This window comes from Solanum dulcamara, chromosome 2 (genome assembly GCF_947179165.1).
Source record: "Solanum dulcamara chromosome 2, daSolDulc1.2, whole genome shotgun sequence".
In the NCBI taxonomy this organism is placed as follows: Eukaryota; Viridiplantae; Streptophyta; class Magnoliopsida; order Solanales; family Solanaceae; genus Solanum; species Solanum dulcamara.
The window spans coordinates 45,048,453-45,120,541 of record NC_077238.1 but is presented as its reverse complement, the minus strand read 5'-3'; the positions used below and the strand labels follow the sequence as shown (position 1 = coordinate 45,120,541).

General features: G+C 35.9%; 1 pseudogene; it reads left to right on the top strand.

The window, feature by feature from the left end:
• The first annotated feature begins 32,158 nt into the window (after positions 1-32,158).
• LOC129871494 (transmembrane 9 superfamily member 7-like) lies at positions 32,159-65,608 on the top strand (annotated as a pseudogene).
• The last annotated feature ends 6,481 nt before the right edge of the window (positions 65,609-72,089 follow it).

Here is a 72,089-nt window from a genome sequence, read left to right as displayed (position 1 = left end):
CAAAGAAATTTAACTTCAACTTCCATCATTAAATACCTTCATTCTCACCATAAAATCCATAACAACAACAATCAAAATAGTAAATAAAATCATTTCACCATTTGCACATAAAACATCCATCTATGGCTTGAACAACTTCCCAACAACAACATACATAATTTCATACATCCAATTCACATTTATATACTCACAACACATCCAAACTCACCCTAAAACCTATATAAAATGATCAACTCTTACCTTAATAACTTAGATCCTTAACTTGTTGAGATTGATAAATTTAATTAATGAATATTTTTGCTGCCCTCAAGGACCAATTCACGTTACCATAGACTCTTCAAATGGTTGAACTACCTTAGAAAAATTATCTTTGGATCACAACTAAAAACTTCAAGTTCATCCATCCATGGCCGAACTCCCTTTCTCTCTTTATGATTAGTTTTTGAAGGAGAGCTCCCCTCTCTCTCTTTACCTCTATGCTATGTTGAAGAAGAATGGATGAATGACTAACTAATTAGTCATCAACTAAGCTCTTATACCTGCAGCTTTTGGAGTTACACGTGCCCCACTCATAGCATGGGCCACTAAGATTTGGCCATGCTATAGTGGGGTCCACTTGGCCCACTCATGCTTTAATTAATATTAGTTTAATCACTATTCCCACTTAATAATCTAACCATGATTAATTAATCCCTAATTCTCACTAATATTTTATATCAATTAAAATTTGTAAGCAATTCATATACTTAATTAAAATCAGGGATTAAAAGTCTCTATCTCATATATCAAAATGATCTTGTCCTTAAACTTATCTCGATTAGCGTAAAATATTCTAACCTTCAAAAATATGCGGTATATAAAAATGATACTGTCCAAAGCTTATAGTTTCCAATATTCTATTCACCCATGATCCACCAAGATTTATTGTGATTTGAGGGAAGTTTATTGGTGTAATGGAATGAAAAAGGATATTCCGGAAGCTTATAAGCTGAATGCAACTTATATGTAAAAAACATATTGGGATACCGAACTTATTTTTTAATTTATAAATTATTTTAGATAAGCTAAGTCCAATATACACTTAGTGCCTATATGACTTAAGTTATTTTAAGCAGCTTATAAACTGAAAACAACTTATAAGCTAAAAAGAATTAAGTTGCTTATAAGTTACTTATAAACAAATCCAAACGGGCCATCTGTTTTCCAAATAATTCGACAACTTCTAGATGAACCTTATTTCTAACACTAGTATTAGTCCTTTTGGGGGATTAAACAGTTTTATAAGTAAATTGAAAAACTTTGGAAAACACATGAACAATATTAATCTACCAAAAGCAAAGGGGTACATGAAATTGTAAAGGTACAAACCTATGGATTTTTTGCAACCTTAAGTCAAAAGATGTCTTCAATGGTCTTGATTTCATGAGACCTGAGAGAAATTTTAGTGTCTAAGTAAAACCACTCCAAATATTTAAGTGAAAAAAATCCCTACACTCGAATACTTACAACTGAATGTCCTTCGATGTGCCTTGGTTTGACTTTCTAGATGGGAAGATATGCAGAACTTCTTCATGAAAGATTTGTAGTCATTGAAGAGAATTTTTGGACTCCTCTAACTGAAGCTCGACCTGCTGAGTGTTCTTTTTATTTGTGTCAGTTTAGACGTGGGGATAGGGGAGTGGGAGAGAAGATGGCTAACACACTGTTTGGATGGTGGTTTTCCATGGTTTCATAATATACGGTACTATATGGTATGGTATGGTATTGAACTGTACAGTACAGTACTATGTTTGAATAGACTGTATGGTTTGCTATTGTTTAATGATAATTTTGTTGTTTGGTTTGACAGTATGATAATGTATCATCACTGATAATTTACAAAAACTCCCTTAGTTATTATAAATATTACATTTATTATTTTTTAGCTCTAATTCTGTAACGACCTGAATTAGGGCCAAGCCACAACACGACAATCGGGATTATGAAGGATCCTAATAAAGACATCTTAGAATACATTATATACATAAGGTAAAGAAACATGATAAATCAATCTAAAGTAAAATCCTAAATGGTATGGTCTAAGGGATAAAAATTCTCAATAAAAGGTCCAATCGGACTACATCACATAGCGTCTAAACATGCCTCTAGTCTAGTCTTTGATAGGTCTTAGGACAAGCTCCTAGCTCACCCAAATCAGTACAATAAAGTAAATGAAATAATGTGAAAAGGAATTCATGTCCTCGATGATATGAGGACTCACCAACTTCTTAGAGAAGACTACACACTCTAGCCACAAATCGGATGGTCGACGTCCTCCCATACATTATGAGATAATGTAGACAAAATATGCGTTAGAACATAAAATGTACTAAGTATGTGAGATATGCATGAACAAGTAATAGGACATGATCAATATGACATAGGATGCATGAAAAATATAATGAACATGAGCAAAGCTTAAAAGCATTTAAAAACATATGAAAACTCATGGTCAATGCATATCATAAAACTTCATTATAAAACTCTTAGAATAACCTTCAACTTTATGTAGGATAAGACCTTTAACTGATATTTTAAGACCATGTGATCTATAAAATCAAATCCGATATAACCCTCATCGAGAATGGGAGGCTACCTTGCCAGGGTATACTTCGTCATGTTACTCAATCCAACTCAATTGTATTATATGTGGATCCACTAGCTAGGCCATGAAGGCAATCCTATGCGGGCAATGTAGTTTGAGACTTTAGGTTGCTACTAGAATTCGCCTGGGTAACTAAATGCATTACGGACTGAACCCCACCTAGAAGTTCTCTCGGTGCTAATTCAATATCCCAATGGAACTCATTAAAACATGATCATAAAATAATAGGGAAAGACAGTAACTACCTATCAATCCATCTTTATAAAACATATTAGGAGTAGCTCATTAACTTTAATGATTCATAAGAATCCATAACTGCGGTGAGAAATTGCCCTTATCACCATCTTTAAACATGATTTGTGAGAATTGTATTTATTACACCATAATAACTTTCTTTGATCTGCAAGTTAGCATTGAAACTAGGCCATGAAACTATGATAAACCAACAGAAGTCTAGAATTAAATGTTCCATCTCGAATGTTAGAGAACATGAATGTCTTATAACTAGAACAAACTTATGATCTATTATTTATAAGAAACCACCCACAATGCACATAATGAAACAAAGCTTGCAAGATTAAGTCTATTTTTGAATGTTTACGCATGGTTTCATAAAAGAGAATGAAAATAAAAAAAAACAAGAAAAATGAGAGAAAGCAGGAAGGGGATTGGAAAAGTTTTATTCAAGAAGTGAATGCTTGAAAGTTGTTCAAACCTGAGGGGAGTAACCTCAAAACCCACAACACAAGCAGTGCCTTTCTCAAGATCCTCATAACACATAACTTTGAAATTCAAATGGTTATTTAAAAAATAACTCTTGTATTTCCTCTACAAAACCATCTTCTACAATCAACAAACAAACAGTGACAACATTAAAAGATAACAAAAAAGGAGTAAGATTCACACCCTCTCAAATGTTCCTTTAAATCCAACTTGAAATCCATGTTCATAAGATTTTTCTCTGATTCAATCCACTTTTTCTCTAGGAACAACCATAGAAAGATTGACCAAAATCTTATACAATAATTCAAATGTATAAGAGAAGTGGCCACATACGGTATTTAAAATGTAGGCAATAAAAGGGGAACAATAAGCAAGCTTCAAAGCTTATAACTATTGCAAGCTCTTTCTACAGACAAATATTGTATTTAGGTATCTAAGAGTCTGCCACACACTCCCTCAACTACAATATTAATGAAAAAATCAATGAAGAATGAAATGAGAAAGTAAATATGGTATATGCAAAGAATTTGAGGATAGGAGCACACATTAGTAGAAATGAGTAACGCAACAGTTGAAATGAAACAAAGAGTCTCGACTAATTTTCCACCCTTACATGTTAACTCGGTAATAGAATACACTTATGTATTATATTTTACATTCCAGCTACACCACAATGTCCTTTAGTATTAACAAACTGGATAGCTAAATAAAACTCACAGTATAAATAGAATTCTCAATCCCAAGTTCTCTGCACTTTAGGAAACTCTTGGAGGCTTACAATAGGCCAAGAAGTAATAATTGTATGGCAGTTGTGTCTTCGTTGAAGAAAACTTGTTTACTTTAACATGAAGAGAATCTTCCTGAGAATAGGTAGGTTTATTCATAAAAAACACCTTTAAATATAAATTAGTATAATTATAGTCAGCAGGTACAAAATTCCACTATGTCCAGTATAATTATTTGACAAAACGTGAAGTCCTCATAAAATTAAATATGTTTCAACTACATATGTTTAGTTGAAACCTAAAGTAGTGACTCTGAGCACACCCATTATTGAAGTTCTCTACATTGTCGCAACCTCTATATATACTGAAACTAGGATGCTTATCAAGTGTATTTCCAAGTTTACTAAAGCTATTTCCTACTGAACAATGCCTAAAAAAGGCAACTAAATAATCATGATATGAATAATCCATAATTTCATTGACATGTGAGGAAATGTCAACACATAGTCCCTCTATTCTAATTTATGTGACACACTTTCCTATTTTTGTCAGTTTTAAAAAAAATGAGGCATTTTTAACTTTGAGATAATTAAATTTAGCTTCCAACTTTGCTTTTAATGAGAAGCTTTTAAAACCGCATAAATGTTATGCCATACATCGGACTATAAGTTTCAAAAGTGTTTATTTATTTCTTGATCTTTGTGCTAGTTTAAACTCTATCACGTAAACTGGAAGGAAAGGAGAAAGTGATAATGCTTCAGAAGAGAAAAAAGGAAACAACAAAAAAAGAATGATTTTCTCTATTACATCTCCCAAATCAAAGTTATTTAGCATATTATATAATTACCTTCTTTTCATAATCACAAACGGCTATGGATCCAGTTATATAGAGTACCAGTGTATTCATTGCTAATTATTTAGCAACATATACCAATTCATGATACGTATGCATGTATATACATAGACGGTTTATCTCAAAATAAGGACCGTGGGTGCATTGTGCAACCGTGATAGATAGCTTTTGACATACTATGTTCATAATAATGATCATAAGTCATTTATGAAGTGCATGGAAACTAGCTAGCAATGCTTCATACAAACAATATGACTATCAACTTTATCTTAATTAACCTTTGTCATCAAGAATAGTTAGATTTATCTATGCAAACACTAAGGTTTAGAATTCTAAGAGTAGAAAAAAAACTAAAAAAAACTCAGTGTAGTCCCAAAAGAGGAATGGCCTTTACCTCTACCTTAAGGAGGTAGAGAGGTTGTTTTCACGAGACCCTCGGCTCGAGTAACAAGAGGAGAAATAGGAGAATTTTTACAGTTTGAAAATCAGCAGGGGTAATGCCAGAAAGATAGAAAGCATGGAATTGAAAGTGACATGGAAATAGTAGTATGATCAACAGAAGCAGCTACAGTGACCACAAATATCTACTCATCATCGTCAATCCATTTTCTCTAAAAAAATTCCACATTATTTCTAGCAAAGTGTTGAGTAATAGTCTGGTATATTTTAATTAGTTAGTTAGGAGTGGAATTTACATATGAACGAGGAAAATTGGGATCTTCAAAAAGTCTACTCATATGATTTAATGCAGAATTTCCATATTAAAGGGATCTCTACAATGCGTGCATAGAATGATGATTTTCTCGATACCATATTAAGGAAAACCGCATCCTCCTATTTATTAATATTCACTTTCTACCACACCTAATATTATTTACACCTTTAATCTAAGATATTTAGAAAGGCCTAGTGAGATCAATAGTCAAGAGATCATAATTCGGCCTCATATACAGAGACAACCTTAACAAATTACTTTAGGTGTTATCTAAAACTGCTACCTTAAATTCTTTTGGGAAATAAAGACTTCAATTTTTTCGTGTTTGATACTTTGATTAGTCAAAAATTTTAAAAAATATATACTTTTAGGAAAATAAGTTTATTAAAAAAGAAAAAATAATTTCCAATTAAAGTAGAAAAATAAGTTATATAAATGACATTTCACATTAACTGTGCCCTCCCGCCCTCCAATACACCTCATTTACAACTTGTTTGGATGGTGGTTTTCTATGGTTGATATGGTATGGTTAGTAAGAGAACCACATTTATTTTTATTATTTCTTTAATTATATAGTATGGTATGGTTTGATTTCATGGTTTTACAACCATGAATACCCTCACTTTTTGAAACCACCAATTTGTGGTATCCTATTGTTTACTTATTTTTTTTCCAATTATACCCTTACTTAAATTTACTAGTTTTTTATGTATGCAAACCTTTCATGAGTAGAAGTATTACAAAATATGTCTTCGCCAAATTCTGTAAAAGTCTCATAAGATAAAATATATTTTTTGATAGGATGAAACTCTACTATGTTCTTATTCTTTTATGATAAATCAGATTACAACAACAACTACCAATTTTTAACTAGTCTAAAAAGAGAAAAATATCATTGCATGATAATTCAAATAATTTGTTTTCCCTATTCGAATTTTTGAAACATGAGAAATTGAATTTGTAAGACCCTGGAAGTCGAAAAGTTAGAACGAAGGGGAAATCTCAAGAAAAGGAATTTTTTTTAGGTCTACGACCCACTCTATGATTCGTGGAGGTTCCTACAACTCATAGAAATGAGTCGTAGAGGCAGTCTTCAGACTTGGTTTGGACAAGTCTCTGAAAGAGTTCCTATGAATTAACAGGACGAGTCGTAGTCCTGTTTACAAATCATAAGGATGACCCATTTCAAAACATCAGAGACTTACAAACTTGCAGGTTTTTAGTCCTGCAAGACAAGTCTAGATGATGACTCATATTCACAATGAAGAGTCATAATGATAACTCGTAGGTGAACTTTAGAAGCTCCCTAAAATTTTAGAAATTGGGACCTACAGGACGTATCGCATCTATGACCCATAGACATAATTACGAGTCATAATAACGACTCGTATAGAAAGTTCATAGACCATATTTCAAGTCTTTTGAGAGACCTGCACTACGACTCAAGGAGAGTCATAGGTACAAAATCTCAGTTTTAATAAGGGGTATTAGTGTCATTTCCCAAGTTCAGTTCAATGAACCTAGACACAATTATGGATAAGTTCAAGCCTATATTTACCCAATCCTTTGAAATTCCATCACTCTAAAATCATTCTTCTAAAATCTCCCAAGGCAAGAACTAAACTCTCTCAAGGATTCTTCTCCAAGTTTCAAGCTAGGGTTTCAGATTTCACTAGAGTTTCTTCTTTAATTATAAGTGAATTCAATCAATGTATGTGGGGATTAATCCATGGGTTCCTTTCACCCATGGAGTCCCAAAGTTTCTCTAAGTTTTTCTAAATTTTCAATGGTTTATGAACCCTAGTTTTGAACAATTGCATTGGGTTGTTTTAATTTCATTTTATATGATTATCAATGATTATTCTAATCATGTTTTGTATATGAGTTGCATTGTTTTAAGTTGAATTATGAATACCCATTCATAGAGATATTTCATGTATGATTATGAAGTTCAGAGATGATTTTCATGAATTGATTATGAGTTCAGTGATGCTTAAAAGGAAGTTTTATGATTTAAAGTTGAGATTTATTATTTAAAGATGAAAGTTAAGATGATTATCAATTATGATTGAAGAAAGTTATTATGGTGAAATAAGTACAATTCTCACACTATCATGTTTAAAGATGGTGATAAGGATAATTTCTCACCAAAGTTATGGATTCCTATGAACCACTAATGAGCTACTCTTAATATGTTTTGTAAAGATTGATTTATAGGTAGTTACTATCTTTCCCTGTTATGTTATGATCATGTTTTAATGAGTTTTGTTGGGATATTGACTAAGCATCGAGATGACTTCTAGGTGGGGTTCGATTTGGTAATGCAGCTAGTTACCCAAGAGAGTCCTAGTAGCAACCTATAGTCCCAAACTATATTGCCTGCGTAGGATTGCCTTCATGACCTAGATAGTGAATCCACATATGGCACAGTTGAGTTGAGTTAAGTCGCGTACCATGACAGAATATACCCTGGCAAGGTAGCCTCTCTCTTATCAATGAGGGTTACATAGGATTCCATGTTATACCTCATATGGTCTTAAGATGTCGATTAAAGGTCTTATCCCATGGAAAGTTGAAAGTTAAGCTATAAGTTTTATGATAAAGTTTTATGATATGCATTGAGCATGAGTTTTTATTTGCTTTTAAATGCTTTTAAGCTTTGCTCATGTTCATTATATTGGTCATGCATCCTATGTCATATTCATCATGTCCTATTACTTGTTTATGCATATCTCACATACTTAGTACCTTCTATGTACTAACATATATATATTTTACCTATATTATCTCAAAATATAGGGGCAGACGTTGACCATCCGATTCATGGTTAGAGTGCTTAGTATTCTCTAAGAAATTGGTGAGTCCTCATATAATTGAGGACATGAATTCCTTTTTACATTGTTTCATTGACTTTCTTCTATTGATTTGAGTGAGCTAGGAGCTTGTCCTAAGCCCCCATAAAAGACTAGACTAGAGGAATGTTTAGACGCTATGTGATGTAGTCCGGTTTAACCCTTTATTGAGTATGTCTATCCCTTATACCCATCCCCCTTGAGCTTTTACTTCCGCTTGATTTATCATGTTTATTTACCTTATATATACAACATATGCTAAGATGCTTAGTTGGGATCCCTCATAATCCCGATCGCCGTATCACAGCTTGACCCTAGTTCGAGTCATGACAAACTCGATATTAGAGTACAAGGTTTAGAAGAGTCCTAGGTAGTCTAACGTACTGTGTCAAGTACAATATTATTCATCGGTGTGAAGTGCACCTCATCCATGAATAGGAGGCTATAAAATGTCTTAGGAAAATATCATTTCTTTCATGATCTATGTCGTGCGGTAGAGTGGTTAAGTCTTTCCCTCTAACGCTTGTTCTTTGCAATTTTCAACAAATGCCTCCACGAAGATACCCCTCTAGAAGAAATGTAGTTGAAGAGGAGCAAAAGCCTCCAAATGATCTCTTGCATGACCAAGTCCCCAATGCCAAGTTCTGAGCAGTCTTTCAAGTACTTTCTCAAGCCGTTATGGCTCAAGCCAATCGTGAGGTGGTTGCTTCTGTGAACCTAAATGTGGGTACGGTGGCGGAAAGAGTATGTGATTTCATGAGGATAAATCCTTTGGAGTTTTTGGGGTTCTAACATAGAAGAGGATCCACAAGAGTTCGTTGATAGCCTTTACAAGATTATGGATATTGTAAGGGTTAGCCCGGTTGAGAGGAAGGAGTTGGAAACTTATCAATTGAAGGGTGTTGCCCAAATTTGGTTTGATCAATGGAAAAGCAAGAGGCCTAGAGAGGTGGATCTTGTGACATGGGATGAGTTTAAATAACTGTTTCTTGATCGCTTCTTCCCATTAGAGTTGAAGGTGGCCAAAGTAAAAGAGGTTATCAACCTTAAGCAAGGTGGTATAAGTGTGAGGGATTATACCGTCAAGTTCACCCAATTATCAAAATATGCTCCATTTATGGTTGTTGACTTAAGAGCTCGTATGAGCAAGTTTGTGTCGGGTGTATCAAATATGGTCTCAAAGGAGTGTAAGATGGCTATATTCATTCAGGATATGGATGTATCTAGGCTTATGACCTATACGGAGCAAATGAAGAGCGAAAATCTAAAGGAGAAAACTAGGGAGTCCTAGAGGCCAAGGACCGATGGTGGTTATTTCTCTCATAGTAAGTCCAGAGGTGGTGGACATCCTCATTTTCGCCAAAGGTACTCCAGCCATTGATCTGTAAATATTACTACTCCAATGTTTGACAAAGATAGGGTGCCCAACCCTAAGCCTCAAGAAGGTGCTCCTATTGGTCAAGTGACCCCTACATGCAAGAAGTGTGGAAATAACTACAAGGGTGAGTGTTTAGTGGGATTTAACGTATGCTATCAATGTGGTAAGAATTGGGTCATCATGCTAAAGAGTGCAAGTTTAAGGATAATCGTCCCAAAGTCCAAGTTGCTCAAGGAGCTCAAGTGCAACTAAAAGGTGGTCTACACAATAATTAATTTTGTCCTCTTCATGATAGAAAAGATATGGAGGAGACTCCCGATGTTGTTGTCGGTATGTTACAAATGTTTCACTATGATGTTTATGCCTTACTTGATCTGGGTGTAAATTTTTATTTTGTTACTCTTTATGTGGCCAAGAGATTTGATGTTTGCTCTAAAATATTTTTAGAGCCTTTTTTCGTATATAATCTCATTGGTGAGTCAGTTATGGCTAAACGAGTCTATAGAAGTTGTCTGGTTTTGATTTTCCATAAAATTACTCTATGTAATCTAGTTGAGCTTTAGTTGACCGATTTTGATGCAATCCTTGGTTTGAATTGGCTATATGCATGTTATGCTTCTATTGATTGTATAACTCGAGTGGTTAGTTTCCAATTTCCTAATGAGCCGATCCTAGAATGGAAGGGTAATAATTCCGTGTTCAAAGGTCAATTTATTTTGTGCCTTAAAGATTGAAAAATGATTTCCAAGGGTTGCATCTATCATCTTGTCAGGGTTAGGGATGAAAATTTCGAAGCCTCTACTCTAGAGTTAGTCCCCATTGTGAATGAATTTTTGGATGTGTTTTCCGATGATCTACCCGGTATTCCTCTCAAAAGAGAAGTTGATTTTGGCATAGACCCTCTTCTCGATACTCAACCCATTTCTATTACTACATATCGAATGGCTCCGGCAGAATTAAAGGAGTTAAAGGATCAATTGAAAGACTTGTTAGATAAATGTTTTATTAGACCAAGTATATCCTATGGGGTGCTCCTGTGTTGTTTGTTAGAAAGAAGGACGGTTCGTTACGTATGTGTATTGACTACTGATAATTGAATAATGTAACCATCAAGAATAAATACCCAATTCCAAGGATAGATTATTTGTTTGACCAATTGCAAGAAGCAAGTTACTTCTCTAAGATTGATCTCCGTTCTTGTTATCACAAAATTGAGGGTGAGCAAATGTGATGTTCCAAAGACGGCATTTCAAATAAGGTATGGCCATTATGATTTCTTAGTTATGTTGTTTGGTTTGACCAATTCCCCTGCGACATTCATTGACTTGATGAATAGTGTGTTCAAACAATATTTGGACATACTTTGTAATTGTGTTTATCGATGACATATTGGTTTAGTCTAGGAATGAGGAGGAGCATGCTAATCACTTGAGGATTTTGTTGCAAACTATAAGTGAAAACAAATTATTTGCTAAGTTCAATAAATGTGAGTTTTGACTAAGGGAGGTGGCTTTTCTTGGTCACATTGTGTCTAGTGAAAGGATCATGGTTGATCCTAAGAAAATTGAGGCGGTTAAGAATTGACCTAGACCATTTACCCCTTCGGATATTAGAAGTTTCTTAGGCCTAGAAGGATATTGTAGGAGATTTGTAGAAGCTTTCTCATCGATTTCATCTCCTTTGACTAAGTTTACCCAAAACAAGGTGAAGTTTCAATGGTCGAAAGCTTGTGAGAAGAGTTTGCAAGAGTTGAAAGATCATCTTACTACCGCTCCTATTTTGATGTTACAGGAAGGGTCCGATGATTTTTTTGTATATTATGATACTTCAAGAGTTGGTCTTGGTTGTGTTTTGATGCAACATGGTAAGGTGATAGCCTACGCTTCTATGCAACTTAAGGTGCATGAAAGAAATTATTCGACTCACGAGTTAGAGCTAGCGTCGGTTGTGTTTGCTTTGAAAATTTAGAGACACTATCTTTATGGTGTCCATGTAGATGTGTTCACTACCATAAGAGTTTACAATATCTATTTAAGCAAAAAGATTTGAACCTTCGGGAAAAGAAATGACTTAAATTGTTGAAAAACTATGATATGAGTGTATTGTACCATCTAAGAAAAGCTAATGTGGTTGCCGATGCACTAAGTAGATTGTATAATAGTAATGTTGCACATGTTGAAGAAGGTAAGAAAGAATTGATTAAGGATGTTCATATATTGGCACGTCTAGGTGTGCGGTTGGTTGGCTCCGATGATAGAGGTGTTCTTATTTATAATGGTTCGGAATCATCTCTTGTGGCGGATGTTAAGCCCAAACAAAACCATGATTTGTTGTTAGTTGAGTTGAAGAAAATGGTTGCCAAAAATTCCATTGAGGTTTTTTCCTAAGGGGGAGATGGAGTAGTCTATTATCAAGGTCGGTTGTGTGTGTTTAATGTTGATGGTTTAAGAGAGATAATATTGAATGAGGCTCATAGTTCTCGGTATATGATTCATCCGGGTTCCACCAAGATATATCATGATTTGAGGGAAGTGTATTGGTAGAATGGCATGAAGAAGGACATAGCAGAGTTTGTGGCTAAGTGTCCAAATTGTCAACGAGTTAAAGTAGAGCATCAAAGACCAGATCCCAAGACATTGAAATTCCTTCTTGGAAGTGGGAAGATGTGAATATGGACTTTGCAATGGGTTTGCCTCGTACTAAGAATCAATATGATTCCATATGGGTTGTCGTAGATCAGATGACTAAGTCGGATAATTTTCTACCAATTAAGATTTCTTATGGTACCAAAGACTATGCTAAGTTGTATGTTTGACAATTAATAAGGCTTCATGGTTTTCCCTTGTCCATTATATCAGATCGAGTTACTCAATTCACTCCACACTTTTGGAAGTCATTTCAAAAGGGTCTTGGTACGAAGGTTAAGTTAAGTACCTCTTGCCAGCCGCAAACTGATGGTCAAGCCAAAAGAATGATCCAAACTTTAGAGGATATGTTCAGGGCATATGTGATTGATTTTAAAGGGAGTTGGGCTGAACATTACCATTGATAGAGTTTGCCTAAAATAATAGTTATCACTCTATCATCTAAATGGCTCATTTTGATGCATTTTATGGGAGAAGATGCAGGTCTCCTTTGGGATGGTTTGAAGTAGGTGAGATGGCCTTGATTGGTCCAATATGGTAATAGATTCCATGGAAAAGGTGAGGCTTATAAGGGAGAGGTTTAAGATGGTTCAAAGTCATCAAAAGTCCTATTCGGATGTTAGGAAAAGAGAGCTTGAATTTGAGGTGGATGATTAGGTCTATTTGATGGTTTCGCCCATGAAGCATGCAATGCATTTTAGCAAGAAAGGGAAACTAAGTCCTAGATAGGTTGGACCTTATAAGATATTGAGACGTGTTGGTAAGGTGGTTTATGAGTTAGATTTTCTATTTGAATTAGCTATGGTTCACCCGGTCTTTCATGTATATATATTGAGGAAGTTTTTGGGTGACCCGAATTCTATTATATCATTGGAAGATGTGAATGTCAAAGAGAATTCAGCTTATGAAGAGGTTCTGATTGAAATTTTAGACCGGCAAGTTAAGAGGCTAAGAAACAAAGAGGTTGTGTACGTCATAGTATTATGGAGGAATCAACAAGTAGAAAGTGCTACTTGGGAAGTGGAGGCGAATATTATAAAATAATACCTATACCTCTTTCCACTACTCAAGCCTAACATGGTAAGTTGTTCTTCATCAAGTTAATTGAACTCTTACGTATTCAATTCCTCCTATGTCATTCATATGCATGCACGTTCATGAAAGTTGATTATTTTGGTCGTGCTTTATGTTAAAGTTTGAAGTTTTCATGTTCTATGCATCTCAAGGTGTCATTATTATCATGTAGGATTGCTATTCCTCTTACCATGTCCTTCCTATGATAAGTTAATCTCATTCGAGGATGAATGTTCCCAAAGGGGATATGTTAAGACCCCAAGAGTCAAAAAGGTAGAACATAGGAGAAATCTCAAATAAAGGAACAAATTTCAGGTCTACGAACCACTCTACGATTTCTAGTGGTTCCTATGACTTGAAGAAATGAGTCTAGAGGCAGTCCTTGGACTTGTTCAGGACAAGTCTAAAGGAATTTGTACCACTCAACAAGACAAGTCGTCGTGCTGTTTATGAATTATAAATATGAACCATTTTAAAACATCAAAGACTGACAAACTTGCAGGTTTTTAGGCTTGCAAGACAAGTCTAAATGACAACTCGTATTCACAATGACACGTCATAATGATAACTCGTAGGTTCACTTCAGAAGCTCCCTAAAATCTCAAAAATTAGGACCTACAGGATGGATCAAGTCTATGACCCGTAGACGTGATAATGAGTCATAATGATGACTTGTATAGAAAGTTCAGAGATCTGATTTTTTGGTCTTCTCAAAGACCTGCACTGCGACTCAAGTCTACGAATCGTAGACTTGATGACGAGTCGTAGGTCCAAAATCCTAATTTTAATGAGGATTATTTGTGTCACTTCCCAAGTTTGGTTCAATGAACCTAGACACAATTATGACTAAGTTCAAGCCTATATTTACCCAATCCTTTGAAATTCCCTTATTCTAAAATCATTCTTCTAAAATCTCTTAAGGCAAGAACTAAACTCTCTCAAGGATTTTGATCCAAGTTTTAATCTAGGGTTTCAAATTTCACCAAGATTTCTTCTTCAATTCTAAGTGAATTCAATTAAGGTATGTGGGGATTGATCCATGGGTTCCTTTCACCCATGGAGTTCCAAAGTTTCTCCAAGTTTTCCTCAATTTTTAATGATTTATGAACCCTATTTTTGATGAATTGCATTAGGTTGTTTCAATTTTATTTTATATTATTATCAATGATTATTCTAAGCATGTTTCTACATAAATTGCATGATTTTAAGTTGAATTATGAAGTTCCATGCATAGAGCTATTTCAAGTATGATTATGAAGTTCAAATATGATTTTAATGAATTGATTATGAGTTCAATGATTCTTAAATGAAAGTTTTATGATTTAAAGTTAAGATTTATGATTTACTGATGAAAGTTATGATGATGATCAATTATGATCAAAGAAAGTTATTATGGTGTGATAAATACAATTCTCACACAATCATGTTTAAAGATGGTGATTAGGATAATTTCTTACCAAAGTTATGGATTCTTATGAATCACTAAAGTTAATGAACTACTCCTAATATGTTTTGTAAAGATGAATTTATAGGTAGTTACTATCTTTCCCTATTATTTTATGATCATGTTGTAATGAGTTCTGTTGGGATATTGACTCAGGACCAAGAGGACTTCTAGGTGGGGTTTGGTCTGGTAACGTTGTTAATTATCCAAGCGAATCCTAGTAGCAACCTAATGTCCCAAAGTACACTTCTCGCATAGGATTGCCTTCATGGACTAGCTAGTGGATCCACTTATAACACAGTTGAGTTGAGTTGAATAACATGATGGAGTATAACCTAGCAAGGTAACCTCCCCCTTCTTGATGAAGGTTACATAGGATTCTATGGTATAGTTCACATAGTCTTAAGATGTCGGTTAAAGGTCTTATGCCATGCAAAGTTGAAATTTAAGCTATGAGTTTTATGATGAAGTTTCATGATATACATTGACCATGAGTTTTCATATGTTTTCAAATGCTTTTAAGCTTTGCTCATTTTCATTATGTTGGTCATGCATCCTATGTCATATTGATCATGTCCTATTACTTGTTCATGCATATCTCACATACTTAGTACCTTCTTTGTACTAACACATATTTTGCCTACATTGTCTCATAATGTAGGGGTAGATATCGACCATCCGATTTGTGGCTAGAGTGCTTAGTCTTGTCCAAGAAGTTGGTGAGTCCTCATATCATCGAGGAGATGACTTCCTTTTCACATTATTTCATTGACTTTATTATGTTTATTTGGGTGAGATAGCAGCTTGTCCTAATCTCCCATCAAAGACTAGACTAGAGGCATGTTTAGACTCTATGTGATATAGTCCAGTTGGACCCTTTATTGAGTATTTTTATCCCTTAGACCCATCCTTCTTGACCTTTTACTTCCACTTGAGTTATATTGTTTGTTTACCTTATATATTCAATGTATGCTAACATGGATTTGTTGGGATCCCTCATAATCCTGATTGCCGTGTCGCTGCATGGTCTTAGTTCAGGTCATGATAAACTTGGTGTTTGAGTATAAGGTTTTAATTTCTAGGGAGTCTAACATGCCTTTTCAAGTAGAGTCTTATTCATCTGTGTGGAGAACACCACATCCATGAATAGGAGGTGACAAAATATGTTAGGAAAATCTCACTTTTTCATGATCTATGTCGTGCAGTAGAATGGTTAAATATTTTCCTCTAATGCTTGTTTTTTGAGATTTTTAGAAAATGCTTCCATGAAGATACCTCGCTAGAAGTAATGTGATTTAAGAGTTTCAACAAGCTCTGAATGATCCCTTGAATGACCAAGTCTCCAATACCGAGTTTCGAGCATCCTTTAAAGTACTTGCTCAAGCCGTTATGGCTCAATCCAATCGTGAGTTGGTTTCTCCTGTGAACTCAAATATGGGTACGATGGTGAAAAGAGTATGTGATTTCATGAGGATGATTCCTACCGAGTTTTGGGGTTCTAAGGTGGAAGAGGATCCATAAAAGTTCGTGGATAACATTCATAAGATCATGGATATTATGGGGGTTACCCCGATTCATAGGGCGGAGTTGGCTCCTTATCAATTGAGGGATGTTTCCCAAATTTGGTTTAATCAATAGAAAACTGAGAGGCCTAAAGAGGTGGATCCTATGACTTATGATGAGTTTAAAAGAGCGTTTCTTGATCACTTTTTCTCATTGGAGTTGAGGGTGGCCAGAGTATAAGAATTCATCAACTTTAAGCAAGGTGGTATAAGTGTGAGGGAGTATGCCCTCAAGTTTATCCAATTATCAAATACGCTCCATTCATGGTTGCTCAAGAGCTCGTATGAGAAAGTTTGTATCAGGTGAGTTAGATATGGTCTTAAAGAAGTGTAAAACGTCTATGTTGATTCGAGATATGGACATCTCTAGGCTTATGACCTATGCAGAGCAAATAGAGAGTGAGAAGCTAAAGGAGAAAACTAGAGATTCCAAGAGGCCAAGGACCGATGGTGGTGATTTCTCTTATGGTAAGTCCAGAGATGATAGACATCCTCATTTTCTCCACAGGAACTCCGTCCAAGGATCATCAAATGTCACTACTCCAAGGTTTGATCAAAATAGGGTACCAAACCCTAAGCCTCAAGTAAGTGCTCCTACTGGTTAAGTGATCCCCGCATATAAGAAGGGTGACAAGAACTACAAAGTTGAGTATTAAGCGAGATTTAATATGTGCTATCGATATAGTAAGGCGGGTAATCATGTTAAAGAGTGCAGGGTTAAGGATGGTCATTCCAAGGACAAGTTGCTCAAGGAGCTCAAGTATAACAAAAAAATGGTCAATGAAACAATCGATTCTATGTTCTTTATGGTAGGCAAGAGGTAGAGGAGACTCCCGATATTGTTACTGGTATGTTACGGGTCTTTCACTATGATGTTTATGCCTTACTTAATCCGGGTGAGAATTTTTCTTTTGTTACTACTTATGTGGCCATAATATTTGATATTATGCCCGAAATATTATTAGATCCTTTTTCCATATACACTTTCATAGGTGAGTCGGTTATGGCTAAAAGAGTCTATAAAAGTTATCTTTGATTTTCCATAAAGTTACTCTATATGATCTAGTTGAGCTTGAGATGACTGATTTCAATATTATCCTTGGTATAGATTGGCTATATATATGTTATGATTCCATTTGTAAAACTCCAGTGGTTTGGTTCCAATTTCCTAATAAGTCGGTCCTAGAATGGAAGGGTAGTAATTTCGTGTTCAAAGGTCAATTCATTTCAAGCCTTACAGCTCAAAAAATAATTTCTAAAGGTTGCATCTATCATCTTGTGAGGGTTGGGATGAAAATTTTGAAGCTTCCATTGTAAATGTATTTTCGGATGTATTTTCTGATGATTTACCCAGTATTCCTCCCGAAAGGGAAATTGACTTTGGCATAGATCTTTTTCATGATAATCAACCCATTTGTATTCCTTCTTACCGAATGGCTCCGGCAGAATTAAAGGAGTTAAAGGTTCAATTGAAAGACTTGTTAGACAAAGGTTTCATTAGACCAAGTATATCCCCATTGGGTGCTCCCGTGTTATTTGTTAGAAAGAAGGATGATGTATGTGTATTGACTATCGATAATTGAATAAAGTAACCATCAAGAATAAATACCCAATTCTGAGGATAGATAATTTGTTTGACCAATTGCAAGGACAAAGTTACTTCTCTAAGATTGATCTCCGTTCTGGTTATCACCATTTGAGGGTGAGGGAATCTGATGTTCCCAAGATGGCATTTCAAACAAGTATGGCCACTATGAGTTCTTAGTTATGTCGTTTAGTTTGACCAATTCCCCCGCGACATTCATGGACTTGATGAATAGGGTGTTCAAATAATATTTGTACATGTTAGTAATTGTGTTTATCTATGACATATTGGTTTACTTTCGAAATGAGGAGGAACATGCTAATCACTTGAGGATTGTGTTGCAAACTCTAAGGGACAAGCAATTATTTGCTAAATTGAATAAATGTGAGTTTTGACTAAGAGAGGTGGCTTTTCTTGGCCATATTGTGTTCAGTGAAGGGATTATGGTCGATCCTAAGAAAATCGAGGCAGTTAAGAATTGGCCTAGACCATTGTCCCCTTCGAATATTAGAAATTTCTTGGGCTAAACAGATATTATAGGAGATTTGTAGAAGGGTTTTCATTTATTTCTTATCCTTTGACTAAGTTGACCCAAAAGAAGGTGAAGTTTCATCGGTCGGAAACTTGTGAGAAGAGTTTCTAAGAGTTGAAAGATCATCTTACTACCTCTCATATTTTGACATTACCGAAAGGGTCCGATGGTTTTGTTGTATATTATGATGCTTCAAGAGTTGGTCTTGGTTGTTTTCTGATGCAATATGGTAAGGTGATAACCTACACTTCTAGACAACTTAAGGTGCATGAAAGAAATAATCCGACTCACGAGTTAGAGCTAGCATCGGTTGTGTTTGCTTTGAAGATTTAGAGACACTATCTTTATGATGTCCATGCAGATGTGTTCACCAATCATAAGAGTTTACAATATGTGTTTAAGAAAAATGATTTGAACCTTTGGCAAAGAAGATCGCTTGAATTATTGAAAGACTATGATATGAGTGTATTGTACCATTCGAGCAAAGCTAATGTGGTTGTCGATGCACTAAGTAAATTGTCTATGAGTAGTGTTGCACATGTTGAAGAAGGTAAGAAAGAACTTGTGAAGGATGTTCATAGATTGACATATCTAGGTGTGCGGTTGGTTGACACCGATGATGGAGGTGCTCTTATTCATAATGGTTTTGAATCATCTCTTGTGGCGGATGTTAAGGCAAACCAAGACCATGATCCGATGTTGGTTGAGTTAAAGAGAACGGTTTCCAAAAAAACCATTGAGGACTTCTCCTAAGGGGATTATGGTGTACTCCGTTATCAAGTTCAGTTGTGTGTGCCTAATGTTGATGATTTAAGAGAGATAATATTAAATAAGGCTCATAGTTCTCGATATTCAATTTATCTGGGTTCCACCATGATGTATCATTCTTTGAGGAAAGTGTATTGGTGGAATGACATAAAGAAGGGCATAGCGGAGTTTGTGGCTAAGTTTTCAAATTGTCTATGAGTTACAATAGAACATCAAATACCGAGAGGTCTAGCCCAAGACATTGAAATTCTTACTTGAAAGTGAGAAAATAAGAATATGGACTTTGCAATGGGTTTGCCTCGTACAAAGAAAAAATATGATTCCATATAGGTTGTTGTAGATTAGATGACTAAGTCGGCTTATTTTCTACCGGTTAAGACTTCTTATGGTACCAAAGACTATGCTATGTTGTATGTTCGAGAATTGGTAAGGCTTCATGGTGTTTCCTTATCTATTATATCAGATCAGGGTACCCAATTCATTTCACACTATTGGAAGTTATTTGAAAAGGGTCTTCGTACGAAGGTTGACTTAAGACCGCTTGGCAGCCTCAAACCAATGGTCAAGCTGAAGAAACGATCCACACTTTAGAGGATATATTGAGGGAATGTGTGATTGATTTTAAATAGAGTTGGGATGAACTTTGTCATTGATTGAGTTTGCCTATAATAATACTTATCACTCTAGCATCTAAATGGATCCTTTCGAAGCATTGGTGGGAGAAGATGCAGGTCCCCGGTGGGATGGTTTGAAGTAGGTGAGATGGACTTGATATGTCCAGATCTGGTAATATATTCCATGGAAAAGGTGAGGCTTATAAGGGAGATGTTGAAGATGGCTCAAAATTGCCAAAAGTCCTATTTAGATGTTAGGAAAAAAGAGCTTGAATTTGAGGTGGAAGATTGGGTCTATTTGAAGGTTTCTCCCATCAAGGGTGCAATACATTTTGGCAAGAAAGGGAAACTAATCCTAGATACGTTGGACCTTATAAGATATTGAGATGTGTTGGTACGGTGTCTTTGGAGTTAAATTTGCCATTTGAATTAGTGCGGTTCACCCGGTGTTTCATGTATCTATATTGAGAAAGTTCGTGGGTTAGTTGAATTCCATTGCACCATTGGAATATGTGAATATCGAAGAGAATTTGACTTATGAGAAGGTTCAGGTCAAAAGTTTAGACCGGTAAGTTAAGAGGCTAAGAAACAAAGAGGTTGAGTCCGTCAAGGTATTATGGAGGAATAAACAACTAGAAAGTGCTACTTGGGAAGTGGAGGTGGATATGATGAAATGATACCCGTACTTTTTCCCACTACTCAAGCCTAACGTAGTAAGTTTTTCTTCATCAAGTTAATTGAACTCTTATGTATTCAGTTCCTCCTATGTCATTCTTATGCATGCAAGTTCATTAAAGTTGATTTTTTTAGTCATGTTTTATATTGAAGTTTGAAGTTTTCATGTTCTATGCATTTTCAGGTATCATTATTATCATGTTGGGTTGCAAGTCCTCTTTTTGTGTCCTTCCTATGATAAGTTAATTTCATTCAAAGACGAATATCCCCGAGGGGGGATATATTGTATAACCCCGAAAGGCAAAAAGTTAGAACGAAGGAGAAATCTCTAGAAAAGGAAAAAATTCCAGGTCTATGACCCACTCTACGATACCTAGAGGTTTCTACGACTCATAGAAATAAGTCGTAGAGGAAGTCCTTGGACTTGGTTAAGACAAGTCTCTGAAGGACAGATCAATTCTACGACCCATAGATGTGATTATGAATCATAATGATGACTCTTATGACAGTTCAGAGACCAGATTTTCAAGTCTTTTCAGAGCCCTGCACTACGACTCAAATGTACGAATCGTAGACTTATGGACAAGTCGTAGGAGTTGATTCGTAGATCCAAAATTCCAATTTTAATGAGGAGTATTTGTTTCATTCCCCAAGTTCGGTTCAATTAACTTAGACACCATTATGGCTATGTTCAAGCCTATATTTACCCAATCCTTTGAAATTCCCTCATTCTAAAATCATTCTTCTAAAATCTCCTAAGGCAAGAACTAAACTCTCTCAAGGATTCTTCTCCAAGTTTCAAGCTAGGGTTTAAGATTTCACCAAGGCTTCTTCTTCACTTCTAAGTGAATTCATTCAAGGTATGTGGGGATTGATCCATGGGTTCCTTTCACCCATGGTGTCCCAAAGTTTCTCCAAGTTTTCTTAATTTTCAATGATTTATGAACCCTAGTTTTAATGAATTACATTGGGCTATTTCAATTTTGTTTAATATTATTATCAATGATTATCCTAAGCATGTTTCAACATGAATTGCATGATTTAAAGTTTAATTATGAATGCCCATGCATAGAGCTATTTCATGTATGATTATGAAGTTCAAAGATGAATTTCATGAATTGATTAAGAGTTCAATGATGCTTAAAAGGAAGTTTTGTGATTTAAAGTTTAGATTTATGATTTAATGATGAAAGTTAGGATGATCAATTAAGAATGAAAATTTTGCTCTTCTAGATACACTTCCTTTATTTTTCCTTTATTTTCTTCTAATTTGGGGCCTCTTCCTTTCACCATTAGATATGCTGCATGAAATTGATCTATCTATTCAAGTTTGTTCACTTGTGTAATGACCTCCAAGGCTATTTTTGTGATTTTCCATGATTTTACCCTTTTATCCCTTCCCGTAGATTTTTTAGAACTATTTTGTGATATTGGAATGAGTGGCACATTCCCAGGGTGTTTGGTTGGGTTTTGAAGTGGTTTGGCCATTTTAGAGGCTTAAGATTTGAAAGATTTGACTTTATTCAACATCCAGAGATTTGGGCATCGTATGAGAATTCTAATAGATCCATCAGCTCTAGAAGGTTCATTTTGTCTAGAAGGTTGGATTCGATTTTCGAGCCTTCATTTTGAGTTTGTGCGATTTTTTGTTTTAACTTTAAAGTTTTGGCCAAGTTTGACTTTGGTCAACATTTTGAGGAAACACACTTGTCACGACCCGACCTAAGGTCTAGTCGTAACACGGCGATCAAAACTCCGAAAGGCTCCAACCAAGCCTCTTGTACATATCATAAGCATACATAAGGTAAAGCAAAAGTGGAAACATCATGAGAGAGTCTAAATCATGATTAGTAAATGAAGAATGTCACATGACAACATAGAATCGAAACAATTATCCAACTAGATGCCTCTACACATGAGTATGAGAGGGGGGATAATACATGTCCTTAGCTCACCCACAATATGAAACATAAAAAAAGTCTTTGAAAATAGTAACCAACTTGATGACTAGTCCCCGATAAATGATGACTCACCACAAACACCTCCGGATAGAAAAGCTTACTAGCTACGTAGATTAGTATTATCTTCAACCTCAACCCTTACATTATGAGATAATGCAGGCAAAAAGTATGTATTAGTACATAGAAATGTACTAAGTATGAGGGCGTGACATACAACGTAAATAATGAAATGCAATGGTCAAGTAAAACACATGATAAGATGAGATAAGTAAAGTCATGAGAAAATCATACTGACCAAAATATTTAAAAAGCATAATTTAAAATCATAGCAAACTTAAGAGATCATACATATGTGGGATAGGAACCATAACTGATAATAAGACCATGCGAGCTATCCCATGGAATCCCAATGTTACCCCTACATCGGAGGAAAGGGGGAGACTAATTGCTAAGGTAGACTCCTACATACCTAAGTGAATCCACTAAGCGGTTATGTGAACCGATTACTCATCCCTAGTTCTTAGACTCGGGTACTCACCTCGAAGCCTTGATATTTCGGATACTCACATCTTAGATATTTGGGTTTTTGCCTCTAATCCTTTTGTACCTACGGTGGCACGTAGTTATGCTATAAGATACTTTATATAAGGACCCCATATTTCGAGTCTCCACCTCAATTTCATATTCGGTGCTAAGTCAAATCCCATGGAATACATTCATAGCATAGAAATTATAATGACAAATATCATAGTCATGATCATTGGTTTGAAAATCATTGAGTAGCTCATTTTCATAACATGAGTGCAATGCGGGTATTGTCCTTCCACATTATAAATCATACATACATAAACATATCATAATTTAATACATAATCATAATTCATACTTTGAAAATTTATGACTATAGCTTATACTTGAAATTAGGGTAAGACATGAATGCATGATTAATTGACTTGAAAACCATGAAATTTACTTGAAAACATGCATGATCAGAAACTTTCTTTTAGCTCATACATAGTTCATATAGATAATATTATTAGAAAGTATAATTAAAAAATACTCATATTTTACATCATGAACCTAGAAATCAAAATAGGAGAATTCATGGAAAAACTCTTCAATTTAATGCAATAACCATCAATTTATATCAAAATAGACTCATGATCATACTTTGAATCATAATTCATGCAATATGAATAGAAATCATAAAACCCATAAAATATCATACTTTAATTTGATAGAAAATATTGAGAAATTAATTGGGATTCATGGATGAAAGGATCCATGAATCAATACCCGCATACCTTAAGTGAAAACACCAAATAATTTCGAGGAACTTGAGAGTTTTGATGAAGAGCTTGAGTGAATTTACTTGAAGTCTTCAATGGAGTCCTTGAGAGTCTTTTGTAGAGAGAGAAATATTTGAGTAGGTGAATTATAGAAGAATGAATAGAATTAGAGGTTTAGGTTAATTTATAGAGTTGAATTAGGTCCTAAAAACATCTAGATTCATAGATACTAATTTAGAAAATGTCTAAAATGCCCTTACTAAAAATCCAACTCGGTAAGAAAATCCTTACCAGGTCCGTGAAGCGGACTTGTTGCGAACCTTTCTATTTTGTGCAGTTTCTTGAGAAATCTATCTTTCAATCTACAGGTTCTAAAAATTCACTAAAACTATTTTCCTGCAAATTTTGACCCCCTAATCGATATTCCGAACTAAGATTTTCCAAAAAATTTAAGGATAATGCATTACATGAGCGTCCTAATCCTAAAGAATTCTTAAGGCACTTGTGAGCATTTTGAGAGATGTTACAACAATTGGATGAAATTGTTTTTCAATGCGGCTAGCTCTAGAATGCCAAGTTTGGTCTAGAACAACCTTTGGTTTGGTTCTCGAGATGATCAGAATAAGCTAATGGTTGTTTATACATTTTAAGTGTTTCTTTGAAACTGTTTGACTTGGGTCAATATTCCATCAAAACGACCTCTATTGGAAAAGACATCAATTTTGATGAGTTTGGAGTGCTGTTTCAAGTTGGGTAGCATAGTTCGTTTATGACAATGGGATTCTGAATGAGTTTGGATCCCCCATTGAGGAACTTGTTCCCTTAGTGAAAATGCACTAGCACAGCTGCTGGTGCACATGAAAACTACTCTCCACATTTGCAGGCCCCTAGCTATGTTCGTGGAGGTCAAGCCTTTTGTTCTCCGCATTCGCGGGCATCAAGCCGCGTTCGCAGAGTTGTGGATGGTTGTTCTCTGCGTTCACGGATAAGCCTCTGCATTCATGGAGAGTCAGCTTACTGACCTCCTCGTTCGTTGAGTTTCTCTCTGCATTCGCGAATGCCAAATGGAGCCTAGTAGTGAGGAATTTTAAGACAGCCCCTATTTCCCCATTTCTAACCTATCAAAACACAAATTGTGGGATTAAATCTTGATTATTTTTGAATTATTCTCATTCTGGTGCATTGGGGATTCTTGTGGTAATGTTCCAGACTCTTTTCCATCCTAAAACCTTGTAAGTTTTGCATATATTTCATTGTTTCTTATATTTTTGAACTATTCTAAGGCTTGGATTTAGTGGGAATGTTTAATCTCTTCTGGTGCTCGGAATGTGCCCATTTTTGGGTACAAGTTCTTTGAGTTATTTGGGACTTTGTGATAGAGTTGGTTTATTGATTTCATGCGTAGGTCCCAATATTGAATTTTGACCCAATTTTAGTTCTATTTTTAATTCTAGCAATATGGGTATCATTGGCCTTATTTTATTGTTTTCGTCGATAATTTGATAGAGTGACATCATTTGGAGGTGGCCCTAAAAGGAAAGACTGAAGTTTTGTAGTTCGAGTACGGTTTTGGCTTCAAAGTAGGTTATGGTTTACTCTTGTTAGACTTGTCTTGGTTAGAATTGGTATATTTTAAGTAGTAACGGATGATTTGGGTGGTGATTTAAGCAACACATGATTTGGGTGGTGATTTATGTGTTTTTATCCTATTGGGAAATTTGGAGTCGATGGTCATCGTTAGTGACTAGTTTGGGGTTTTAGTTGTTGGATCCTTAGTATAGTGGTATCTTGACTTGTTTACATCATTTAGAGTCCTTAGAGCTTGCTCCTAGGTCATTTGAACTTAGGATGCCACTTGATTGACTTGTATGGTTTCGGTTGGGCACTTGATATAATTTTTGGCTTATGTTTATGCCTTAGTTGCTTATGATATTGAATGTTGGGCCCGAAGCCGTGCTTTTAGTTCACCAAAGTCTCAGTGAGTGTCTTATAATTCTTGACTTATTATTTGCCTTATTTACCTCACCGATGTTAAAATCCCTGTTTAAAAGGAAGAGTAAAATATGATAAATAGGACTTGTGGTTGATGAATAAATAGGAGGGATTTAAGGAAAATTAGTGATATCTTTTTTATGGAAATTCATAGTTGATAAGCTCGAGGTATGAATCCGGACAGACCTTTTATTGAGTTTGGGCTACACTTTTATTTTTATTTAATAAGCTCGAAGTGTGAATTCTAGGCGGCCCGTTGATACATATTTTGGGTTATTATTTCGATGTTGACGATCCTAAGGTGTGATTTTGGGCACCCCATTATGTGATGAGCTCAAGGATTCTTCTGGGTGCTTCATGATAATTTTGGAGGATATTGAGTCTTAACTACGAGTTAAAATTGTGCATTCTCCTAATATTTTATCTGTTGAGATTATTGATGTGACCACATGATTGGTTGGACTTACTCAATTATCATAAGTTCATTTCCATACCCTTTTTCCCCGTATTTATATTTCATGCTTATTGTTATTAGTATCATCGTACTGGTTTTTATATATTTATCCTTTCTGAGCTCGGTCAACCTATGATGCTTACTGAGTACACCATATTTTGGTATTATACTACACTTCTGCATCTTTTGAATGCAGCTCCCAGTTCGAGCAACCTTCAGCGCACGCCTGATCATCTATAGTTAAGACAAATCCGGATTGTGGTAAGCTTCCGGCTTTCAGAGACTTTCTACAGTCCCTCTTTTGCTCTGACTTGTATTTTATATTTTGGACAGTCAGTTCTGCATTGTATATTTACATATATTGCCAGTTTTTGTACTTAGTACCTCCTGTATAGGTGACACCAGGTCTGGGGTATGGTCTTGTAGTAGTTCATCATTTTTTTGGTCACTATCGGGCCTTCTGTGTATTTTATATCATATTTATATATCTATACCCTGGCCCGAATATTTTTTTATTATATTTTTTTTGCTTCTTTCTTCTTATATTATTAATAATTTAATTAGATTGAGATTTGACTTACACATTGGTTTGGTTTGTCTTGCCTACTTATGGTAAGTGTCATCATGGCTCTGATTCAGATTGTGACAAAGTGGTATCAGAGCTTAGGTTCACCAGTCTAACCTTTACAGGTGCAAGTGTCTACTAGAGTCTAGCGGATTGGTATGATTACATCTATATCCAATCTTTAGGAGGATATAGGGCATTGTTAGGAATTAAATTACTATTCTTGTTTTTGATCATGCGCTAATGACGATGAACACCTCTAAGTCCTATTTGTTTCACTCTTTCTTAAATGGAAATGATGAGATCTACTTGGGGTGGATGAAGACCACCTGCGCCTATAGATGGAGCCCCAGTTTGGGGTATATGCCTAGGCTGACATAGAGATCGGCGTAGAGCTCAAGACATAGAACAAGTGTCGGAGCCATACAGTGAGGTTGAGTAGTTCATACATTATCCGACGGAGGAGGATCCAGCCTAGACCCGACCCAGATTCATGGACACACCACTGTTACAATATACTCTAGCTCGAATCCTAAGCTTCATGGAGGGGATGTCTTGAACAGGGACGCTTCCTAGAACTTCTTATGGACCTCATGTTCGAGAGGAGGAACAAACTTCAGGCCAGGCTGAGGCATAGTATGATCAGACCCAGTTCTACAGTCCACTACTATTGCTCCTCGTTTGATGATTCAGCCTATTCCTAGAATTGTTCAGCACATGGTAGCTAGGCTGGTTATGACCGCCGAGGAGCATAATATATTATGAAGGTTAATTAGATTGTCCCCTACAGGTTCTCAGGTGCTACGAGTGATGATGCCTACGAGTTGCTAATTAGTTGCCAAGAGAGGTTGCATAACCTCGGATTGGTGGAGTCCCACGAGGTTGATTACACTTCTTTCCAACTGGATGGACCAGCGAAGTAGTGGTGGAGATCTTATCTTACCTGTAGACCCATGGGATCGCCGCCCATATCATTGACTCAGTTCTACAAGGCTTTCTTGGAGAATATATATCCTGCAGCTTGAGGGAGAGACTGAGAGATGAGTTCACAGCATTGTTACATAGATCGATAATAGTCACAAAGTATGATTCTTGATTTCATGAGCTCTCCAGAAAAGCTACCATGATCATGCCGACAGAGAAGGAGCATGTATGCCTGTTTGTTAGAGGGTTATTTGTTCCTTTGAGGTTGGATATAGAGTAGATGATGAATCGGGCTATTCTTTATTACATATAGTAGATCACATTCATACTATTGAGGCTATACATCTTGAGGCCTATGGAGGCAGCGATAAGAGGCCTTACTATTATGGTAGTTTCAGTGGACGCCAGTCACACTGTAGGGGGTCTTTTGGTAGAGGCCATCCATAGTAGTATCCACCTAGAAGATCGGTTCAGGAAGCCTTGCAGCTTACAAATGATGGATCAGTAGGTGCCGATAGTCAGGGTGGCCAGGATTTGGGTTAGTCTTCTCGGGGTTAGACTTTTGTTTTTTAAGGACATGGTGGCCATTCAGGTTCCACTAGGACATGTAAGGAGGGTTCATTCAAAGGGCCATTCTATGATTATAGTATGATAGGTCACTTCTCCAGGGAGTGTCCTACTATTAGCCATCACAGACACTAGAGTCAATGAAGTCCACAAGGTCAGTAGGTTCAGTCCCCAGGGCCCTAGTTCAGCAGCCTAGAGAGAGTGTGTTGCATGGTAGAGATGAGTCTCAGGGTACTAAAGGTGGTCCCTAGGCAGGCCGAACAGGTGATACAGGTGGACACAGTCATATGTATACTTTCACGGGTTGGCCAGAGGTAGAGACATCAGATGCCATCATCATAGGTACGATCTCCGTCTTTCATCAGCCTACGTATGCTTTATTTGATCTGAGTTCCACTTACTCGTATGTGTCTGCTTGTTATGCTACCTAATGGGATATTTTATGCGAACCATTGCCTATGCCTATGTGAGTAGCTACCCCCGTAGGTATGTAATATCCTTCAAAATGCTCATATGTGCCTTAAGAATGCCTTGGGATAGGTCACTCATATAATGCATTATTCTTAATCTTTTTGGAAAATTCGAGTTCAGAATATTGACCAGGGGGTCAAAACCTGTGGAAAATAGTCTCGGTGGAATTTTAGAACCCGTAGATAGAAATATAGATTTTTGAAAAGAACTGCGTAAACTAGTAAGGTGCGCGGCAATTCTGCATCGCAGACTTGCTCTTCTCCGTGTCGCGAACCTGTTAATGGTTTTCTGGCCGAATTTAGTTTTTAGTAAGGGCACTTTAAACTTTTCCCTAATTTTTAGCTAATGAACCTAAATGTTTTTAGACCTAATTCAGCTCTATAAATTGACCTAAAATCTCTAACTCTATTCATTCTTCTACAATTCACCTACTCTAATATTTTTCTTTCTACAAAAGACTTCGGAGGGCTCCATTGAAAACTTCAAATAAATTCACTTAAGCTCTCCATCAAAACTCTCAACTTCTTCCAAATTAGTTGGTTTTGTCACTTAAGGTATGTGGGTATTGATTCATGGGTTCTTTCATCCATGAAGCCCAATCAATTTCTCAAGGTTTTCTATCAAATTAAAGTATGGTATTTTATGGGTTTTATGATCTCTATTCCTATTGCATGAATTATGATTCAAAATATGATCATGAGTCTATTTTGATATAAATTGATGGTTATTGCATTAAATTAAAGAGGTTTTTTATGAATTCTTTTATTTTGATCTCTAGGGTTCATGATGTAAATTATGAGTATTTTTAATTATACTTCCTAATGATACTATCTATATGAATTATGTATGGATTGCTAGAAGGTATATGATCATGCATATTTTTAAGTCAATTACATGATGTTCAAGTCAATTGGTTATGCAATTGAGTTCTACTCTAAGTTCAAGGTATGAATTTCATGCAAGTTATGAAGTAAGGTGACTTAGGGCCCTATGTCGTGACCTAAGGCCCAAAAAGATAACTTAGGGACCTATGTGGTGACCTAAGGCCAAAAAGGTAACTTAGGGCCCTATGTGGTGACCTAAGGCCTAACAATATGAATTATATAAATATGATTATAATGATGAAAGGACAATTCTCAAATTACAAGTATGTTATAAAAATGAGCTACTCTATGATTTCAAATCTATGATCATGACTATGATATATGTAATTATGATTTTTATGCTATGCATGTATTTCGTGGGATTTGACTTAGCATCGAGTGGACTTGAGGTGGGGGCCCTACTAAAAGCCTTAGTAGCAGCCTCATGTCTCATAAACTACGTGCCACCATAGGTTGCTTTCATGTCCTAGCTATTGGATCCATATATAGCGTATATATGACCCGCCTAGCGGGGTAGAGTCTACTTTGGCAAGTAAATTCTCCTTTTTCTTCGTTGTATGGGAAGAAAATAAAATTCTATGTTATATCTCGCATGGTTTTATTGTCGGTTATGGTTCCTATGCCACATATGTATGATCTCTTATGCATGCTATGATTTTAAATTATGCTTTTAAAATGCTTTGGTCAATATGATTTTCTCATGACTTTACTTACCTCATCTTATCATTTGATTTACTTGACGATTGCATTTCATGATTTATGTTGCATGTCACGCCCTCATACTTAGTACATTCCAACGTACTAATGCATACTTTTTTCCTACATTATCTCATAATGTAGGGGTTGAAGTTGAAGATCATACTCATCTACGTGGCTAGTTAAGCTTTCCTATCCAGCGGTGTTAGTGATGAGTCCTCATTTATCGGGGACTAGTTATCGAGTTAGTTATTATTTTCAAAGACTTTTGCTATGTTTCATATTTAGGGTGAGCTAGAGACATGTCTTAGCCCCTGCCCATACTCATAAGTAGAGGCATCTAGTTGGATAAATATTTTGAGTTTATGTTGTCATGTGCTATTCTTAAATTTTTATTCATAGTTTAGACTCTGTTATGATGTTTCCACTTTTTCTTTACCTTATGTATGCTTATGATATATACAAGAGGCTTGGTTGGATCCCATTTGGGGTTTTAATCACCGTGTTATGATTAAGCCCTAGGTCGGGTCGTGACAAGGTAATTCCTTAGTAGTGGATCGTGTGTATCGATCCTATGTGGTGATTATCATGGGATATGATACTAGAGAGAAACTGTTTTTGCTAGATATGGTATACTTTGACTTGATTATAGGAATGGAATGGTTGTCTACTCATCATGCGGTTTTGGATTGTTTCTCCAAGACCATAACTTTGTGTATTCCTGGCATTCCTCTAATTGTGTTGACAGGTGTAGTTAGTCATGTACCGTGTGTGTGATTTCCTTCCTCAGGGATCAGCGGTTAGTAGGAAAGGGGTGTTTAGCCTATCGTTCCTATGTCCATGAAATTAGTGCTGACACTCTTTCTATTGATTATTTTCCTATGGTTCAAGAGTTTCCTGATGTATTTCCCACTGATCTACCTGGCCTTCCTCCTGAGCATGATATTGATTTCGGCATTGATGTTGAGTTGGGTACACAACCATTCTCTATTCCATCGTATCTGATGGCTCCAGTTGAGTTTAGGGAGCTTAAGGTATAGCTCCAGGACCTCTTGAATAAGGGGTTTATCAGGCCCAGTATGTCTCCCTGGGGTGCTCCTGTTCTATTTGTGAAAAAGAAAAATGGTACCTTGTGCATGTTTATTAATTATAGGTAGCTGAATAAGGTGACCATTAAGAATAGGTACCCGATACTATGAACTGATGACTTATTTGACCATCTCCAGGGTGCAACAATGTTCTCAAAGATAGACTTGAGGTCAGGGTATCACCACTTGAGGATTAAGGAGTCAAATATTCCTAAGACTTCTTTCAGGACTCCATACAGGCACTATGAGTTCTCATTCATGCCTTTCAGATTGACTAATTCCCCTGCATAATTCATGGTTTTGTTAAACCATGTGTTCAGACCCTACTTGGACTTTTTTGTCATTGTGTTCATTGATGACATTCTAGTATACTCCGAGAGTAGAGAGCAACATGAGAAGCACCTGGGATAGTACTTAAGACCTTGCGAGATCAACAATTATATGTTAAATTCACTAAGTGTCAATGTTTGCTTGAGTCTATGGCATTTCTAAGGTACGTGGTGTCAAAGAATGGGATTATGTTAGATCAAGTGAAGAGAGCGGCAGTTCATGATTGGTCTAGGCCTATTTATCCTACCGAGTTTCATAGTTTTGTCGAGTTGGGAAGGTATTACAGACGATTTGTAGAGGGGTTCTGGTCTATTATAGGGCCTTTTACCAGATTGCCTTAGAAAAATGCTCATTTCCAGTAGTCTGACGAGTGTGAGGTGAGCTTTCTGAAGCTCAAGGCCTTATTGACATCATCTCCAATTTTTACTCTTCCTATTAAAGAGTGTTGGTTTAGGTTATGTTCTGATGCAACATGGTAGGGTTATTGCATATTCTACCCCACACATGATTTGGAGTTGGTAGCGGTAGTCTTCGCATTGAAGATTTGGAGGCATTACTTGTATGAAGCCCATTATGAGATCTACACTGACCACCTAGTCTTTAGTACATATTTAGCAAGAAGGAACTTAATTTGAGACAACACAGGTGGTTGGAGTTGCTAAAGGACTATGATGACACCATTCTCTATCACTTGGGCAAGGCAAATTTAGTAGCAGATGCTTTGACCAGGAAGGCGGTGAGTATGGGGAGTTTGGCATTCTTATCAGTTGAGGAGAGGCCTTTAGCTTCGAACATTTAGTCCTTAGCAAACCAAATAGTTCGTCTTGATATTTTTGAGCTGGGTAGAGTACTTTCTTGTTTAGAGTCTAGGTCTTCCTTGATACAGCAGATTCGGGCACAACAGTGTAAGGATCCACAGCTGAGGGTGATTCGGGATAAGGTACTCAGTGGACAGGATAGGAAGGCAACCATAGATCCAGATGGAATTTTGAGGATTGAGGGTTGTATCTGTGTTTCTATAACTGGATATCTAGTCAGACTGATCCTTGAGGAGGCCCATTATTCTAGATATTCCATTCATCCTGGTGCGATGAAGATGTATCATGATCTACGACATCATTATTGGTGGTGTGGGATGAAGTGGGATAATGTAGCTTTTGTGGCTAGGTGCTTGAACTGTCAACAGATTAAGTTCAAGCATCAGAGGCCAAGTGGGTTGACCCAAGGATGACCCATTCCATAGTGAAAGTGGGAACGGATAACTATGGACTTTATAGTGGGTTTACCATATACCTCTTGAGGTTTTGATTCTATTTGGGTCATTGTAGATCGATTGACCAAGTCTGCTCACTTTTTACCGGTCCAGACTACCTACACTTCACAGAAGTTATCTCAGATTTACATTTGAGAGGTGGTTCGATTGCATGGGGTGCCACTATCTATCATTTTACACCATGGTACTCAATTCATATCGCATTTCTATGGTTTATATAGAAGGATATTGGTACTTGAGGTGATTTCAACACAAGCTTTCACCCCTAGACCAATGGTCAGTCAAAGAGGACTATTCAGGTCTTGGAGGACATGCTACGGGCCTATGATATTAATTTTGGGGGTTAGTGGGTTAGTGGGATCTTTCCTTGGCTTTGGCAGAGTTTGTATATATTAATAGCTATCATTCAAGAATTGAGATGGCACCTTTTGAGGCATTGTATGGTAGGAGATATCATTCCCCAGTGGGCTAGTTTAATGCCTTTGAGGTTAGACCTTGGGGCACTGAATTGGTGTGTGATTCGATGAACAGAGTTTGTATGATTTAGAAGAGGCTCTGTATTCCCTAGAGTAGGCAGAAGAGTTATGTTAATCGGAGGGTGCAACCCCACTCTTGGAGTTTATGGTTGGAGACTTAGTATTTCTGCGAGTGTCGCCCATAAAGGGCATGATGAGATTCGAGAGGAGTGGTAAGCTAAGCCTCAGGTTTATTGGACCTTTAGAGATCTTGAGACAGGTAGGGGAGGTAGCTTATGAGTTGGCCTTGCCCCAGAACTTTCAGATGCTCACCATGTGTTCCATGTTTCTATGCTACTGCGGTACATACTAGATGAGTATCATGTGCTTCAGTAGGATTCGGTCCAATTTGATGATTCCTTGGCCTTTGAGGAGGAGCCTGTAGCTATTTTCAATAGGCAGGTTAGGAAGTTGAGGTCTAAGAAAATTCCATCGGTGAAAGTCCAGTGGAGGTAGCGTTCGATCGAGGAGGCTACTTAAGAGACCTACAAGGATATACAGACTTAATATCCTCACCTTTTTAGCCACCAGGTACCTTTCTTGTTTGACCTTCGAGGATGAATGTCCTTTTAGTAGTGGATGTTGTAATGATATCCAAGGTTATTTTTGTGATTTTGCATACTTTTACCATTTTACCCCTTTTCATAGCTTTTTTTATAGCTCTTATGTGATGTTGGGATGGGTGGCACACTCCCTAGGGTGTTCTGTTGAGTTCTGAAGTAGTTTGGCTCTTTTAGAGGCTTAAGGTTTGAAAGAGTTGAGTTTAGTCAACATCTGGAGATTCAGGCCTCGTATGAGAATTCTAACGGTTTCATCAGCTCTAGACGGTCCATTTTGGTCTAGAAGGAAGATTGGTTTGGATTTTTAGGGCCTTTGTTTTGAGTTAGAACTTGTTCCTAGGTAATTTGAACTTAGGATGCCACTTAGTTGACTTGTATGGTTTCGGTTGGGCACTTGATATGATTTTTGGCTTATATTTATGCCTTGGTTGCTTATGATATAGAAATGTTGGGCCCGAATCCGTGCTTTCAGTTCACTAGAGTCTCAGTGAGTGTATTATGATTCTTGACCTACTATTTGCCTTATTTACCTCACCGGTGTTGAAAGACCTATTTAAAACAAAGAGTAAAAGATGATAATAGGACTTATGGTTAATGAATAAATAGGAGGGATTTAAGAAAAATCAGTGATATCTTATTTATGAAAATTCATAGTTGTTGAGCTCGAGGTATGATTCCGGGCAGCCCTTTTATTGACTTTCTACTACACTTTATTTTATTTGATAAGCTCGTGGTGTGAATTTTGGGTGGGCCCTTGATACCTATTCTAGGTTATTATATCGATGTTGATGAGCTCGAGGTATGGTTCTGGGTGCCCCATTATTTGATGAGCTCAAGGGTTATTCCGGGCACTTCATGATACTTTTGAAGGATATTGAGCCTTAACTACGATTTGAAATTGTGCATTCTCCCTATATTTTATCTGTTGAGATTATTGATGTGACTACATAATTGGTTGGACTTACTTGATTACTGTATGATCATTTCCGTACCCTCTTTTCCTATATTTGTAGTTTTTGCTCTATTCTTATTGTTATTAGTATCATCATAGTGGTTTTTATATATTTATCTTTTCTAATCTCAATTGGCCTATGATGCCTACTGAGTACCCCTGTTTTGGTACTCATACTACACTTCTACATCTTTTTTATGCATCTCTCAGTTCAAGCCACCCTCAACGCATACCTGATCATCCATAGCTAATCCAGATCTGAATTCTGATGAGCTCCCGGCGTTCAGAAACTTGTTACATTCCCTCTTTTGCTCTGACTTTTATTTAGCATTTTGGACAGTTGATTCTATGCTGTATATTTACATATATTATTAGCTTTTGTACTTAGTAGCTCCTGTATATGTGACACCAGGTTTGGTGTTTGGTTTAGTGTCAGTTCATCATTTTTTGGTCACTATCGGGCCTTTTGTGTATTTTGTATTGTATTTAGATATCTATACCCTGGCTCAACTATTCTTTTGTTATATTCTTTTTGCTTCAACCTTCTTACATTGTTAATACTTTAATTAGACTGAGATTTGACTTCCGCATTGATTGGATTTTACTTGCCTACTCGTGGGTTATGGTAGGCACCATCATGACTTGGATTAGGGTCGTGACAACTTTTTTTTCCAGGTAGAACCCATCGGTAGCACCTTAAATTTGACACCAAATTTCACTTAGACATCTTAACTGGGCTTTGTTCATGTTAGACAGCATATGTAGGATTTCATTATGTTATTTTGACACTTTTTTTGTCAATCATCCAAATATACAAAGTGTGTTTAATTCACTAGATGATGATGTGTCAAAGTGACGAATTAAACGAAGACACGTAGCATATATATCAAAAATAATTCTCAAGTATTAACTTTTGAGTAGAAAAAAGGTGGTCACCGACTTGATGACATATGACATTTTAAAGTCAAATAATATTTTTTTAAAAAAAGAATCCCCACCCCGGTCAGCATCTCCACACCCCCACCCCAACCCAGTCGTCTTCTCCACACCCACCCACCCCAACCCCAACTACTCCTCTACCCCACTAGATCATCCTCTCCACACCACCCACCCCAACCCCAACCACTTCTCCACCCCACCAGATCGTCCTCTTCACCCTGACCCACCATAACCTCAACCCTTTTTCCACCCATATCGTTTTCTCAAGAAACACTTTCAAAAGAATTTAATTACTTTAAAAATTATATTTTTACAAATGCACAATTGTTTCTTCTTTACTTCTAAAAAATCAGTTATTAATTAACAATGGAAGATTTTGTTTTTGCAATTCCCGTATGTGCGGAGGATTTAACTACATGAAAAGGAAATATGGTGATTATTTCATGGCGCTGAAATTTAAATTTAAAAAATCAAGTTAAGTTGGAAATCTTATGGGTTGAAATTCACTTCATCTTTTTATATGTGGCATCATTGAATCTATTTCACCATAGAAAAAAATTTTAGTTTGAGAAACGGTAGCTAGAAAATAGAGAAGAAGAAGAAGAATTTTTTTTAAAATAGTGAAATAAGGCTTTAACACACAACTAGTGTGTGCATCACACTCACTATGCCATATCAGCAAAAAGTGTCAAAATGACATAGCGTAATCGTACATAAGGTGTCTAAACTGAATAAAGCCTAGTTAAGGTGTCTAAGTGAAACTTGGTGCCAACTTTAGGGGACCACCGATGGGTTCACATGACAAGAGACATGAGTGTTCGACATTTTCTAGAGTAATTTGATTATGCTTCCATATAACTTTGATCCACCAATATCAGAAGTCCTATCAGTTTGTTGTCCTTGATCTTTAATTGCATGGGAAATTTACATGCTGATATTGGAATGAATAATTTTTTTAACTCTAGAAGTAAGCTGGTGTGCTTTGGTATTTCAGGGCATTACTTTTAGAGTTAACTGCTATTTATCTCTCTCTCAATCATTCTGAGCACATACGCTGTTTTGAAGCAGTATTAACCATGAGTTCAAGAAACGGAATGAGGAGAACACTCAATTAATGACATTAAATCCTGGGAAGCCAACTGTATTTGGAACTAACTCTGTACCTCAAGATATTGTTGCAGACAATGAAGTAGTGTTTACATATGATGTTTCCTTTGAGGTATATTCTTTTTTCATTAACACCTACCTCATCCTCACCTTACCATTCAGATTCTTATTGGGATTTTATCCTTTGCCAGTCAAGTAATATAAGATGGGTGTCACGTTGGGAATCGTACCTTTATATGAATGGAGATAAGATCCATTGGTTCTCAATTATAAATTCTTTGATAATTGTTCTTTTCCTAACTGGAATAGTAGCTATGATCAGTATGAGAACTATATACAGAGACCATTGCCAACTACAATCAGTTGGCACAAGATGAAGTTCAGGAAGGAATTGGATGGAAGTTGATACATGGAGATGTCTTCAGGTCACCTAAAAATTCCATTTTACTTTGTGTGCATGTTGGGACTGGCCCCCAAATTTTTGGAATGTCCCTTATCACATTAACATTTGCTTTACTTGGGTTTCTTTCACCTTATAATGGTTGTGGGATGATGATAGCCATGGTTTTGCTGTGGGTGTTCATGGGCTTATTTGTTGGTTACTCCTCTGCTAGATTATACAAGATGTTCAAAGAAGCAGACTGGAAAAAGATGTCACTGAAAACAACCTATATGTTCCCAACTTTTTTTTCACCATGTTTTTTGTTTTGAATGCTCTAATATGGGGAGAGAAATCTTCAAGAGCCTTACCATTTGGAACAATGTTCATCCTGGTACTGCTCTGGTTTGGCATTTCAGTACCATTAGTCTTCTTGGGAAGCTTTCTTGGTTATAGAAAACCTGCAGCTGAGGATCCTATTAAAACAAATAAGATTCCTAGGTTGATTCCTTTGCAGCCTTTGTACATGAATCCTCTGATCACTATACTTTTTGGAGGCATACTTCCATATAGTGCAGTGTTTATATAACTCTTTGTAAACAATAAATTTTCGAGCCAAGAAAAATAAATAATCAAGATCGAAAAATTGGAGTAACAAAGTGTAATATTTGATTTCAAAATATAGTGCGGGTTACAATCTTTATGATAATCCTCCGATTCTTCAAATAATATCAAACACGATGAACTTGAATTTGATTTAGAGTCAAGGGCTTGAATAGCTTGATCTTGAATCTTCGTCTTCAAATTTGGATTTTAAATTATTCGTCACGAACACTTGTATGGTTATGACGAACAGTAAATAAGAACAAGTAACTTGATCTTGATCTTCTTGATATTCTTCTTCGTTCTTGATCTTGAACTTGAACTTGAATTTGATTACTTGAACTTTGTAGCTTTGTAGAGAATTTGCGGTCTTTGATCCACGAGCTCTCTTCTAGCTTCTTGTTCTTCAAAAACCTTCCCTTTCAAAATAATGAGGACCCCTATTTATAGTTGTAGAGAGTGGTATGAGGGTGTGATTTGATTGGTTGGTTTGAACTGACCAATCAGATTTCTTTGGTGAAGGGTTTTAATTTGATTGGTCAGAACATGTCACATATACACGTGACATTATTCTAGTGGGTCATTTAATTTGACTTAGATTGCCACATAACTTCGACACGTGGCATGATTTTAGTGGCTTATTTAATTTGACTTAGATTGACACATAACTTCGACAAGTGACATGATTTTAGTGGCTTATTTAATTTGACTTGGATTACCACATAATTTTGACACATGACATGATTCTAATGGCTAATTTAATTTGACTTGGATTGCCATATAAATTTGACACGTGGTGTGATTTTAGTGGCTCATTTAATTTGACTTGGTTTTCCACATCATTTGGACTATTTTCTTGAATTTAATATAGTCTAAATTGATTTACGGATTTAAATCCAATATAATTCTAATGTTTACAAATGCCCTCTACTTCAAATCTTGTCGAAGTATTTTATACAAAGACTAGGATTGAAGTATTAATTAAATGATAATAGTATGTCGTGCAATTTAATATGCACCATGAACATATTAAATTAATACGTTCCTCCGATTGGAGTGACATAGTTGGAGTAAATAATGAGACTCCAATTGGAGTATATATATATTATTATTCTTATTTGAGCCCTTTTTTTTTTTTTGTAAATGCCTACCCTTTATTCTGTCTTTCAAATCCAATTAGAATTCTGAAAGGACACACTCCTTTTAGAATATGGATAGCCCAAATTTTCACAATTTCACATCCAATTAGAATTTGGAGAGAATAAATTTGTATTATTCTACTAGAGTCTTACCCAAAAAGTAATTATAATTACTTTGGAAGAAGGACTCCCTCACCATCACTATTTATTTATAAATAGACTCTCTCCTTCTATTTATTTTTATTATTGGCATTGATAATTTTGATACTCCTTTTTGCATGTCCTCTTGAGTTCATCAATATACGAGGTACGTTTTTGTTTTTGTTTTTTTTTGTTTTGTTTTAAAAAAAGAATTGCATCATTATACATATGTACTCGTATTGATGTTGTAAACGACTTTTGGAAGGGTAAAACACAGATTTATTTATTTTTTTCATTTTTTTCATTTTTTTTTGTAAATGCCTACCCTTTATTCTGTCTTTCAAATCCTATTAGAATTCCGAAAGGAGACACTCCTTTTATAATATGGATAGCCCAAATTTTCACAATTTCACATCCAATTAGGATTTGGAGAGAATAAATTTGTATCATTCTACTAGAGTCCTACCCAAAAAATAGTTATAATTACTTTGGAAGAAGGACTCCCTCACCATCACTACTTGTTTATAAATAGACTCTCTCCTTCTACTTATTTTCATCATTGGCATTGGCAATTTTGATACTCCTTTTTGCATATCCTCTTGAGTTCATCAATATACGAGGTACATTTTTTTTGTTTTAAAAAAAATTGCATCATTATACATAAGTACTCGCAGTGATGTTGTAAACGACTTTTGGAGGATAAAACACAGTTTTGTTTTTCGTTTTTTTTAGCAAATGAAAATATTACTCTATATACGATAAACGTTTATTCTATTGGAGTCAAAGTCATCACATATTCCAAGTCAAAGTCTTTACACCGTCTGAGACAATGACTTTACATGATTTGTGGCAAAGACTTTACACCGTCTGAGTCAAAGACATCACACAGTCCAAACCAAAGACTTTACACTGTCTGAGGCAAAGACTTTATAAGATTTGTGGCAAAGACTTTACACCGTCTGAGTCAAAGGCATTTTATAGTCCAAGCTAAAGACTTTACACCGTCTAAGGCAAAGACTTTACATAATTTGTGGGAAAGACTTTACACCATCTGAGTCAAAGGCATCACACAGTCCAAACCAAAGACTTTACACTGTCTGAGGCAAAGACTTTCTATGATTTGTGGCAAAGACTTTACACCGTCTGAGTCAAAGGCATTTTATAGTCCAAGCTAAAGACTTTACACCGTCTAAGGCAAAGACTTTACATGATTTGTGGGAAAAACTTTACACCGTCTAGGTTAAAGGCATTCCATAGTCCGAGCTAAAGACTTTACACCGTCTAAGGCAAAGACTTTTACATGATTTGTGGCAAAGACTTTACACCGTCTGAATCAAAGGCATTCCATAGTCTGAGCTAAAGACTTTACACCGTCTAAGGCAAAGACTTTACATGATTTGTGGGAAAGACTTTACACCTTCTGAGTCAAAGGCATTCCATAGTCCGAACTAAAGACTTTACACCATCTAAGACAAAGACTTGATATGATTTGTGGCAAAGACTTTATATGATTTGTGGCAAAGACTTTATACCATCTGAGTCAAAGGCATTCCATAGTCCAAGCTAAAGACTTTACATCGTCTAAGGCAAAGACTTTATATGATTTATGGCAAAGACTTTATATGATTTGTGGCAAAGACTTTATACCATCTGAGTCAAAGGCATTCCATAGTCCAAGCTAAAGACTTTACACCGTCTAAGGCAAAGACTTTATATGATTTGTGGCAAAGACTTTACACCGTCTAAGTCAAAGGCAATTCATAGAGAGCTAAACACTTTACACCATCTAAGGCAAAGACTTTACATGATTTGTGGCAAAGACTTTACACCGTCTGAGTCAAAGGCATCACACAGTCCAAACCAAAGACTTTACACCATCTGAGGCAAAGACTTTATATGATTTATGGCAAAGACTTTACACCATATGAGTCAAAGGCATTTCATAATCCAAGCTAAAGACTTTACACCATCTAAGGCAAAGACTTTACATGATTTGTGGCAAAGACTTTACACTGTCTAAGTCAAAGGCATTCCATAGTCCGAGCTAAAGGCTTTACACCGTCTAAGGCAAAGACTTTACATGAATTGTGGCAAAGACTTTACACCGTCTGAGTCAAAGGCATTCCATAGTCCGAGCTAAAGACTTTACACCGTCTAAGGTAAAGACTTTACATAATTAGTGGCAAAGACTTTACACCGTCTGAGTCAAAGGCATTTCATAGTCCGAGCTAAACACTTTACACCATCTAAGGCAAAAACTTTACATGATTTGTGGCGAGGACTTCACACCGTCTGAGTCAAAGACATTTCATAGTCCGAGCTAAAGATTTTACACCATCTAAGGCAAATACTTTACATGATTTGTGGCAAAGACTTTACACTATCTGAGTCAAAGGCATTTCATAGTCCGAGCTAAAAGACTTTACACCGTCTAAGGCAAAGACTTTACATAATTTATGGCAAAGACTTTACACTGTCTGAGTCAAAGGCATTCCATAGTTTGAGCTAAAGATTTTACATTGTCTAAGGCAAAGACTTTACATAATTTGTGGCAAAGACTTTACACCTTGTGAGTGAAAGGCATTTCATAGTCCGAGCTAAAGACTTTACACCGTCTAAGGAAAACACTTTACATGATTTGTGGCAAATACTTTACACCATCTAAGTCAAAGGCATTTCATAGTCCAAGTCAAAAACTTTATACCGTCTAAGGCAAAGACTTTCCACCATCTAGATCAGACATAGGTCTTGCTCATAGAATATAATCGTTCATTATTGAGATTCATGACCATGATTATTGAATTACTAATTTATGAGCTAACAAAACATATAATTATTTTTTTTCCTTTTTTTTGCAGATTGAATCATGGTTTACTTTAGAGATTTAACTTCTCCTTCTTCAGAGTTGCGATACCTTGTGATATCATATCATAAAGACAGTGAGGTGGAGACTAAACTGCTTGTAAGTACGCCCTTAGCTGGCCAATATGCTGCTCCATGGCCATCTTTGGGGGAACTTCCTGGTTTAGAGGATTTGACTCTTGAATATAACAGTCGTCCTCCTAAGACATGGATACTTTACACTCCTAATCATCGTACCAAAAATATTACAACTTCTTTACCATGTTTAGGGCGACGAATCATTAATAGAGAGACTCGATGGGATGACACTTTTACACTTGATGGAGAATTTCACTATACTCCAGGATACTGGGAGTGGACTGAAGATATCTTTAGCAGGAATCGCCAGACTTTGAAGGATGCAAAAATATATGATGTTGTGTATGGTTTACTTTTTACTTATGATCGTAACACTAACATCTTGCAAGCCTTCTGCGAAGCTTGGTGTCCTGTTACAAATACACTACTTACTTCATTTGGAGAATTATCTATATCACTTTGGGATTTACACGTGATTGGTGGTCTACCCATAGCAGGAAGTCTTTACGAGGAAGTCGTGCCAAATGTTGTAGAACTTTTAGGCACATTTGATAAGGGTAAAAGGTTTCTTCCTCACTCTTGTGAGCATTTATTTGATGCTTTTCATCGAATCTGAGTAAAAAATAATCATGACCCAAATGTTTATATGGAAAGATGGGTAGAGTTTTGGTATAAGAAAGATATAAAATATGGACAACCCCCACCAAGAAGAGAAAAGAAGTCTGCTAGTCTTAAGTCATCACATAACCCAAATGGCATAATTGGTGAATTTGTTAATTGGTCTCCTGCTGAAGAAGCTTTATTTCACAAGTTGGAAGTTAAGAGTCACAAAAAAATGAAACATACTTGCCAGCTTTTTTATCTTGCTGGTTGTATGTATTTGTGCTTCTTACGAAGGAGGATGGCTTTATTCGTCCGAGCATCTTCAGAATCGCCTGTCATTTAGCATGTGGACGAATAGTTAGCCTTGTAGTTCCAGTCTTAGCCAACATTTACAAAGGTCTAAATATGATTTCAAAATGCTCACGACTTGATCTCGTTCAAACTTGTTTTCTAATTCATTATGTGTATGGTTGGTTGGCCTACTACTTCAAAACTCATTACCCATTAGCAGGTGGACCGGCTGATCCTCTTATGGCTTCTTTTTCTGGCGAAGGTGCTGCTAGGTATTTTGATAAAATGGATGTGAGGAAGCATATACATGGAGGGGGAACCATTGCGTGGGATATAACATTGATCAAAAGTCCTAATGCTCACCACTACCACGACGACGGCACTGAAAAGGAATTTCAATCAAATTTCTTGGTGAGCCTTCGCTCAAACTATCTCACTTTAAGGGACGAAAATATCTTTATTATGGAGCCTTATAGTCCTCATAGATTCAGTCGTCAATTTGGCTTTTTTCAAGATGCTCCTGGTCGATTAGATCAAAATTTTCGTGAAGCTTCATTAGCCGAGGGCTTAAGACTTGCACAAATTTATGTGCTGACAAAATCTAGGGCAAGAGCAACATTTTCTCCTAGTGGGTCCAACTTGAAGAAATTCTTTTCGCTTAATTACAAGTCTTGGTGGGAAAAGGTACATGGAAATTTTCTTGAAAATTATATACAGTCCCTGGTGAGTGCTGTTGGTATAGATAGTAATGTTCTTCAAAAGCAAGACGAGGAGGTCTTAATTGTGAGTCAATCTACTATTTTGAAGTCTAAAGTTGTCGTTCCAGAGAAGATCAAGGGATCTTCCGTTGAGGAAGTTCAAAAAGAAAAGTATTCAGTTCAAATTCAACGGACCTCTCATAAGCGGCCATCTCAAGATGAAAGTAGTAGCACCCATAGTGATCATTGTTAGAAGCAATTGAAACTACCTTCTGACATGCCAAACGATGTTAGTTCACATCCGGTAGAGATTTCCGACAACAATATTAGTTCTTCAAAGACTTTGATAGCTATTAAAGAGGTAATGATTTTTTTTCATTCCATGATACCACATGACTCTACTAACTACGATATTTCTTCTTTTATTTATTTCTTTCTTTTTTTTAGCAGGCAAACGGTGTTAGCATGTTAGAGACTTCTTAACAAAGCAAGCCACAAGATAGTAATGAATCTATAGAGGGGCCGACTTCAATAAAATCAATTCTGTCACCCAAATTAAAGCGAGAGGCTACTTTTGTCTCACATAAAAGAACTACATCAAATGTAGAATATCCTCCCCATAATAAACCGGCAATGTCCGTGTCCATTTTTTATGGAAGGCGAGTCATCTCAGAACTTTGAATGAATTTTATCGAAGGAGCTTGGAATAAGATTCACTCTAAGCTCGCTGATCTCACTGCAGAACGTGCTTCTTCTCTTAAGGATGAGGTCCAAGTAATTCTTAAGGATGTAGACGAAATGGGGGTGGATATTTCACCTTTGAAGAACTTATTGGAGTCTCTCTTTGAACATGCCACCTCCTATGACCAAGCGCGATCATCCCTTGCTGATAAAGCCTTGAAAATTGAAGAATCCGAGCCATATCTAAATGCCAAGAAACACCTTGATCTTGTCTTGAATGAGAAGAATGGAAAATTCAAAAAATTGTCTGACATCTGTCAATCTCTTAAGGAGGCAAGAAAGAAGGTGAAAGAGTTAAAAGCCCTTCGAGATACTGTCAAGAAAGAAGTCGAAGATGTCGAATCTAAAGTCTCAGCAGCTGAACAAGAGTGCAATAAATGTGCTGATGTTTCTCTAGCTACTGCGAATGCCTCAAATGATGTGGAAGAGAAAAAGAGAGTTTTAGAAATTTCTCTTCAAGACTTAACTAATTATAAGCTACGTTTAGACTAGCTTATTATGAACTATTTTTTTTGTGTGCTCCTCTTTTTTTTTTGAATTCTGATTGTTTAGTTGTTACTCTTTTATATTATATAGCGCATTTTTGTAAGTATTTCTTTTACGTTTCAGCTTCAAGAGTTATTTACTCGTATTGATGCATTGATGTAATCGCATTAAGCCTGGACTTTCTCCTAAATATCGTTGTTTATTACCTTGTGTATTTTGATAGTACGAGAAATATATCATTGTATGAGAGCACCAAAGCCAAGAGAGACTCAATTTATCAGAAACCAAACTTCTTAATCTGAAACATATCCAAAATGTATAGCTCAAGTCCCTTAGGATCGTTCTAAACAAACTTCAAAAATGAACTTCACATGCAGGAAAGCTGACAGATTCATATTCACATGATCTTACTAAAAACAACTCATATCTCAGCATAGAGAAGACGAAAAGAAGGTTCATAGAAGTACACTGTGTACAATAATCACAGCTAATAGCTTTATGGATTTGTATAAATACTTGTTTGAAGACAATTAAAATTCTGTCTTGATTAGCCTTCTCTAATTCACACATTATATGACAATCTACGAGAACATTTTGATGCTCAAATAATGGTGTGCCCTATTTCTTTTGAACTTATGAGGCTAAAATTAGAATGTAACTCACGGACTATGGTGAAGAGGGTCAAGAGAGACTATGAGTTCTTTGGATACTCATACGACTAAACTTAGAATGTAATTCCAAGCGCCTACGTACCTTAGCGAAGAGGATCAAGTTATAACGTAGTTCTGAAAGAGTGATTTTTTTAAATTTATTTTATAGTATTTTTTTTGTGTCCTGATTTTTGCCTAGGCCGCCTATTTTAAGATTTTCAACCTAGCAGACCTTTTTTTATTATTATTATGCTGTGCATAGTTTATACTCTTGCGAGCCAGGAGTAACATGCAGTTTATACTCGTACCTTAAGAAGTGGGTATATTGGATTTAAATCCGTAAATTAGATTGGATTATATTGGATTTAAACCTGTTAATGGGGCTGTAAACATTAGAATTATATTGGATTTAAATCCGTAAATTAATTTAGACTATATTAAATTCAAAACAATAGTCCAAATGATGTGGCAATCCAAGCCAAATTAAATGAGCCACTAAAATAACACCACGTATCAAATTTATATGGCAATCCAAGTTAAATTAAATGAGCCATTAGAATCATGCCATGTGCCAAAATTATGTGATAATCCATGTCAAATTAAATAAGCCACTAAAATCATGCCACGTGTCAAAGTTATGTGGCAATCTAAGTCAAATTAAATAAGCCACTAAAATCATGCCACTTGTTGAAGTTATGTGGCAATCTAAGTCAAATTAAATGACCCACTAGAATAATGCCACGTGTATATGTGACATGTTCTGACCAATCAAATTAAAACTCTTCACCAAAGAGATCTGATTGGTCAGTTCAAACCAACCAATCAAATCACACCCTCATACCACTCCCTACAACTATAAATAGGGGTCCTCATTATTCTGAAAGGGAAGGTTTTTGAAGAACAAGAAGCAAGAAGAGAGCTCGTGGATCAAAGACCGCAAATTCTCTACAAAGCTACAAAGTTCAAGTAATCAAATTCAAATTCAAATTCAAGTTCAAGATCAAGAACGAAGAAGAATATCAAGAAGATCAAGATCAAGTTACTTGTTCATATTTACTGTTCGTCATAACCATACAAGTGTTCGTGACGAATAATTTAAATCCAAATTTGAAGACAAAGATTCAAGATCAAGCTATTCAATCCCTTGACTCTAAATCAAATTCAAATTCAACATGTTTCATATTATTTGAAGAATCAGAGGATTATCATAGAGATTGTAACCCACACTACATTTTGAAATCAAATATTTCACTTTGTTACTCCAATTTTCTGGTTTTGATTATTTATTTTTTTCTGCTCGAAAATTTATTGTTTACAAATTTTGGCACGCCCAGTGGGACAATCTTTACCTCTCATCTCTTTACATCGATCATCAAACTTCAAGAATACTTAAAATGGCATCTAAGAAGTTTGACTCCAGGGCTATTATTGCTAAGGCTACTAATTCCAAATTCTCCTCTGAGGTGGAGACATACTGGATGCGACTATGGGAAGTTTGGGACCCATCACTAGGAACAGAGCAAACTTGCTAGGACAACAAGCACTTCAAGTGCCATCCGCATCGGTTCCTATTTTTGATCCTTCATCTTCAAAGGGGGTAAGATTCTTTCCGAATAAATTAGAAGAAGGAGAGAATATAGCTGATATTGTTGAAAGGACGTTGGCTCGACTTAGTCCTTTTAACATAAGGAATTACACTATTCAAGATGAAGATGATGTCCTGATCGCTAGATCTGCCCCAGTCACTCCACGTAACTTCAGATAAATTTTAGTTTGAGGGAAAATCCATGCTTTGATCCATCATCCATAACGGTCATCCAAGCGATGATGACTAACACCTCAACTATTGAAGAACAATTGGCAAGTTTGACAAAGGCAATTGAAGGTCTAACAAAATATGTGCAAGAGCAAGATAATCGAATTGTCAAGTTGACGGATAGAGTTGAGAATGTTACAGAGGGGGACTCAAGTCAGGCACCTGGAAAACGTCCGATGATACAAGAAAAGAGAGATTCAATTACAAAGCAAATAAATGTGGGTGATGAGCTGCAAGTATTTGCTGAAGGAGGAATTCCCATTCATCAACTGAAGGACTTCATTATGGGAACCATAAAAGATAAGTATGATGTGTCTTCAAAGTCATCATTTATATATGCAAAGCCATACACTTCAAGAATCGATGTTTTGAAGATGCCTGCAGGTTATCAACCTCCAAAATTTCAACAATTTGACGGAAAGGGAAATCCAAAGCAACACATTGCCTATTTTGTTGAAAATTCAATAATGCTGGAATATATAGAGATTATCTAGTCAAGCAATTTGTGTGCTCCTTACAAGGAAATGCCTTTGACTGGTATATGGATCTCGAGGCAGGCTCTATTGATAGTTGGGAACAACTTGAGCATGAATTTCTTAATTGTTTCTATAGCACAAGGCGTATTGTGAGCATGGTTGAACTCACAAATACACATCAATAGGAAGATGAACCTGTCATTGAGTTCATCAACCGATGGAGAAATTCAAGCCTCAATTGTAAGGATAGGCTTAGTGAAACTTCCGGAATAGAAATATGTATTCAAGGAATACGTTGGGGACTTCGTTATATCCTACAGGGTATTAAACCCAAATAATTTGAGGAACTAGCCACACATGCTCATGATATGGAGTTGAGCATGTCTGCAAGCGGGATTGAAGGACCACTTATTTATGTGCCTCACAAGGGAAAAGACAAAATAGAGGTAAAGAAAAGAGGAAAATCAGCACCTAAGTTTGGAAATAAGGATTTGATGAATGTTAATGACGTACCATTGAAAGTGGCTACAAATCTAAGCAATAATCAAAGGGTGAAGACTACGACTTTTTAGAATAACGCTGATAGAAAGCTAACTTTGAAGGAAATACAGGCAAAAGAGTATCATTTCTTGGACTCAGATGTTCCATCAATTTTTGAAGATCTTTAGCATTAAAACTCTTTGAGGTACCTGAAATGAAGTGTCCAGATGAGGTTGGGAGGACTAATGATCCAAATTACTACAAATATCACCATTTGATGGGCCATCCTATCGAAAAGTGTTTTATCTTTAAGGAAAAGATCATGGACCTGGCCGATGAAGGAAAGATATTGCTTGAAGATGAGAAAGAGAGTTCAAATCAAGTCTCTGTCACTTTTGGTTCACTCGACCCCATAGTTCTTTGCAACTTTGTCGAAATACATGATAGTGGTGATGACCTAGCCACATCACCACCAAAGATGATTAAATTTGGTGACTTCAAACCAATAGATGTTAATGCATCATCGCTTGTTCCTTTGATGAATGAAGTAATAAGGAAAGATAAACCTCTAGAGGAAAACCAATCTTGCGGTGCTTATACTGATGATGAAGGATAGATTTTAGTGACACGATGAAGATGTTGTAAAATGAGCCTGCAAAGAGAACCAAGTAAGCAAGTAACTAGAGCAAAGATGAATAAACTACCTAAAACTCAAAAGGTAAAGAAGAATGTGAAGAAGTCAAGAGTTGGGGGAAATTACTATCAAAAGCAACGTCTTTCAGTAATATTAGAGGAATTCTTGCCAAGTTGGTTTCGTGAAAAGATTTCTCATCGTGACACCAAGGCCTCGTGTTGTAAAATTGATAGAGAAGAGACAATGGGAGAAAGATCATCACCATCATTACCTCCATCATATAAAGGCCCTATAAAGCCTCACTCTGAAGAAGTGGACACTTGTGATGCGAAGTTTACATTCACTAATGATGATCTTTTATAAGGTGAAGTGTTGCATAATCATCCTTTATATATGGTTGGTTTTGTGCTTGGACATAAAGTGAATAGGATCACGGTGGATGATGGATCTGGGGTCAATATTCTCCTTATTTGTACTATGAAGGAACTTGGAATCCTGATAAATAAACTGTCTGAAAGTCGTCTAATGATTCAAGGATTTAACCAAGGGGGCAGAGAGCCACTGGTGCTGTCAAATTAGATATAACAATGGGAGATATGCGTTCGAGTGCGTGGATGCATGTTATTGACTGAAAGACCTCGTATAATATCTTCTTAGGAAGGACATGGATATATGAGAACAAAGTGGTGTCGTCCACCTACCATCAATGTGTCAAATACTTTGAAAATGGGGTTCAAAAGAAGGTAGTTGCTGATGATGAACCTTTCACCGAGACAGAAGTGCACTTTGCTGATGCAAAATTCTACTTAAAGAATTATGCTTCAAAAGAAGTCAAAGTTGATAATGTGATACCTGCTAACATTACAAAAAAGGTTGAGGTAACACCTGATAATGCGAGGGTCATGATTGAAAAAAGTACAACACTTTCGGACATGAGTAAAGTACTTAAGATAAGTGAGGCATCGTCAAGTAAGAGAATGATTGCTATTTCTCACTATGTCCCAAAGACAAACAAAGTCAAGATCCCACCCTCTGAGTTGTAGAGTAGCAAGTTGACATTCCCTATCAAGCAAATTGATACAATCAAATCACCTTCAAGAATGATACAAGGATTTGTCTAACCATCGAATCATGATTCACATAAATCACTTCCTAAAAAGCGTACAAATAAAGGTTTTGACCCAAATGCATATAAGTTATTGGTGAAACAGGGATATAATCCCAATGAAGCTGCTAAATTAGGGAAGCTTCCAAATGAAGTTATTGAAAGGGCAAATTATGGCCTAAATCCGACTCAAAGGATGATGATAGAGAGAGGGTATGATGTCAAGCAATCACGCGAAGGCTTGGGTTATAAACAACCATCACTAGTCTGAATCTCTATAAAAAGGATGAGCATCAACTACATTACCCTTGTGGAAGAACCGATGATGTTCAACAAGAAGCCTTCTGTGTTTGATCGACTTAGTTGCATGACTTCTAACGTTTCTGCATCTGATCGGCTAATAGAATCAACTCCAAAAACTTCAATATTTCATCGATTGGGACCAATGAAGAAGAAATACAAGTGCCAAGGAAATTATAGAACAATGGAAGAATGGGTACATGCTCGGGAGCATAATTCACCCAAGAATTGGCCCAGTTTGATCCCTTCTAGAATAAGGCGTGAGACAAAACTTGTAGTTTCATGTAGAGATGTCCTGAGAGCAAGAACTCATACCATAGTTCATACTAGGGAGCTAGATGAAGATAAACAAAGTGTGGGATCATCAAATCACATATCCTTTAATGATGATGATCCTCAAGAAGATGAGGATGCTGAAGATGCGCCACTTAAACTCGAGGAAGGGATAAAGAATACTGTTGATGCATTGAAGGAAGTAAATCTTGGTGTTGATGATGATATAAGGCCTACATATGTAAGTGCTTCACTGGATGACGATGAAGAGAAGAAATATATTGAGCTACTTAAGGAATTTAGGGATGTATTTGCTTGGAGTTATAAAGAAATGCCAGGTTTAGACCCTAAAGTTGCAGTTCATCGTCTTGCTGTGAAATGAGGCACTTATCCTGTTAAACAAGCACAACATCGCTTTAGACTTGAACTGGTTCCTTTGATCAAAACTGATTAAAGCAGGTTTCATTCGTGAAGTCAAATATCCTACATGGATTTCAAGCATTGTACCTATAAGAAAGAAAAATGGTCAAATACGAGTTTGTGTTGACTTTAGAGATCTTAATAATGCATACCCTAAGGATAAATTTCCTCTTCCAATCCCTGATCTTATGATTGATGCTACAACTGGATACAAGGCAATGTCTTTCATGGATGGTTCATCTGGATACAATCAAATTCGCATGGCACCAAGGGATGAAGAACTTACTGCATTTCGCTCTCCTAAAGGTATATATTGCTACAAAGTAATGCCTTTTGGTTTAAAAAATATTGGAGCCACTTCTCAACGAGCCATGCAGAATATTTTTGATGACATGCTTCATAAAAATGTTGAGTGTTATGTCGATGACTTAGTGGTGAAATCAAAGAAGAGTTATGACCACTTGCAAGATTTGAGAATGGTGTTTGAACGACTTCGAAGATATCAACTCAAAATGAACCCTTTAAAATGTGCCTTTCGAGTTACTTTGGAAAAGTTTCTCGGTTTTATTATTCGACAACGAGGAATCGAGATTGACAAAAATAAGGTAGATGCTATTTTGAAGATGCCTGAGCCAAAAAATATTTATGAGTTGAAAAGCTTACAAGGAAAATTAGCATATCTTAGGAGGTTTATCTCAAATCTGGCTGGGAGATGTCAACCATTTAGTTGCCTTATGAAGAAAGATGTTCCTTTTGAATGGGACCAAGCTTGTACCAATGCTTTTGAGAACATAAAGTCTTATTTGATGAAACCTCCAGTACTTATAACTCCTATACCTGGAAAACCATTGATATTATACATTGCAGCACAAAAGAGGTCAGTAGGAGCACTTCTCGCACAAGAAAATAATGAAGGGAAAGAAAATACCCTATATTACTTGAGTAGGATGATGACACAAAATGAGATCAAGTATTCACCTATTGAGAAGTTATGTCTGGCACTCGTATTCTCGATTCAGAAGATGAAGCATTACTTCCAAGCTTATATTGTGCAACTTGTCTTTAAAGCGAATCCTATCAATTTTGTCTTATCCAAGCCTGTCTTAAGTGATAGACTAGCAAGGTGGTACCTCCAGTTTCAACAATTTGAAATTGTGTATATATCTCAGAAGGCAGTAAAAGGACAAGTGCTAGCAGATTTCCTGGCCAATCATCCAATTCCGAATGATTTGGAGTTATCTGATAAATTACTTGATGAAGACGCAATGCTAGTGGAAATTCAGCCACCTTGGAAGATGTATTTTGATGGTGCTGCACATCGTGAAAAAGCCGGTGCTATAGTGGTATTTGTCACTTCCCATGGAGAAGTTTTGCCATACTCCTTCACTCTAACATAAAACTGCTCCAATAATGTTGTTGAATATCAAGCACTCTTACTTGGGCTTGAGATAGCCATTGATATGAAATAATTGCAACTACAAGTTTTTGGGGATTCCAAGTTGGTGACCAATCAAGTCTTGGATAATTATGAGGTAAAGAAGCCTAAGTTAATTCCATACTGCAATTATGCTCAAAAAATAATAGGGTGGCTTGGAGAGGTGACTATTCAACATGTCCCAAGAAAGGAAAATAAAAAGGCTGATGTATTGGCAGCTTCAGCTTTTGCATTAGTATCTCCTGATGAAATGCAAGTTGTGGTTTGCCAAATATGGATAACTCCGCCTCCATATGAGCATGAAGAAGAATTTCAACAAGTTATCGCCACTTCGGAAGCTGAAATTGACGATTGGCGATTACCAATATAGATTATTTGTGTTATGGAATATTGTCAGAAAACCTTTGAAGAAAAACAAAAATCCGATGACGAGCCCCTCGTTTTCTTTATTATAAAAATACACTTTACAGGCGGTCGTTCGATGGAGTTCTCTTACGATATTTGGGGGCAGATAAATCTACTCAAGCTATGCAAGAAGCACATTCTGGAGTATGTGGAGTGCATCAGTCTGGGCCAAAACTTCATTTTCACATAAAAAGGATGGAATATTACTGGCAAACCATGGTGAAATATTGCTTGGATTACGTCCGAAGATGTAAAGCTTGCCAATTCCATATGAATTTTATACATCAACCCCAGAAGTATTGCACCCAACTATTTCCTTATGGCCATTTGAAGCTTGGGGTTTGGATGTTGTTGGACCATTGCCTAAGTCCTCTGGTGGACATTTGTACATCCTGGCTGCAACTGACTACTTCTCAAAATGGGCAGAAGCTGTTTCTCTTAGAGAAGTAAAGAAAGAGAATGTCGCCAACTTCATTCGAGTCAATATTATCTACCATTTTGGTATTCCTCGATACATATTGACATATAATGGAAAACCATTTGATAACAAGTTAATGACGAAGATATGTGATCTTTTTGGCTTCAAGCAACGTAATTCCTCTATGTATTATGTGGCTGCTAATGGTCTCACTGAAGCATTTAACAAGACACTCTGCAACTTATGGAAAAAAGTTATTTCCAAGTCTAAGAGAGATTGGCATGACAGAATGGAAGAGGCTCTTTAGGAATATAGGACTACGTATCGCACGCCAGCACAAGCGACTCCCTATTCTTTTGTTTATGGAGTTGAAGCAGTTCTTCCACTTGAACGTCAAATTCCATCATTGCACCTTGCTATTCAAGAAGGGCTCACTGATGAAGAAAATTCTCGGTTACGCCTTGAAGAATTGGAGGCTTTTGATGAAAAAAGACTAGAGGCCCAACAAAGTCTGGAATGTTATCAACTCGTCTAGCTCGATCTTTTAATAAGAAGGTTCGTCTTAGATGCTTCCAAGTGGGTGATCAAGTTCTTATTCTAAGAAGTCCTATTATTATTTCTCGTCGGTCTGGAAGCAAGTTCTCCGCTAAATGGGATGGACCATATGTGGTACAAGAAGTATACTCAAGTGGCGCTTACAAACTGGTTGACTCAAAAGGATTGCACATTAGCCCCATTAACGGAAAATTAATAAAGAGAGACTATCCTTGAAGAAAAGAAACCCACTCCTTAAGGTACGAGTATAAACTGCATGTTACTCCTGGCCCACAAGAGTATAAACTATGCACAACACCCTAAAAAAATGTCTGCTAGGTTGAAAATCTCGAAAGAGGCAGCCTAGGCAAAAGTTAGGATAAAAAAAATAATTAAAAAAAAATCATTCTCTCAGAACTACGTTATGACTTGATCCTCTTCACTGAGGTACGTAGGAGCTTAGAATTACATTCTGAGTTCAGTCGCATGAGTATCCAAAGAACTCATAGTCTCTCTTGACCCTCTTCACCGTAATTCGTGAGTCACATTCTAAGTTTAGTCTCATAAGTTCAAAAAAAATGGGGCATGCTATTATTTGAGCATCACAATGTTCTTGTAGATTATCATATATAATGTGTGAATTAGAGAAGGCCAATCAAGACAGAATTTGAATTGACTTCAAAGTAGTATTTATATAAATCCATAAAGCTATTAGCTGTGATTATTGTACACAGTATAGTTTTATGAACCTTCTTTTCGGCTTCTCTACGCTGAGATATGAGTGTTTTTTTAATAAGATCATGCGAATATGAATCTGTCAGCTTTCCTGCATGTGAAGTTCATTTTTAAAGTTTGTTTAGAATGATCCTGAGGGACTTGAGATATACATTTTGGATATGTTTTAGATTGAGAAGGTTGGTTTCTGATAAATTAAGTCTCTCCTGGCTTGGTGCTCTCATACAATGATATATCTCTTGTACTATCAAAACAAAAAAGGTATCGCAACTCTGAAGAAGAGGAAGTCAAATCTCTAAAGTAAACCATGATTCAATCTGTAAAAAAAAAATGTTAGCGCTTAAATTAGTAATTCAATAATCATGGTAATGAATCTCAATAATGAACGATTATATTCTTTGAGCAAAACCTATGTCTGATTCAGACGGTGTAAAGTCTTTGTCACAAATCATGTAAAGTCTTTGCCTTAGACGGTGTAAAGTCTTTAGCTTGGACTATGGAATGCCTTTGACTCAGACGGTGTAAAGTCTTTGCCACAAATCATGTAAAGTCTTTGCCTTAGACGGTATAAAATCTTTGACTTGGACTATGTGATGCCTTTGACTCTAATAGAATAAAAGTTTATTGTATATGAAGTAATTTTTTCAGTTGCAAGAAAAAATGAAAAAAAATAAATCTGTGTTTTACCCTTCCAAAAGTCGTTTACAACATCACTGCAAGTACATATGTATAATGATGCAATTTTTAAAAAAAAAACAAAAAAAACATACCTCGTATATTGATGAACTCAAGAGGATATGCAAAAAGTAGTATCAAAATTGTCAATACCAATGATGAAAATAAATAGAAGGAGAGAGTCTATTTATAGACAAGTAGTTATGGTGAGGGAGTCCTTCTTCCAAAGTAATTATAATTACTTTTTTGGGTAGGACTCTAGTAGAATGATACAAATTTATTCTCTCTAAATCCTAATTGGATGTGAAATTGTGAAAATTTGGGCTATCCATATTCTAAAAGGAGTTTGTCCTTTCGGAATTCTAATTGGATTTGGAAGACAGAATAAAGGGTAGGCATTTGCAAAAAAAAACCAAAAAAAAATGGAAAAAAAAACAATAAAAAAATTAATATGTGTTTTACACTTCCAAAAGTCGTTTACAACATCACTGCAAGTACATATGTATAATGATGCGATTTTTTAAAAACAAATAGAAAAAAAACAAAAACAAAAATGCACCTCGTATATTGATGAACTCAAGAGGATATGCAAAAAGGAATATCAAAATTGCCAATACCAATGATAAAAATAAAAAGAAGGAGAGAGTCTATTTATAGACAAGTAATGATGGTGAGGGAATTCTTCTTCCAAAGTAATTATAATTACTTTTTGGTAGGACTCTAGTAGAATGATACAAATTTATTCTCTCCAAATCCTAATTGGATGTAAAATTATGAAAATTTGGGCTATCCATATTCTAAAAGGAGTGTGTCCTTTCGGGCTGACCAATCAAATTAAAACTCTTCACCAAAGAGATCTGATTGGTCAGTTCAAACCAACAAATCAAATCACACCCTCATACCACTAACTACAACTATAAATAGGGGTCCTCATTATTCTGAAAGGGAAGGTTTTTGAAGAACAAGAAGCAAGAAGAGAGCTCGTGGATCAAAGACCGCAAATTCTCTACAAAGCTACAAAGTTCAAGTAATCAAATTCAAGTTTAAGTTCAAGATCAAGAACCAAAAAGAATATCAAGAAGATCAAGATCAAGTTACTTGTTCATATTTACTGTTCGTCATAACCATACAAGTGTTCGTGATGAATAATTCAAATCCAAATTTGAAGACGAAGATTCAAGATCAAGCTATTCAAGCCCTTGACTCTAAATCAAATTCAAGTTCAACGTGTTTCATATTATTTGAAGAATCAGAGGATTATCATAGAGATTGTAACCCGCACTACATTTTGAAATAAAATATTACACTTTGTTACTCCAATTTTTTGATCTTGATTATTTATTTTTCTCGGCTCGAAAATTTGTTGTTTACAGGGGCCAATGCGCAATCCTTCTGAGTCAACCAGTTTGTAAGCGCCACTTGAGTATACTTCTTGTACCACATATGGTCCATCCCATTTAGCGAAGAACTTGCTTCCAGACCGACGAGAAGTAATAATGGGCCTTCTTACAACAAGAACTTGATCACCCACTTGGAAGCATCTAAGACGAACCTTCTTATTAAAAGATTGAGCTAGACGAGCTTGATAACATTCCAGACTTTGTTGGGCCTCTAGTCTTTTTTCATCAAGAACCTCCAATTCTTCAAGGAGTAACCGAGAATTTTCTTCATCAGTGAGCCCTTCTTGAATAGCAAGGTGCAATGATGGAATTTGACGTTCAAGTGGAAGAACTGCTTCAACTCCATAAACAAAAGAATAGGGAGTCGCTTGTGTTGGCGTGCGATACGTAGTCCTATATTCCTAAAAAGCCTCTTCCATTCTGTCATGCCAATCTCTCTTAGACTTGGAAATAACTTTTTTCCACAAGTTGCAGAGTGTCTTGTTAAATGCTTCAGCGAGACCATTAGCAGCCGCAAATACATAGAGGAATTGCGTTGCTTGAAGCCAAAAAGATCACATATCTTCATCATTAACTTGTTATCAAATGCCTTGCCATTATCTATCAATATATATCGAGGAATACCAAAGTGGTAGATAATATTGACTCGAATGAAGTTGGCGACATTCTCTTTCTTTACTTCTCTAAGAAAAATAGCTTCTGCCCATTTTGAGAAGTAGTCAGTTGCAGCCAGGATGTACAAATGTCCACTAGAGGACTTAGGCAATGGTCCAACAATATCCAAACCCCAAGCTTCAAATGGCCATGAGGCAATAGTTAGGTGCAATACTTCTGGGGGTTGATGTATAAAATTCGCATAGAATTGGCAAGCTTTACATCTTCAGACGTAATCCAAGCAATCTTTCACCATGGTTTGCCAGTAATATCCCATCCTTTTTATGTGAAAATGAAGTTTTGGCCCAGACTGATGCGCTCCACATACTCCAGAATGTGCTTCTTGCATAGCTTGAGTAGAATCATCTGCCCCCAAACATCGTAAGAGAACTCCATAGAACGACCGCCTGTAAAGTGTATTTTTATAATAAAGAAAACGAGGGGCTCGTCGTCGGATTTCTGTTTTTCTTTGAAGGTTTTCTGGCAATATTCCATAACACAAATACTCTATTATTGGTTGTCGCTAATCGTCAATTTCAGCTTCCGAAGTGGCGATAACTTGTTGAAATTCTTCTTCATGCTCATCAGGAGGGGAAGTTATCCATCTTTGGCAAACCACAACTTGTATTTCATCAGGAGATTCTAATGCAGAAGCTAAAGCTGTCAATGCATCAGCCTTTTTATTTTCCTTTCTTGGGACATGTTGAATAGTCACCTCTCCAAGACACCCTATCATTTTTTAGCGTAATTGCAGTATGGGATTAACTCAGGATTCTTTACTTCATAATTACCCCAAGACTTGATTGATCACCAACTTGGAATCCCCAAAAACTTGTAGTTGCAATTATTTCATATCAATGGCCATCTCAAGCCCAAGTAAGAGTGCTTGATATTCAGCAACATTATTGGAGCAGTTTTGTGTTAGAGTGAAGGAGTATGGCAAAACTTCTCCATGGGAAGTGAAAAATGCCACTCAAGCACCAGATCCTTCATGATATGAAGCACCATCAAAATACATCTTCCAAGGTGGCTGAATTTCCACTAGCATTGCGTCTTCATCAGGTAATTCATTAGATAACTCCTAAGCATTCGGAATTGGATGATTGGCCAAGAAATCTGCTAGCACTTGTCCTTTTACTGCCTTCTGAGATATATACATAATTTCAAATTGTTGAAACTGGAGGTACCACCTTTCTCGTCTATCACTTAAGACAGGCTTGGACATGACAAACTTGATAGGATTCGCTTTAGAGACAAGTTGCACAATATGAGCTTGGAAGTAATGCTTCATATTCTGAATTGAGAATACGAGTGCTAGACATAACTTCTCAATAGGTGAATACTTGATCTCGTATTGTGTCATCATCCTACTCAAGTAATATAGGGCATTTTATTTCCCTTCATCATTTTCTTGTGCGAGAATTGCTCCTACTGACCTTTCTTTAGCTGCAATGTATAAAATCAATGGTTTTCCAGGTATAGGAGCTACAAGTACTGGAGGTTTCATTAGATAAGACTTTATGTTCTCAAAATCATTGGTACAAGCTTGGTCCCATTCAAAAGGAACATCTTTCTTCATAAGGTGACTGAATGGTTGACATCTCCCAGCCAGATTTGAGATAAACCTCCTAAGATATGCTAATTTTACTTGTAAGCTTTTCAACTCATGAATATTTTTTGCCTCAGGCATCTTCAAAATAGCATCTATCTAACTTGGTCAATCTCGATTCCTCATTGTCGAATAATAAAACTGAGAAACTTTCCTGAAGTAACTCCAAAGGCACATTTTAAAGGGTTCATTTTGAGTTGATATCTTCAAAGTCATTCAAACACCATTCTCAAATCTTGCAAGTGGTCATAACTCTTCTTTGATTTCACCACTAAGTCATCGACATAACACTCAACATTTTTATGAAGCATGTCATCAAAAATATTCTGCATGGCTCGTTTATAAGTGGCTCCAGTATTTTTTTAAACCAAAAGGCATTACTTTGTAGCAATATATACCTTTAGGAGAGCGAAATGCAGTAAGTTCTTCATCCCTTGGTGCCATATGAATTTGATTGTATCCAGATGAACCATCCATGAAAGACATTGCCTCGTATCCAGTTGTAGCATCAATCATAAGCTCAGGGATTGGAAGAGGAAATTCATCCTTAGGGCATGCATTATTAAGATCTCTAAAGTCAACACAAACTCGTATTTGGCCATTCTTCTTTCTTACAGGTACAATGCTTGAAATCCATGTAGGATATTTGACTTCACGAATAAAACCTGCTTCAATGAGCTTGTTAACTTCAGTTTCGATCAAAGTAAGTAGTTCAGGTCTAAAGCGAAGTTGCACTTGTTTAAAAGGACGAGTGCCTCATTTCACAGCAAGATGATGAACTGCAACTTTAGGGTCTAATCCTGGCATTTCTTTGTAACTCCAAGCAAATACATCCCTAAATTCCATAAGCAGCTCAATATATTTCTTCTCTTCATCTTCATCCAGTGAAGCACTTACATATGTAGGCCTTATATCATCATCAACCCCAAGATTTACTTCCTTCAATGCACCAACAGTATTCTTTATCCCTTCTTCGAGTTCAGGTGGCGCATCATCAACATCCTCATCTTCTTGAGGATCATCATCATTAAAATATATGTGATTTGATGATCCCAGACTTTCTTCATCTTCATATCGCTCCCTAGTGTGAACTATGGTATGAGTTCTTTCTCTCAGGACATCTCCACATGAAATTACAAGTTTTGTCTCTCGCCTCATTCTAGAAGGGATCAAACTAGGCCAATTCTTGGGTGAGTTATGCTCCCGAGCATGTACCCGTTCTTCCATTGTTCTATAATTTCCTTGGCGCTTGTATTTCTTCTTTATTGGTCCCAATTGATCAAATACTGAAGTTTTTGGAGTTGATTCTATTAGCCGATCAGATGCAGAAACGTTAGGAGTCATGCCACTAAGTCGATCAAACACAGAAGGCTTCTTGTTGAACATCATTGGTTCTTCCACAAGGGTAATGTAGTTGATGCTCATCCTTTTTATAGAGAATCGGACTGGTGATGGTTGTTTGTAACCCAAGCCTTCGCGCGATTGCTTGACATCATACCCTCTCTTTATCATCATCCTTTGAGTCGGATTTATGCCATGATTTGCCCTTTCAATAACTTTATTTGGAAGCTTCCCTAATTTAGTAGCTTCATTGGGATTGTATCCCCCTTTCACCAATAACTTATATGCATTTGGGTCAAAACCCTCATTTGTATGCTTTTTAGGAAGTGATTCATGATTTGATGGTCTGACAAATCCTTATATCATTCTTGAAGGTAATTTGATTGTATCAATTTGCTTGATAGGGAATGTCAACTTGCTACTCTGCAACTCAGAGGGTGGGATCTTGACTTTGTTTGTCTTTGGGACATAGAGAGAAATAGGAATCATTCTCTTACTTGAAGATGCCTCACTTATCTTAAGTACTTTACTCATGTCCAAAAGCGTTTTACTCTTTTCAATCATGACCCTCGCATTATCAGGTGCTACATCAACCTTTTTTGTAATGTCAGCAGGTATCGCATTATCAACTTTGACTTCTTTTACAGCATGGTTATTTAAGTAGAATTTTGCATCAGCAAAGTGCGCTTCTGTCTCGGTGAAAGGTTCATCATCAGCAACTACTTTCTTTTGAACCCCATCTTCAAAGTATTTGAAATATTGATGGTAGGTGGAAGGCACCACTTTGTTCTTATGTATCTATGGCCTTTCTAACAAGATATTATACGAGGTCTTTGAGTTAATAACATGCATCCACGCACTCGAATGCATATCTCCTATCGTTATATCTAATTTGACAGCACCAATAGCTCTCTGCCCCCCTTGGTTAAATCCTTGAATCATTAGACGACTTTCAGACAGTTCATTTATCAGGAATCCAAGTTCCTTCATAGTACGAATAGGGAGAATATTGACCCCAGATCTATCATCCACCATGATCCTATTCACTTTATGTCCAAGCACAAAACCTACCATATATAAAGGACGATTATGCAACACTTCACCCAATAAAAGATCATCATTAGTGAATGTAAACTTTGCATCACAAGTGTCCACTTCTTCAGAGTGAGGATTTATAAGGCCTTCATGTGATGGAGGTAATGATGGTGATGAGCTTTTTCCCATTGTCTCTTCTCTATCAATGTTACAACATGAGGCCTTGGTGTCACGATGAGAAATCTTTTCACGAAACCAACTTGGCAAGAATTCCTCTAATGTCACCGGAGGACGTTGCTTTGGATAGTAATTTCCCCCAACTCTTGACTTCTTCACATTCGTTTTTACCCTTTGAGTTTTAGGTAGTTTCTTCATCATTGCTCTAGTCACTTGCTTACTTGGTTCTCTTTGCAGGCTCATTTTACAACGTCTTCGTCGTGTCACTAAAATCCATCCTTCATCATCAGTATAAGCAATGCAAGATTGGTTTTACTCTAGAGGTTTATCTTTCCTTATTACTTCATTCATCAAAGGAACAAGCGATGATGCGTTAATATCTATTGGTTTGAAGTCACCAAATTTAATTATCTTTAGTGGTGATGTGTCTAGGTCATCACCACTATCATGTATTTTGACAAAGTTGCAAAGAACTATGGGGTCGAGTGAACCAAAAGTGACAGAGACTTGATTTGAACTCTCCTTCTCATCTTCAAGCAATATTTTTCCTTCATCGGCCAGGTCCATGATCTTTTCCTTAAAAATAAAACACTTTTCAATAGGATGGCCCATCAAATGGTGATATTTGCAGTAATTTGGATCATTAGTCCTCCCAGCCTCATCTGGACGCTTCATTTCAGGTAGCTCAAAGAGTTTAATGCCAGAAGCTCTTCAAAAATTGCTGGAACATCTGAGTCCAAGAAAGGATACTCTTTTGCCTGTATTTCCTTCAAAGTCAGCTTTCTACCAGCGTTATTCTGAAAAGTCGTGGTCTTCACCCTTTGATTATTTCTTAGATTTGTAGCCACTTTCAAAGGTACGGCATTAACATTCATCGACTCCTTATTTCCAAACTTAGGTGCCGATTTTCCTTCTTTCTTTACCTCCATTTTGTCTTTTCCCTTGTGAGGCCCATAAATAAGTGGTCCTTCAATCCCGCTTGCAGACATTCTCAACTCCATATCATGAGCACATGTGGCTAGTTTCTCAAATAATTTGGGTTTAATACCCTGTAGGATATAACGAAGTCCCCAACGCATTCCTTGAATACACATTTCTATTCCGGAAGTTTCACTAAGCCTATCCTTACAATTGAGGCTTGCATTTCTCCATCGATTGATGAACTCAATGATGGGTTCATCTTCCCATTGTCGTGTATTTGTGAGTTTAACCATGCTCACAGTACGCCTTGTGCTATAGAAATAATTAAGAAATTCATGCTCAAGTTATTCCCAACTATCAATAGAGCCTGCCTCGAGATCCGTATACCAGTCAAAGGCATTTCCTTGTAAGGAGCGCACAAATTGCTTGACCAGAAAATCTCCATATGTTCCAGCATTATTGGAAGTTTCAACAAAATGGGCAATGTGTTGCTTTGGATTTCCCTTTCCGTCAAATTGTTGAAATTTTAGAGGTTGATAACCTACAGGCATCTTCAAAACATCGATTCTTGAAGTGTATGGATTTGCATATGTAAATGATGACTTTGAAGACATATCATACTTATCTTTGATGGTTCCCATAATGAAGTCCTTCAGTTGATGAATGGGAATTCCTCTTTCAGCAGATACTTCCAGCTCATCACCCACATTTATTTGCTTTGTAATTGAATCTCCCTTTTCTTGTATCATCGGACTTTTTCCAGGTGCATGACTTGAGTCCCCCTCCATAACGTTCTCAACTCTGTCCGTCAACTTGACAATTCGATTATCTTGATCTTGCACATATTTTGTTAGACCTTACATTGCCTTTGTCAAACTTGCCAATTGTTCTTCAATAGTTGAGGTGTTAGTCATCATTGCTTGGATGGCTGTTATGGATGATGGAGCAAACCATGGATTTTCCCTCAACTGAAATTTGTCTGAAACAAGTTACGTGGAGTGACTAGGGCAGATCTAGTGATCAGGACATCATCTTCATCTTGAATAGTGCAATTCCTTGTGTTAAAAGGACTAAGTCGAGCCAATGTCCTTTCAATAATATCAGCTATATTCTCTCCTTCTTCTAATTCATTCGGAAAGAATCTTGCCCCCTTTGAAGATGAAGGATCATAAACAGAAACCGATGCGGACGACACTTGGAGTGCTTGTTGTCCTAGCAAGTTTGCTTTGTTTCTAGTGATGGGTCCCAAACTTCCCATAGTCGCATCCAGTATGTTCTCCACCTCAGGAGAGAATTTGGATTCAGTAGCCTTAGCAATAATAGCCCTAGAGTCAAACTTCTTAGATGTCATTTTAAGTATTCTTGAAGTTTGATGATCGATGTAAAGAGATGAGAGGTAGAGATTGTCCCACTAGGCATGCCAAAATTTGTAAACAATAAATTTTTGAGCCGAGAAAAATAAATAATCAAGACCGGAAAATTGGAGTAACAAAGTGTAATATTTGATTTCAAAATGTAGTGCGGGTTACAATCTTTATGATAATCCTCTGATTCTTCAAATAATATGAAACACGTTGAACTTGAATTTGATTTAGAGTCAAGGGTTTGAATAGCTTGATCTTGAATCTTCGTCTTCATATTTGGATTTGAATTATTCGTCACGAACACTTGTATGGTTATGACGAACAGTAAATATGAACAAGTAACTTGATCTTGATCTTCTTGATATTCTTCTTCGTTCTTGATCTTGAACTTGAACTTGAATTTGATTACTTGAACTTTGTAGCTTTTTAGAGAATTTGCGGTCTTTGATCCACGAGCTCTCTTCTTGCTTCTTGTTCTTGAACCCCCCCCCCCCGCCTTCTCAGAATAATGAGGACCCCTATTTATAGTTGTAGGGAGTGGTATGAGGGTGTGATTTGATTGGTTGGTTTGAACTGACCAATCAAATTTCTTTGGTGAAGGGTTTTAATTTGATTGGTCAGAATATGTCACATATACACATGGCATTATTCTAGTGGGTCATTTAATTTGACTTAGATTGCCACATAACTTCGACATGTGGCATGATTTTAGTGGCTTATTTAATTTGACATAGATTTCCACATAACTTCGACACGTGGCATGATTTTAGTGGCTTATTTAATTTGAATTGGATTACCACATAATTTTGACACATGTCATGATTCTAATGGCTCATTTAATTTGACTTGGATTGCCATATAAATTTGAAACGTGGTGTAATTTTAGTGGCTCATTTAATTTGACTTGGATTGCCACATCATTTGAACTATTTTCTTGAATTTAATATAGTCTAAATTGATTTACGAATTTAAATCCAATATAATTCTAATGTTTACGCTCTTTTTTATCTTGACATCCATATGGCTTTACCAGTTTTATTACATATTTGGATTCCTCTTCATTGTCTTCACCATTATTATAGTAACTTGTGCCGAGATAACCATAGTACTAACCTACTTCCAATTATGCTTTGAGGATTATCGTTGGTGGTGGCGAGCCTATTTGACTTTCGCCTCTTCTGCATTATACCATTTCTTGTATTCCATATACTATTTTTGTGCCGAGTTGGAGATATCAAAGCTTGTCTCAGGTATTCTTTACTTTGGTTATATGCTGATTGGTAATTATGCATTTTTGATGGTCACTGGGACTATTGGCTTCTTAGCATGCTTGTGGTTTATTCGGAAGATATATTCTGAACTGAAGATTGATTGATCAATGCCAAGAATAAACACTTAAGACATTCCCAATTATAGTAGATGCCATCATGTTGCGTCATTTTGATATCACAATTATAGTAGACTTGTAACACGCGACTATTTTTCTTATCTAACTTTTATGTTGCCCCATTTTGATAACAAACAGTCATTTTCTGAGATTTGTTGTCATTATATTGCCTAAATTCACCAATTGTAAGAACGTATATATAACTTTAGGTCTTTGAACTCAACACTTCTCTATATTTGATTATCACTAACATACTATTAAACAAAGATTGTAATTTTGTCAATGTCCTTGAAAGAATTCCAAGCAGTTAATCTTTGCGTATTAATGAGAGAAAGGGGAAAATGATCAAAGTACTCCATACAGATCTAGGTCAGAAAGTTCTTGAGAAGTTAATTAGATGAGTATAAATATATTTTCCACAGTCCTGCCAAAAACTGATAAATACGAAGAAACCAACCAAAAAGAAAGAACTACGGGTACCAGGTCAAAGATATCTAACTGTTTGTTGAAATCTTTAGCAACCAAAAATAATAATAATTCAAATATAACTATGGACTATCTATTAAGAACAATTTTATTTTTAAAAGTGTCTTGTCTTTACCTTCGTCATTAACAGATGACTCAATTTTCCCTTCTAGGCTAACAACATCATCGTAAACGGTAAATTTAGATCATTTGTTGTTGTAGAAAAAATATTTTTTTATACAACATCTACTTAGTTCTAACAACAACTAATAAGAAGTTGCAATACATGCAACTGTTGCAACAACAATTGTTGCAACTTCTTTGTTAGTTATTGTGATATTTTTTTACAATAGTGTACTTATATATTGCATAAACACACAAGATTTTTATTTTTTTTAAATAAACTCACTAAGTTGTCGTAAATTTTGCAGCAATTACAATAACTGTTGCACTTTTCTTATACAACAAATTAATCAATTCTTGCAACAAATGTAACTACTATTGAATCTGTTGAAAAAATGTAGCTTTACCCACATGAACAAGACACAAAATAACATTACTCACTTAACAAAATGATCGAAAAATCATCTCAGAAGTAATATTCAATGCAGCAAGAAAGAAATTCAATCTAAAAAAGTATGAATCAAGTGGTCATGTTTTTTCCCCAATTATGAAGAAGAAGAAGAACCGAACAAGGATGGTTTGTTTTGGTGACTTTTTTTTCTCCGCTTAGATAATTAGTATTTTATAGAAGTTGAGTCACAGTGTACAAGAAAAAAGTTGGAGACTTATTTGAAAGTGGTCAAACATTACTAAATACTAACCATAAACTTATCACCTTTACTCAATAATTAAGACTTATATAAACTTTTAAAGAAATTAAGACTATTTTGTCACCTTTAATTCAATAAATGAACAAATATAATTAAACAAAACCTAAAAATCCAAAACATTTCTTTCTCCTCCAACTTTTTTAAAAAAAATACATTCATCAACTTTGAAATATGTCTCTCTTAATCTCAGTTTAAAAATTTTAATATCTATTTTTAACGACCCAATTTACTAATCAGGACAAGACCTAATTCGATCTGGTAGACGAACCAATAACATAGCATAAATCTATTTAAAATATGAAAATTTAGTAGTTGTTACGAAAGAAAAGACTATAAAGTAAATGCACAAAGGAAAAGTATATATAGCGAGATTGATATCTTATACAACTTCAAACTCATTTTGACACAAATGAACTGAAATGACTTTCTATTTATAGAAGAACCGAAGCTGTTGGCAAAGCTTCTTATAGGAACATGCTTGCTTTCTTGTAAGTTGCTTAAGGAACCTGCTTGAAGAGCTGCTTGTAAGCTACTTTAGGAACCTACTTGCAGATCTGCTTGTAAGTTGCTTAAGGAACCTTCTTGTAGTGATGCTTGTAAGTTGTTTAAGGAATCTGCTTATAGAGTTGCTTATATGAGTAATAAATAGACATCCACAATTAAGTGTATTCATAAAACTTCCCTAGATATTCATTAATAGATAATGAGTGTCGTTAAAATCTTACTAGGAAAAATCTTGTAGAAAAATATCCTGGTGAAGGAAACAGAGTACATGTATCTAGTATAAACTAGACCCATATCAATAGTCACCTTTAGATATCGTAGAATATGCTTGACATCGTTTTAATGTCTTTGCTTCGGAGAAGAACTATACTTTGCTAGCGAATTAATAGAAAATGTTATATCGGGCCTGGTTGCGTTAGAATGATACATAAGTGCACCAATAGTACTGAGATATTGTTCTTCAGGATCAAGAAGTTCTTTATTTTCTTCTGGAGGTCGGAAAAGATCTTTATTCACTTCAAGTGATCGAACAATCATTGGAATACTTAATGAATGTGCTTTGTCCATGTAGAATCTTTTTAAAATTTTCTCAGTGTAAAAAGATTTGTGGATGAAGACCCCGTCTGCTAAATGTTCAATTTGCTGACCGAGATAATGTTTTGTCTTTTCATGATCTTTTATCTCAAATTCTTTCTTTAGATAGTCAATTGTATTTTAGACATCTTCAAAGGTTCTAATGAGGTTTATTTCTTCAACATAAATGACAAATATAACAAACTCTAATGTCATTTTCCTAATAAAAATACAAGAACAAATAACATCATTTATATAACATTTATTTATCAAGTACTCACTAATACAATTATACCACATGTGTTCTAATTATTTTAGATTATACAATGATCTTTGTAATTTTATTGAGAACATCTCCCGAGACTGAGAATTACATGCTTTAGGTAATTTGAATCATTCTAAGATTTTCATATAAATTTCATTATCAAGTGAACCATAATGATAAGCTATAACCATATCCATTAGATGTATTTAATGATTTTCATGTATAGCTGAACCGATGACATTTCAAAAAGTTATTGCATTCATAACAGGTGAATATGTTTCTTCATAGTCGATGGCGGAACATTGAGAGAATTCTTGTGCAACAAGGTGTGTCTTGTGCTTTACAATTTCATTTCTCTCATTTTGTTTTTGCACCAAACCCCATTTAGAGCCAACTGATTTTACATCATCAGGAGTTTGTACTATAGGTCCAAAAATCTCACGTTTAGCAAGTGATTCTAATTCTGATTGAATTGCATTTTTTTACTTTGTCCAATCACATCTTCATCGACATTCTTCGACAGATTTAGGCTCAAAATCCTCAGTGTTTTGCATAAGATTAAGTGCAATATTATATGTTAAAATATTATCCACTATTATTTTGATTGACCTAAATTTATCCCAACACCAGTAAAGTTTATTAAAATTTCTTCATTCACTTGAATCTCGGATTCACTGATTTCTTAAGAAATATTAGGATTAACCAGATCTTTAACTTCTTCTTGAGATTTTTTTATAGTATCATCTTTATATTTCACGCTTCTTTCTAGGATTTTTATCCTTTGAATCCAATCATCTATCATGCTTCAGACATGTTTGGGATTCAAAAGTTATGACACTAGTAGATGGTTCTTTTGGGACTTCAATCCAGATAGGCACATTCATTGTAGGAATAGGTGACTTGATTATCTGTTTCAAATCAGTAAATGCATCTGGCATTTAATTTACTATTTTCTGTAAGTGAATGATCTTCTGGACTCCTGTTCACATATAGAGGTACGTGGATCAAAAAGAAATAGTGATGAAACTTTTCACTCAATTTTCCCTTTGAGTTCATTTTTCGCTCCCTTAATTGATGGGACATTTATTTTATCAATCCGACAATCTGCAAGTTCAAGGCAACGAATTATGGAGGATGAGTCAAACTAAACATATATGCTTAACCTTCATCGAGGGCCCATCTTAGTGCGTTGGGGTGGTACTACATGCATGTAAACCGCAAAAGTAAATATTCATAGATGAGCTATATTTGGCTCATGACCAAATACTAATTGTGATGAAGAGTATTTATTATAATTTGTCGATTTGAGATGAACAAGTACTGCTGCATTTAAGAAAACATGACCCAAACAATAGTGGGTAATTTTGTTTTCATAAGTAGTTGCCTAGCTATCAATTGTAGGTTCTTAATAAATGACTCTGTGAGACCATTTTGAGTATGAAAATGTGTAACGGGATGTTAAATTCTTATTCCAATTAATAAGCAATAATCATCAAAAGCTTGGAATGTAAATTTTCCAGCGTTATCGAGATGAATAGCCTTAATAGGATAATATGGATATTGTGCTCTTAATTTTATTATTTGTGCCAATGATTTTGCAATCGCTAGGTTTCTAGATGGTAAGAGACATACATGAGACCATCTTGAGGATGCATCTATTAGAACCATATAATATTTAAATAATTTATTAGGTGGATGAATAGGTCCACATATATCCCCATGTATACATTCTAAAAGATCAGGCGATTCAATGTCAATCTTCAGTGATGATGGCCTTGCAATTAACTTGCTTTGACAACAAGCAGGACATGAAAATTCATCATTTGTTAGAATCTTTCAGATTCTTTAATGGATGCCAAGTTGAATTTTCAACAATTCGTCTTATCATTAATGATCCAGGATGACATATTCAATCATATCATAGCACAAAAGCACTGAAATCAGTAAACTTCTTGTTTATGATTGAATGTGATTCCATTGTAGTAATTTCTGCATAATATAGTCTAGAGGATAAAGTTGGTTATTTCTCCAAAATATATTTTTGTCCTTAGACACTCTTGGTTATACCAATGTATTCAATCGTCGTTTCATTTAGTGTCTCAACATGATATCCCTTTTGGTGGATATCTTTGAAACTTAACAAGTTTTTTGTAGATTTAGAAGAGAACAACACATCTTATATAATAATTTTTTTCTACTTAAGCAAAAATATAGTAGCTCTTCTGGAGCCTTCAATCAATTTCGAATTACTAGAAATTATAGTAACATTTGCTTTTCTTTTAAGAAAGTAAGAAAAGTATTTCTTATCTTCGATTATAACATGTGTTATTCCACTATCAATAAAACAAGTATCTTCATGATTGATTATTGATCCAAATAAAATTTGACTCATATTTATATTTTTCTTCAAAAAGAAGATATAAAGAAAGTAAACATTAGTTGGATTTTAACATTTATTATCAATGACGAGTAGCCTTTGCCCGATATATCCAGGTAAAAAATTCAAGTGTAAAAATATTAGATATTATTTAATAAAATAAAGTACGTACCTAAGATACTTTTAAAGTATTTACTCAAGGTAGAAGAGACTCGTGCTGATAATGTATTATGAAAGAAAATACTAAAGTAAATGCATTAGTGAAAAGTATATATAGCGAGATTGATATATTATTCAACTTCAAACTTATTCTCATACAAATAAACTGAAATGACTTCCTATTTATAGAAGAATTAAAGTTGCTGGAAAAGTTACTTATAGGAACCTTTTTGCAGAGCTATTTGTAAGCTGCTTAAGAAAGCTGTTTGTAGAGGTGCTTGTAAGCTACTTAAGAAACCTGCAGAGTTACTTATAAGCTGCTTAAGGAACATACTTGCAGTGCTGCTTGTAAACTGTTTAAGGAGCCTGCTTGTAGAGTTGCTTATAGGAGTAATAAATGGGCATCCACAATTAAGTGTATTCATAACATTAACAAGCTTATACAAAAAGGTATTAAATAAAAAATAAAGTTATAAAGCCAACAAGTGCCACGATAACATATGAGACTCAAGAACACGCAATACAAGTCATAAACTACAATAATATAATTAGTACAATAGTCTTATATATATATACACTACCTCCAAGATAGGAAAATAGTAAAAAACATAGAGAAGGAGTCCATAGTACCGTGGAGCCGATCATGTGTTAGATAAACCAAATAATTAACTAAAAGTAGGTGGCGGTGTCAATCATAAATACTAAAGGCAATCAAAAATAGATTAATTAAGTAAAGTATAAAAAAGACAGTTTAAAAATTAAAATTTGATAATAAACTTTTAAGACTACAAAAAGGAGAGCAAACTCTAACCAAGTCTTTTTGTTTGAGAGAAAGCTTCTTAGAAGAAAACTATGTCTTACAAAATTGAAAAAAGAAGCTACTTATAACCAAAAAATTGTCATAGTCTAACTGCTACAGTAATCCTACAATGTCACCTATAATAATTTCAATCTATAATTGCTAATGTCATAAATAACATCATTTATATGATGTTTTTTTTATATCATTATGATATAAATTGACTAAAAATTTATGATTTCTTCATTTCCAGACTCGAATTTCTCTGAAGCCTATGATTGATTGCTAGAGAGCTCAACTTTGATCTGTTAGAGAGTTTTTTTCATTTGTTAGATGAAATCTCTTTCGCTACTTGAGTTGGCCAGTTGGCCAGTTGCAATTAATTTTTATTTTACAAAAATGAAATCGAAGTGGCATCTGTTGGGGTCAAATGTCATGGATTGCACATGAATTAGTTTTTTCACTTTTGGCACATAAGCTTTCGATGGGTTCCA